This window comes from Medicago sativa, chromosome 7 (genome assembly GCF_051527215.1).
Source record: "Medicago sativa cultivar Bolivia chromosome 7, Bolivia_mono, whole genome shotgun sequence".
NCBI lineage: Eukaryota > Viridiplantae > Streptophyta > Magnoliopsida > Fabales > Fabaceae > Medicago > Medicago sativa.
Window position 1 is genome coordinate 93,884,385 of NC_140755.1, and position 70,874 is coordinate 93,955,258.

General features: G+C 33.1%; 6 protein-coding genes, 1 non-coding gene and 1 pseudogene across 28 annotated transcripts; 4 read left to right on the plus strand and 4 right to left on the minus strand.

Annotated features, from left to right (window-relative positions):
* Positions 1-3,486: 3,486 nt before the first annotated feature.
* LOC146910484 (uncharacterized) lies at positions 3,487-7,978 on the minus strand. 3 transcript variants are annotated; one of them, XM_085727791.1, is made up of 8 exons: positions 7,007-7,922; positions 5,570-5,843; positions 5,057-5,205; positions 4,713-4,838; positions 4,442-4,502; positions 4,161-4,198; positions 3,977-4,052; positions 3,487-3,746 (listed from the first exon to the last, which is right to left on the minus strand). In XM_085727791.1, the coding sequence occupies exons 4-8, from the start codon at positions 4,789-4,791 to the stop codon at positions 3,602-3,604; spliced, it is 399 nt and encodes a 132-aa protein (XP_085583917.1). In that variant the 5' UTR covers positions 4,792-4,838; positions 5,057-5,205; positions 5,570-5,843; positions 7,007-7,922; the 3' UTR covers positions 3,487-3,601. The 3 variants fall into 3 exon arrangements, 1 of the variants encoding a protein (XP_085583917.1); XR_015019873.1 differs by lacking the exons at positions 4,161-4,198; positions 4,713-4,838 and having other exon boundaries at positions 5,570-5,773; positions 7,007-7,978; XR_015019872.1 differs by lacking the exons at positions 4,161-4,198; positions 4,713-4,838 and having other exon boundaries at positions 3,539-3,746; positions 7,007-7,933.
* Positions 7,979-9,948: 1,970 nt separating this feature from the next.
* Positions 9,949-11,519, minus strand: LOC146910485 (DNA-binding protein S1FA-like). The gene is made up of 2 exons (XM_085727792.1): positions 11,382-11,519; positions 9,949-10,298 (listed from the first exon to the last, which is right to left on the minus strand). The coding sequence occupies exons 1-2, from the start codon at positions 11,400-11,402 to the stop codon at positions 10,098-10,100; spliced, it is 222 nt and encodes a 73-aa protein (XP_085583918.1). The 5' UTR covers positions 11,403-11,519; the 3' UTR covers positions 9,949-10,097.
* A 3,806-nt stretch (positions 11,520-15,325) lies between these two features.
* LOC146910486 (dihydrofolate synthetase-like) lies at positions 15,326-24,677 on the plus strand (annotated as a pseudogene). Its single transcript, XR_015019874.1, has 10 exons — positions 15,326-16,316; positions 17,347-17,444; positions 17,590-17,740; positions 17,935-17,997; positions 19,971-20,132; positions 20,626-20,817; positions 22,040-22,139; positions 22,876-23,008; positions 23,558-23,689; positions 24,081-24,677. The product of XR_015019874.1 is annotated as a dihydrofolate synthetase-like (transcript).
* A 1,801-nt stretch (positions 24,678-26,478) lies between these two features.
* On the plus strand, positions 26,479-26,550 carry TRNAP-AGG (transfer RNA proline (anticodon AGG)). The gene has a single exon. It is a non-coding gene; the product is annotated as a tRNA-Pro (tRNA).
* A 4,552-nt stretch (positions 26,551-31,102) lies between these two features.
* On the minus strand, positions 31,103-38,716 carry LOC146910488 (RING/U-box superfamily protein). 18 transcript variants are annotated; one of them, XM_085727812.1, is made up of 10 exons: positions 38,528-38,713; positions 37,532-37,580; positions 37,142-37,179; positions 34,799-34,849; positions 33,427-33,592; positions 32,549-33,301; positions 32,040-32,458; positions 31,734-31,832; positions 31,514-31,651; positions 31,103-31,424 (listed from the first exon to the last, which is right to left on the minus strand). In XM_085727812.1, the coding sequence occupies exons 5-10, from the start codon at positions 33,524-33,526 to the stop codon at positions 31,275-31,277; spliced, it is 1,659 nt and encodes a 552-aa protein (XP_085583938.1). In that variant the 5' UTR covers positions 33,527-33,592; positions 34,799-34,849; positions 37,142-37,179; positions 37,532-37,580; positions 38,528-38,713; the 3' UTR covers positions 31,103-31,274. The 18 variants fall into 18 exon arrangements, with proteins under 18 accessions (XP_085583938.1, XP_085583930.1, XP_085583923.1 ...); XM_085727804.1 differs by having other exon boundaries at positions 32,034-32,458; XM_085727797.1 differs by lacking the exon at positions 34,799-34,849 and adding an exon at positions 36,264-36,522 and having other exon boundaries at positions 32,034-32,458; positions 36,627-37,179.
* An 8,264-nt stretch (positions 38,717-46,980) lies between these two features.
* On the plus strand, positions 46,981-50,267 carry LOC146910489 (syntaxin-71-like). Of its 2 annotated transcripts, XM_085727814.1 has the most exons (9): positions 46,981-47,297; positions 47,385-47,510; positions 48,367-48,526; positions 48,624-48,709; positions 48,820-48,888; positions 48,970-49,014; positions 49,126-49,188; positions 49,286-49,362; positions 50,040-50,267. In XM_085727814.1, the coding sequence occupies exons 1-9, from the start codon at positions 47,142-47,144 to the stop codon at positions 50,050-50,052; spliced, it is 795 nt and encodes a 264-aa protein (XP_085583940.1). In that variant the 5' UTR covers positions 46,981-47,141; the 3' UTR covers positions 50,053-50,267. The 2 variants fall into 2 exon arrangements, with proteins under 2 accessions (XP_085583940.1, XP_085583941.1); XM_085727815.1 differs by lacking the exon at positions 50,040-50,267 and having other exon boundaries at positions 49,286-49,366.
* A 1,884-nt stretch (positions 50,268-52,151) lies between these two features.
* Positions 52,152-53,901, minus strand: LOC146910490 (NAC transcription factor 56-like). Its single transcript, XM_085727813.1, has 3 exons — positions 53,617-53,901; positions 53,227-53,513; positions 52,152-52,940 (listed from the first exon to the last, which is right to left on the minus strand). Exons 1-3 carry the CDS (start codon positions 53,786-53,788, stop codon positions 52,413-52,415), a joined length of 987 nt encoding a protein of 328 aa, XP_085583939.1. The 5' UTR covers positions 53,789-53,901; the 3' UTR covers positions 52,152-52,412.
* A 13,290-nt stretch (positions 53,902-67,191) lies between these two features.
* Positions 67,192-69,780, plus strand: LOC146910491 (zinc finger protein JACKDAW-like). Its single transcript, XM_085726118.1, has 3 exons — positions 67,192-67,741; positions 67,846-68,242; positions 68,961-69,780. The coding sequence occupies exons 1-3, from the start codon at positions 67,612-67,614 to the stop codon at positions 69,652-69,654; spliced, it is 1,221 nt and encodes a 406-aa protein (XP_085582244.1). The 5' UTR covers positions 67,192-67,611; the 3' UTR covers positions 69,655-69,780.
* Positions 69,781-70,874: the final 1,094 nt, after the last annotated feature.

Consider the following 70,874-nt stretch of genomic DNA (forward strand, 5'->3'; position numbering starts at 1 on the left):
GGATGCGGAGAGGTAAAGAGGCGGGTACCGCTAGTACTCGGAGAGAAAAGAGGGCTGAAGACCCGTATGTCCCTAAGACTCGGAGGCGCAGGGACCCGATGATACTTGGAGAGGGCTCACAGGCACATGTGGATGACTCCTCCCAGGTGGTTGATCCGACACCAGCGCATAATTATGCTGGGTATGCGGATGATGGTTTTGTTGGCTATGATCAGATGGAGGAAGAGATGATGTATTTTCAGCCGCCGCCGCAGGACGAGGCAGAGGATGAGGGGGTGCCAGAGGATGAGGGGGTGCCAGAGGATGTTGTGGCAGATTATATGGAGGCACAGAATGTTATTCCCGAGGGTGAGCCTGAGCGTGAGCCTCAACCACGACGAGGTAGTCGTGTTCCGCGGATACCGCCCTATCCTGCTGGAGAAGCTCCCTTTCCTGGAGGACCTCAGACCACGTCATTGTTGTCCGACTACGCAAGACACGTGGCGAACCCTCTTTGGGTGAACCATAATAATGTAAGTGTTTAAATTGTTTAAAATTCTTTAAATGTTTTAATTAATTATATTAGGTAGCATAAGTGGTTTACTTAATTACAATAACGTAGCGTAAGTTGTTTAATTAATTAAAATAACGTAGCGTAAGTGATTTAATTAATTAAAATTAGGTAGCGTAAGTTGTTTAATTAACTAAAATAACGTAGCGTAAGTGATTTAATTAATTAATATAACGTAGCGTAAGTGATTTAATTAATTAAAATTAGGTAGCGTAAGTTGTTTAATTAATTAAAATAACGTAGCGTAAGTGATTTAATTAATTAATATAACGTAGCGTAAGTGTTTTAATTAATTAAAATTAGGTAGCGTAAGTTGTTTAATTAATTAAAATAACGTAACGTAAATGATTTAATTAATTAATATAATGTAGCGTAAGTGTTTTAGTTATTTAAAATAACGTAGCGTAAGTGTTTTAGTTATTTAAAATAGTGACAATGTCTTATTTAATTTGAATTTCAGATGTGGCATGATGCAGCGGGTTATAAGTGCGTAAACGCGGGGAAAAGGTTGAAGGAGCTTGATAAGCCGGAGGCGGCTATGAGGTGGTTTTGGGAGCCTGTGGAGGGGTCTGGCCTCCATGGTTTGATACACGTTGGGTATTCGACTTTCACCCATGCGATGATACGTGCTCTATGCGAGAGGTGGCACACGGAGACGAGTAGTTTTCATTTACCTGTGGGGGAGATGACGATCACTCTGGACGATGTGCATAATCTTCTGCACATTCCTATTTACGGCCGCATGTTGGAGCACGATGAGTCGATGGATCGGGACCAATCTATTGATATGATGACCAGGTTGTTGGGCATGTCAGATGATGATGCTAGAGCTCAGGTTAGGGATGAATCTCCTGGTCATATCAGTTATCCCGCACTGAAGCGGGTTTATGAGCAGCACCTGACTGAGGCTAGACGACTTGAGCATGCACAGTCGAGGGAGGAGATGCAGGAGAGAGCCAGGAGGAGGGCGTGTTGTGTGAGGAGTTTCCTTCTATATCCCGTCGGTTGTGCGTTGTTCACTAACAAAACGAACAGACACATCGACTTGATATATTTGGATTGCATGGCGGACTTGGGGCGATTGGGAAGTGGTCATGGGGAGGGATGACCTTAGCCTACCTCTATGATTATCTGGATGATTCTGTTATCTTGAATAACAGAACGATGGCTGACTCTGCGACTCTTTTTATGGTAATATTTATCTTAATTTCTTTATGAATTTATTTTATAAATTTTATTATCATGTTAGACTATTTTATAATGTTTTAGATATATTGAAGTTTTAACTCGAATAATTATTTTTTTGTATTATTTATTTTGTTGCAGGGATGGATTTTGGAGCATTTGCCAGGTCCTTACCCAAGGAAGCGTAACCCGGATTAGGACCCGCGGACACCATGTGCTGGGAGATGGCTCACTAGCAAAGACAATAAGAGTGTGCACCATTACCGCTCACGCCTGGATCGCTTGGAGGTGGATAACGTCAGGTTTTCTACCTATGGTGATCGCAGAGACGTGCACCCATTTAATATCTTGTGCACTTACTCGGGATGACTCATGTGCGGGAAGGAGAGGGTGTACCGTCATTTGCCTGAGCGGGTGAAGAGGCAGTTCTCCTTTGTCCAGGACGTTCCCAGACATCCTTCAGCTGTCCCTCTGGTGCCTACACAGATGCTGACTACTGTGTTGATGGATGCTGCGACATGCTTAGTACCTGGTTAGGTAGATGGGTGTGAGACACCATGGCAGCATGTTCCTGGCTACATGGCTTGGTATGCCAGAGTCTCTCACCCTCACATTCTCCCACCTGATGAGGGATCCCCTCCCAGGCCGGCGAACGTGGAGCAGCTGATTGAGGAGGAGCATGCCAGGGAGATGCCTGACATACTGACGATCGTCCGGGATGTGGCGCACATAGCCCGAGATATTGTGGCCAGGCAAGCCGAGATGACCAAAGAGGAGATTGTCCAGGAGGTCATGCGGATAGCTAGTGCTACTGAGCCTGCACTTACTTATCAGATTTCCAGGCGACGCAGGGGGCAGCAGAGGCAGGGTAGGCAGGGCTGATTAGTATTAGGATTTTTTTATGTATTTTTTGACTATGATGATCATGATGTGTTATTATGACATGTTCCATACATTTTCCTATTTCCATGACATATACGTACGTTCGTTTTATATTATTTCTTGCGTTTTAATTTTACCATGTTCCTGTTAAATATTGGATGAATATGTTTAGGTATCAATTGGTTACTATATGAAAATTTTAGAAGAATTTTCAAGTGGTTATTTGATGAAAATCTTAGATGAAAATGAATATGAAAATGAAAATTGGTTAAGAAACCTTCAGGAAAATGGAAATGAGCTTCTGGAAAATGGGCAAGCACGTAACGGCAGTTAACAACCGCTACCTTCAGCTTCTGTGGTTGTTAACAACCGCTGGTACTCAGCGGTAGTTAACTACTGGCGTTTTTCCCAGCGATTGTTAACTGCCGTTGGGGGTAATTTGGTCATTTACTTGTGTCAAAAGGAAGTATTTTATGTTAGAAAAGCAATTTTCTTTTATTTTCAGACTCAAGAATTTTGGATTGGTAATATATGGCCCATGGGAACGAGGCCGGTTTATGATGAAAGAAAAATAGAAGTTTTATTTTGACTTTGTGTATAAACTATGAATCTAAACTAGACCATCCACCCGTGCTGCCGCACGGGTCATATTGACGGCAAATAGAACATTCAAATAAATAAAAAATAACGTGCTTTAAGTGCTAATACAATGTTATTAATAAGAATACAATTAAAAAGGAGTTCATGTTGGTACGTTGCGGAAAATTTCTTTGTAAACAACATTCGAAGTGCTATCCAGGTAGAAAGAGAATTACAGTACTAAACAAAAGACTCTCAAACTATGTATTTTTTTTGTTAAGGTGAATCAATAGGTACCAATAAATAGTTATTATTTGAAAACAAAAACACATCAACCCATGCTTAGTATCAACCAATGAAAGAAAATTAAAAGAAATTCTTGAATTTTTCATGAGCTACTTCAGGTCATCTCTTAACTTTGTATACAATGCATTTAAAATGACATGAGAAAATATGCAATCGTCGTAGCCATTCTTCATGTTCAAAATTAGTTGGGGCATTTGAAACCCACTGAAAGTATGAGCTGGAAATTCTTGTGTGCCATGAGCAACTACATATCACCAAAAAAAAAAAATTAAAAATTTGCATTACACCATAGGTAACCATACAGAATATTCAGCTTGAAGAGGAAACATAACAAAATATTCACCATAGGGACAAACATTAAGATGCAAGTGTTACCATGGTTTAATAATTTATAGTTCTTTCTAAACAATAGTGGGAAACACAAAGTTGCAGCAGAGAAAGGAAACGTAATAGAATTGATAGTTTATAACTTACAGTGATTCAATCAGCAGAATCATATGAACTTTCGAGATCTCAGAATTAGTCGGGTTATCCTCAATAAATAGCCAGGCTGGTCAAGTAATGAACATGAATTAGCACTACTCCCACCAATTGGATAATAAAAATGGAAGGCATTTTTATGAAAGTAGGAAATAAGGAAAATAATAAACCTACGAACATTTTGAAATTTGATATACTTTAAAAGTACCAGTTTCCCTATAAGAGAACAAATCAAATAATTTTGATGTCAGATATTTAAAATACGATGGAAAAAATATCAACAGGTGACTTTGAGCTATTCTATCTTTCAATACCCCATCTTCCTTCCAACTTTATGTTATCTACAAATTTCAGAGAACGGACATAGGAGAACAATATTGCATGTATGACATTCAACCAAAAATTGTTGAATCACAATAAAAGGAAACCATGGTTATAACAAAAAGCAGCAATCATCACCTTTGAATATCCTTCCCGTCCATGAATCCAGATAGGTAATCATCCCATGTGACGATTTTTGCTGCACAAATGACAGTCATTCAATCAAGCTTCTGCCAAAAACATATATTCTTTCATGTAATTCAGAAGGAAAACAAAAGAAAACTTCAAAAGTATACAATAAAAATCATCAAATGTCGCAAATATGATATAAAAAAAAAGAAGCAAGGAGACCAATAACACTCAAGACCAGTAACACTTATCACATGGGAATTTTTTAGGAATGAATAACCTTTTGAGACTTTCAGCACAAATTTCGGTGGCAGAACTTTATCCTTCGATTCTTTTTCAATTGGGTTCTCCAGTTTCATAACTTATATTACATTCTTGTTTCTTCGGCCACTAATTTTTCATCCAACTTAGAAGCAATGAGATAAAAAAGAAACAGAAAATCAAATCACTCAATGAGAAAAAAATTCTTAACACTATATTATTGGAAAAGCGAAGAAACAATCATTAGAGAAAGAGGATTACTTAGCTGAAGCATGCAACACAAAGAAAGCTTATTAATGGTTAAAATATTCAAATGCTTAAGCAGTTGAAAGATAAAATCACTAAGATTTGAACTTTCTTTACCTTGAAACCAACTTTAACCAGCAACGATTTATTAGTTAAAGGAAATTGATAACTTCAGCAGCAAACTTCACTCCTGTAACTCGTGCATCATTCATTTTGCTGGACATATTTGATTCTTGAATGGAGTTCTCAAAGGGATAAGTGCCCTCCTAGTCAATGTCACAAATAACAGGAAAATAAAACCAAGTTACAGGCATGTTCAATGATGTTCTGTATTTTTTATTTTGTGTCTGTTTGTGTGTGTCTTGAAGCTATTATAGGTTTACAAAACAGCAAAAGCCTTTTCAAAATAAGTTAGATTAGCTATATTATATAGATAAAATTACATCATTTTTTGGCAGAAAGATAAATGACAATGATGCACTATTAATAATTACAAATGATAAAACACAAATCAAATCTTAAATATTTCTTAATTATGATATGCCAATGTTCGGTAGTTTTTGTTTTTAAATAAATGAAAAAAAATACAAAAATCAACCACAAATGACACCTAAGAGTAGCCTAAGTTACCTTTATATGATTCAACATTTGGACATCCATAGAAAGCTGAATATTTTGAGACATGGAGTCAAGTCAAGAGGAACTTCACCAAACATGGCAGGTTGAAGTTTCAACTAAAAGCATAATTGTGTCTCAATCAACCCATGTCATGGAGAAGTTCAGCAATCATAAAAACTTTCATTGTAGCTGAAAATTGCACATGGCTCTTGCTTTCTGTCAAGACAATGGACTTAACTTTATGAATCAACAGAGGTCAGCAACATCTATTCATTCCACAACATATCTGACACAACACAAGCATAATGAATATCAAGCAAGAATGTCTATAGTAAACACGATCACCAATGCATGAGCAAAATGAAAAATAGCAGAAAAATTCTACAAAAAAGAGTGGAATCTTTCTTGATATTTTTCAACTAAAAACTTTATTCAGCAAACTGTCAAAAGATTATGTAAAGTAGTACACTGTCAAATAAACAAAAGTAAAAGGCACCAAGTAACATATTGATCCAAATGACACCATGCACGTAATTCTTCAAATCCACCCCAATTAACAGTAAACAAAAATGAAAGGAAGTTGTTGAAAGTAGTGGTGTTTTCAATATAAGTTTCAATTCAATGTATCTAAAACTTTCCATCCAAGGACTATCACTAATGCATGGATCCTGATTGCCACTATCGTAGCAATGGTGTTTGGATGGAATGTAACTTTATTATATAAAATGAATTCAAAGCAAAATAGATTTATATTTAAATATTGGGAAATGTTAACTTGTGCCCTTAAGACACAAGTTTAGAAGCCAAATGTAGAAATACTGTATTGGAATGCGTGCATTAAATTTAATTTTTAATGTTTTAAAGAGTTGAATGCACAAAATTTAAGGGAATATTTCTTTTTTGGGATTTCTTAACATGTGCCCTAAGGACACAAGTTAACACTACCCTTAAATATTATACTATTAAAAAATTTACACAAAACTTAATGCAACTTTTTTTCAAGCAAAAACTATATTTCTTACTTATAATATAATTGAAATTTAGAAACAAAATCAGTTTTACAACTTTTCATTAATGAATGAATTTCAATAAGAGAGATCAGCAAAAATAATATAGAAGTATCAAACTCTTACATTGTTCTATGAGCCGCTTTCTATTCATGAACAAACACTAAGAAATTGATAAACAATAGAAAAGCTATCAGGATGTTGCTCTCACTATGATTACAAATTAGCTACATGGAGTGAAAAGACACATTATACACAAATCAAATTTTAAAAAACCTTCTATTATACAAACAAACCCAAACAAACATTATTGATTATTGAAATGGGTGGTCTGCATAAATTTATTTTAGCATATCCTAATGAAGAGATGTGAGAATAATTGTCATTGATATGAGAATAATATGTGCAATAGAGATTAGGTAAGAGTACTCCATGGTCTCACCTTTTATAATTTGTTCTGCAACACCCTTGATGAATATAATAGTACCAACAATGTCTAACACAATTGTAAGCAGAAACCTAAGAGAGAGAGAGAGAGAGAGAGAGAGAGAGAGAGAGAGAGAGAGAGAGAGAGAGAGGGGGGGGGGGGGGGAGAGAGATAGAGAGAGAGAGAGAGATAAGGCAGAGGAATTAACAGAGAATATATACAAAATTGGAAGGAAGGAAAATTAGGAGAATCTAGTTGAAGCCACACGCCTCTTGCCCTTCCGGCCAACTGCAACATTAACGAAACAAACAAAATGAAATAATCAATGAAAATAAACATAAAAATCACATTGTAATGGAGAGAGAGCATAACTTTGTGAGCAACATTTTTACGATTCTCGTAAATCTTGTCAGCAAGGTTATGGAGCACAATCGTTGATCGGCATCGAGCGTCTGTCATGTCCACCATGGAAACAACATTGCAATCGAACATCACAAACAAATGAAGGGAAAACCAAAATTAACATCAATAGGGTGAGATTCTGGGTTTTTCCTACAACTTTCTGCATATTTGGGTTCAACCTTTTTGAATTTTTGGCAGTTTTGAGCTTCTAGTTTGGGGATTGAGAACCTGTTGAGTTTATTGCTGGTTCAGCTGGTTTTTTTTCCCTGTGAGGTTGGAGTAGCTTTTATGCGTTTTGGGTTGGTTATTGTGTTGGTCCTGAACGCAGTTGTAGCAGCGTCTGTTTTGTGTTTCGTGTAGCAGCGGCTGAAATGGTTTAAGGAAAAGTGGAGCAAAACTAATGAAACGGGGCTTTGGAAGAATTTTTTTTTGAAAGAGGGGCATTGGAAGAATGGAAAGGATGGGACATGCGGGTAAGGCAGAAAGATGTATGGAATTTATAGGTTTGAACTTAGTGCATACCATTGGTAACTGAAACATTGGAAAAAATGAAACATTCATTGCTGGGGGTATATGAAAAGGCATAATCTGCAATTAATGGTTCAGCTCTATACAATGTAGTGAATGGATTTGAAATTTGAATTTTGAATTTGACATTAAATGAGTTAGCAAACACATTTTTCCCGCTCAAATGCTAGGATTAGGGTTTGCAAGTTTTGTTTACATTGTAGCTTAGGATTAGATATGTAAAACTAACGTTTAGATGGAATGCATGTCTTCATGTTTTTTTTATTGCGCTTATGAATGTAAATTATGCTCATCTTCACATTTTTCAAATCGTAACAAATCATGCTTATCTTTTTCAATTACATGAATAATATATCAAATTTACTTCTTTAAAAAATATATCAAATTTAATATATTATAAAAAAAAATATATCTAATTTAATATAAATTCTTACCTATTTTGCTAGTACTGTTCTCCTATATTACATTTATTTGGTCACTGTTTATTGGTAGGTAGTGGTCAATTAACACTTGCACTTTATTTTTAATTGGAAAATCAACGTTATTAATTGTAACATATTTTTTCAAAGACTCAACCGTAAGTAATATACCACATATATAATCAGTCATTGAGAAATGTTAGGATGACTTTGTTTCAAACATTCTTTAAAATTCACTCTTTTATTGGGTGAAATCCATGTGTTTCAGCACTTTATGTTGGATCCATTTTTAAGATGTGCTATCCACATAATTTTTAAGAGAGTGAGTATTAGAGAGTGCTAAAAAGATAGTATTATCGAAAGATGTGGGAAGATGATGCACAGGGTGATAGTAAATTACAAGCGATTATTCAAGACCTAATCTAGGACTCAACTTCATATGCAGGATTTTTCTTTTAAAATAGGAAGTTATTGTACGGAGGAAAGATTTGATTGTTCTGCCTTTGAGTTCTTACAAAATTCCGATCTTGTTTAAGGAGTCTCACATTTTGACAACATGAGACTATTCTTGATTTTTTAAAACAGCATCCCTATAAAAGATGGCAAAGTATAGTTTGGACCATCAAATACATTGGTCCAACTTACACCACCTCAATATAAACCATTGATATATTATAAATTTATTTTAACGAATCAGATCTTATAATGAAAAATATGTTATAAGGTGTTATTTAAGTGGTGTAAGTTGGGGCATTCTATTTAGTGTGTAAACTAAATGGCACCATAAAAGATTATCAAGTGGGTAATGAGTAGCAGCTAATTGCCTAGCACATGTTATTTGTTACGTTATATAATTTTGTTGCTTTACAATTGTTACAGTTGGTCTATAACTTCTGTTATTGGTAATAGCTATATAATTTTGTAGCTCTTATGCACTCTCACATCGTGGGAGCAAAATGTATGCGTTTCATTTTTGCAAGTTCGTAATATATATTTTTCATCTCAGCAAGTTGACAAGTCTCTGGCAGATGTTAAGCCAGAGGAAGATATGCAATTCACGGGACTGGGTCTGAGAATCATGCATATATATGCCACCAATTGGTTTTGGTTTATACAAGAGCCAATGGTTTATGAAAGGGTGGAGGATGGTGTAGAAAGTAGTACTAGTAGTATATGGTTCTGCCATGAACATAATATATTCATTTGATTATAACAGTAGTTTGGTGTAAGGGTCAATTTAGGATAATGAATGTTGCAGAGTATAAAATTTGGGTTCCGTGTTGCTGATGGTGGCAATTTCTGCGAGTTCATTAGTGTGGCAGATTATGTGCATTAGAGGAGTGGCTCCTGAGAGGTTATTGTGGAAGGATTGATAAGCCTCTGAACAAGCACAAACCGAAAGCATAAGCCAAATCTGTTTTGTTGAGAATCTGCAAGTCTGGTTGAACCAAATTCCTTCATATTTTTGGTTAACAACCGCAGAATATATCTTTGCTCATTTTGCAGCAGGATATATATAAAAAATGGATTTTATTTAAAGTTGAAAATCGTAAGAAAGAGGTCTAAGAAAAATGATTAACAAAACCACCAAATAACCTGTCCCAAATATGTTGCTAAAGTACTAATTAATATAGCTAAACTTTCTGTCAATAAAACATAGGATGGAAACATGAAAGTTAACTTAAGACACCGCAGAACCAGAATTTTAAAAAGTACAAGGTAATCCACATTCAACAAAACATTAGAGTACAGTGCCTCTACTCTCCAGGTGCAGAGACTCCTTGCTTCAGCCTCTCCTTTTTCATCTTCTTTTTTGAGACTGGCTTCTTTTTTCTAGGAGGGAGAGCCTTCTGTGCATAAACGTAAAGCGCATAATTTCCAATGAGAAATGTCAACAGCAACCCACCAATAACCAGGAGAACAATCAAGCCTGGGTTGAACCCTTGAGATCCAGCATTCTAAACATTTCCCCAAGAGCAACAAAAAAAAGCACTTAAATAAGGTCATATAACAGAGCAAAAAGCAATAAAAAAATATTTCCAAAGGAAAATTGACATGTAAATGTAATTAACCACCACTCACAATCATCCATGTATGCAAATAGTAATATGAATTGCAGAGCAAATAAAGAATGGCTACAATGTGCAAGTGCAATCTTCTTAATCAACCAGAGATTCTTTGAAACAAAGGAGAGAAGTGGTTTTTCCCATTATATTCAAAGTAGAATCTCTGATTTGCAGGATGATCGACAATTCACAAAACTTGTTTTCTTAATTTGAGAGTGTTTTTGTGGAGACATACAAAAGGGACTGTGAATCATAAATCAGGATTCTTTCACTATTTAATTTCTAGAGCATCTTCTGTGTATTCATATCTTTGATCCTTAACGCGTGTACAATACAATCTTGTGTACAATTTTTTCCTACACAGACTTATTTGAGAATAACAATAAGGGTTACAAATAACATCAATATGGAAAATGCATATGATAAAACCTGGAAAACCATTCAACACAAATTGATGGCATTGGTAAACTTAGCTCAAAAATGAATTTTATGAATCAAAAAATACAAACTTTCAGTATTAATATTCCATTCTGCAGTATCACCATCATCATCATCATGATCTAAAATCTAAATCATAGATTAGATCAACACTAAACAGCAATGCATTAAATAAAAGTTATATTTTTACAGAGACAGCAATGTAACAAAAAACCTTAAAAGTGTCTAATAAAGCAAAACAAATAGATAAGTATCATTAAATTGTTAAATCTAAATGTGAAATTAACCTTAACCTAAATGTGAATAAAAAAAAAATCCTAATTTAATTATGAATAGATCCACAAGTAAGGCGTATATAACTGAAAATTAAGCAAATTTGATGATGATTGAAAGTATGAACGAGCAAAGGGCATAGAATATGAGAAAGGGGCATGCAAGGGTTGATCCATGAATTTTTAAGATCTGAAAAAATAAATAATGAAGAATGTGGGAATTGATTTGAAGAAAATCGGATCTAAGAAGAGGAGAGAAGAATACCGGGGGGACTTTATCGGCCATGGTTGACGCGGAGAAGCTTCAAGCTATTGGTTGTTGTGACAAAGAGAAAAAATAAACGGAGACTTGAATCCGAGAGAGAAAGGTTTGAAACGAGATCAATATGCACCAACAATAACTTTTTTTTGACAAAATGCACCAACAATAACTTATTATTTATTTTATTTTTTTGCTAATTTTATTTATTTATAATTTATCTATTATTTTATATTTGTATGGGATAATTTTATTTTTACCTTAATTAAAGACTATCTCAATCGTCCACAAGTCCTAGCTCAACTGACAAAAATGCCGAAATTGTTAGGCCCGGACACCATGACCAGGGTTCGAACCCGAGTACCTCCACTTGTGTGTGAGTTTATAATGACTTTGCCATTTCATCTATCTACCAAAAAAAAAAACTATCTCAATCTATCCCCGTGAGCTCAGCTCAGCTGGTAGGGACAATGCATAATATATGTAAGGTTCGGGTTCAAACCCCGGCCATCATAAAAAAAGACTATCCACATCTTGAGTCAAAGGGTCTTTTGGTCATTTTAATTTTATAGAGGTGTTTAAATCATTTTTATGTAGTTTAGTGGCTACAAATCCTTAAAATAAATAAGTGTGGTTTTCGAAATTTAAACTATGACTTATGTATATATAATATAAATAGAATGTCTCTGTTAATCACGTATGAATAATGCATAAGGTTCTCATACTAGCAAGTGATGAATTGTGGGGTGTAATGTCTAGTGAAATTGCTTCTCAAGTTGTACGAAAATGTTTAAAAGGCCAAATTAGGAGAGTTTGTCATGGGAATGGGAATCAAAGCAGTCGTGCTGCTGAAGCTGCAACACTATTGTCTGAGATAGCATTAGCAAAGGGTAGCAGAGACAATACAAGTGTCATATTTGTTGACCTAAGAGGAACATTAAAATCTAGTTGATAATTGATGACTCTATTAGTTTTAAATCAAGGTGGTGCACCCTTTGTGCCAAGACATTATCTAGTACATAGTAATGGTAATTAATTAGTGTGAAAAATACAATCTCTAACACGCTCTTTTAAAACATGTTCTATTTATCGGTTAATGGAAATTTAAGTGAGTTTCATCTCATTCGAAGTAAATTTTATTATATTAAAAACAATGACAAACACACGAGTTGGTGGTTATCGAATATTATTGTGTATGTTTGAAAGCGTGACATTTTTTCATGTTTATCGAATATTATTGTGTACTAACTTGAAAGTTTGTACATAATTAATTATAGCCAATTTTGAAAAAGTGATATAGGGATCAATCTTTTGCAAAGTTAACAGTGTAGATCTTCATATCTATGACTGAAATAAACTTGTTGTGAGTTTTTTTTTTTTAATTACTATGCATCACACCTTGCAATTTTTTCACCTCTCTTGTTGCTACAGAAATGAAGTTAGAACTTCATTACCTATTAGCTAAGGTTAATTCAAAATCAAAATAGAAGTTTTGTAAGGGTTTAAAATCATTAGAGTCACCTTTAAATATACGTACATAAATATTTTCTCCATCCATTCACCTATATACATGCACAATCAAAGCTTTGAAAGTTTAAAACATACTCTCTTGTCAATAACTTATTTGATATTTTATGTCCAAGGTTAATAAGTTTTCCGTCCCTTAAAATTTAATGAATTTTGATTTTAATCTCTAAAAAAAATTGACATTTCATCCTCCCAAAAAATTTCTTTTCATTTTTGTTCCTAATGGCATAATTTTGACATGTCATTGACATTTCTAGAACATAATACGAGCATATAAGTGTTGGACATAATAAATAAACATAACTTAGAAACATTATGAACGTAAAATACTTATAACATTGATATGAATATGAATATGGATATGAACATAAACATAAACAAGAAGAAGAAATGAAACATGAAATTTTGGTGAGATGAAAACATATCACATTAGTTTTTAGGGACTAAAATTCAAGGTTGTTATAATTTGAGGAAAAAAAAAGAGCTTATTTAACCCTTATCTTTATGTATTAAAAGTGAATTAAATCACTAAAAATAATTGCTGCCTAACTCTCCCCACACTATTTAAGTAGAAAACTTATAAATAAAATACGAGTCTTGTTAACTTGTTTCCTAAAAGCACAAGTTAAAGAACATAAAAGTAGCAATTGTGCATTGAAAAAACAATAATTTGACTTTTAAAAAGTTGAATGCATGATTTTTAATATTAATATATCTCTATTAATTTCATTAATATCATTTTCTATAAAATATATTATAAAATATTGTTTCACCAACGCAGACTTGTTCATTTCTCCATACAATGTGCACTATGAGAAAGAAATTCTAGCAAAATGAGGTTAAACGCAAGGTTAAGATAGCCTTTAAAGTTAAGATAGCCTTTAAACCAAAAATAATCAAGGTTAAACGCAAGAAATTCTAGCAAAATGAGAAACATTTAATTAAAGAAGTGAAAGTTGGAGATCATTTCATATCACAAACTATATCGTTTAAATATTTTAGATCTACGATACAAAACAAGAAAGAAATAGAAATATATACAAATCATAGAATTCAAATTGAGAAAAACTCGTATTTTATGTGATATAAAAGCACCACTTAAATTAAAGAGAAAATCATATCGAACAATCGTAAGATCGGCGAATAAATAAGAAAGCACCGATTACTTAATGAACAAAGAACATTTTTTTCACTTAACATACAAAAGAAAATTTGAGACAATATGAAACCCTAATAACTAATTTGGTGTCCCGATGAACATAGTTCAGTTGACATTGACAGGGACATGCATTGTTATATGCAGGGGCCAGGTTCCAACTTCGGACATGCCACATATTCTCCTCGAAAAGGGAGAATTCTAGCCAGGCTACCTGACAAAACAAAAAAAAAACTAACTAATTTGATCTCACTCGGTCCTCAACAATCGTCTCTCACCAGCTCACCCACTCTTTCTCGCCGGCCACCGTAAGCTTCTCACTCTTACAGACTTTCATTTTCATGTTTCACTTTCAGACTTGTTTTCTTTCTTCTCACTTACGATATTATATTGTAAAGTTTCCATTTTTGTAACAATCTCATTGTTTCCTTATTCATATTTTCATTTACTTCTCTTAAATTATGGTTACTATTTCTCAAATCATTCATCATTTGCATTTCATTTGAGATTTTGTTTACTAACTTCCTGTCACTGAATTTATGAGTTAATATATTCATTTTCTCATATTTGATTGCATGCTAAGTGTTTGATGAAATACCAATTTGGTGGAAAAATAAAATAAAAATTCTTGTAAGTTACATGCTAAAATACTTGGGTCGTGTTTGGATAAAACACTTGATTTGAATTTGCATCTTTTTATAGCATAAGCATTTATCATATAAGCAGTTATGAATAAACTATATGCCTGTTTTGATTGGCTTATTTTAGCTTATATACCAGCATAATGTTTGTGAGACTGTTTGAGAGAACTTATGAAAAAAGCTTATGTTTTTAGCTTATGTTCATAAACTCCATAGTTTACGAAAAAAACTTATAGCTTGTGCGAAAATAGATTAACATTATTTTAACTTTTGTTATAGAAATAGTTTATAAATGAGTGTTTATTATGACAAGCACTTATGCTATAAGAATAATAAGATGACAATTAAGCTGTTTATCAAACAAGGCTTATTTCTGTTACACAAAATAAATAAAGTCAAATTATTTTCCGAGAGGGGTAACCTTGGCGCAACTGGTAAAGTTGTTGTCATGTGACTGAAAGGTCACGGGTTCAAGTCCTGGAAACAGCCTCTTGTGTAAAACAGGGTAAGGCTGCGTACAATACCCCAAATGGTGGGACCCCTTCCCGAACTCTGCATATGCGGGAGCTCTAGTGCACCAGGTTGCCCTTTTTTATATAAGCTGTTTTATTCAGCTATAAGATTTTATGAAAATAAGCTTGAAATGGCTTATGAACATGTCATAAGCTCTCCCAAACTCTGTCACAAATGCCTATGCGTAGATAAGCTCAAATAAGCAAATTCAAATAGGCCCTTATTAAGTGTTTGCTTCGGCGGTCATTTTGGTTTCACCTCGTGTTTTGACTAGATACTACAACTAATGGCTATAGTTTCACTGCATGTTTACGATTTCAATAGAGTCAGTTTCGATAAAACTTTCTAAAAGCACTTATGCAAGAAGAAATATTAAGAGAATCTCATGATAATCATGAGTCCATCAATGCCTTATGTGGAAGAGGTCTAACATCCAATCATTTCTGAGAATATATTAGGAATGGAAGCTGCAAGTGATTTTTTCCCTTTGAATCCCGATAGTGAAAAGATTGCTACAACCTATTTGAGAAACCTTGATATGTTTTGAATGAGTAGGAAAATCATTGTGCAGTGGATTCAAAAGGACTTTGTTTACTTTACTATTAATTTGCTTCTTCCATTGTCTTATTTTCAGTTTATCATTTTGAATTGGATTTGAATTTACTCCATTCACCGGCACCTGGTCCCACTACCAACTCCTATCCCATTCACGGCGAATCTTTCTCCGACGAATCTCCGCCACTCAATCTCTCGCCAGAAAAATTCTGACGAACCGAGCCGCTGCATAATCAATACTTTCACCTCATCGCTGCCTCATCTTCAACCTCACTGTAGTCGCGCATCATGCTTCTGCATTTTAAAGCATTTTTAACCTCATCATTCTCACAGAGAGGAATCTCGAAGCAAATGCGTTCGGTGCGAACACTGTGTTCGCACCGAGAGGATTCAGAAATGAAAGATTTAGTTGATTACATTGATTCATTGAAGAATTACGAGAAATCTGGTGTTCCTACTGGAGCAGGCACTGATTCGAATGATGGATTTGATCTTGGTAGAATGAGACGGTTATTGGATCGGTTTGGTAATCCTCACTCAAAGTTCAAGGTTCAAATTCTCATTCTCATTCTCATTCTCACTCTATTTATCATATAAGCTATGAAACACAACACACATGCCGGATACAACACTGACACGCAGACACTGCTAATAATTTGAGAAAATGAATTAATTAAATGTAATCACATGAATCAACGATACACGTCGGATACTAGACACGTCTTAGATCAGAAGTGTTGGTGCGACATAATTCATAAGCTGTTTTGAGCTTATTTTCATAAGTTATCCAGGTTAGCTTACGAACACAGCTCATAGCTTATATGGAAATAATTTAACTTTATTTTATCTTTTGCTATAGAAATAGCGCTTGTGCTAATAGTTGTAAAGAAGCTGTTTATTGAAACAAGTCCTAAGTGAGAGATAGATGTAAACTGTTACGGTATCTATATTTTGATGTTAAAATAACACAATGTATTTTATTAGCATTTTAAAAAAATTTATGTGATAAAAGAGTCTTGTATATTCAATAAGAATTTTATGTAATCTAAATAACCAGCGGATTTATTCAGTTAGGACAACTATGATTTTTTTAAACTGGGAGTACAAAATTTTAGTTAGGAAATTATATAATCTAAATAAAAATGATAAAGATTTTGTAGTATTAAAAAACTTTCGAATTTTGAAGGGTTGTTTTCTAAAGTGGATTTATTGGATTCTGTTGGATTTCTAAAAGTGTAATCCTATCACATTGGAATCCTTGATATTGCGGGGGATCAAAGATCAAATGCAGTCTCAAACATAGTCACATTGTAGTCTTGAAGAACTCGAAAGCCCTGATAACATGGTCTTGATCTCTGTTGCAGACCTTTATTTAGAACCTTTACTGCTACCAGTTAAACGGTTTGTGGTTTAGACCTTTGCAGTAATCCACAAGATTGAGCCTCACTCAATATGCCATTAGCGTCTTTCTCATTAGCCTTGGGGGTTCCTTTAAGGGTCATGAATTTGTAGTACTTTAATGTTATGCAGTTGAAGTAAGTAAGTGATAAATAATAAGTGTTTCAGTTTCTGGTTGCAGGCCGTTCATATTGCTGGGACAAAGGGAAAAGGATCAACGGCTGCTTTTATATCTAATATTCTGAGGACTGAAGGTTATTCTGTTGGTTGTTATACTAGGTAAAGGTTCTTTATTATTTTAGTTGTTTTTTAATGTTTACTTTTATATAAGTGCAACAGCGTCAGCTTGTAACTTCGTCTACAATCCATAGTTTTTTTTACGATTGATATATCATTGACGACAGGCTTTATTTTTCTCGAGCAGTCCGCATATTCAGACTATCAGGGAACGCATTCTGCTAGGAAGATCTGGCGATCCTGTTTCAGCGAAATTGTTAAACAATCTCTTTCATAGGATCAAGCAGGATCTTGACCAAGCTATTAAAGAGGAAAACGGTTGCATAAGCCATTTTGAGGTATTGAACTGTTGAAAATTATTATCAAATTGCTGTGCTAACTTAAGGAGTTACTGTGCTGAGATTTTGTTGAAAATTTGGGTGTGAATGCGCATTGATTAGGAATATGTTAAGCGTAGACAATGTAAGTGAATAGGATTATTGTTATAATGTCGTTGCAACTTAAATCACTTACGGAGATGTTTCAATTTCAGGTTTTCACTGCCATGGCATTCATCTTGTTTGCAGATGAGAAAGTTGACATTGCGGTTATTGAGGTTAGTTTATATATTTTACTTCATCCAACAACTTGTTACAAACTTCATATCAAATAATTCATCTGATAGTACTGCTGTTATCGCTCTCACCAAGAGAATCTTGAGTTGAATTTCACTTTTCCTTGCTCCAGCGAGTGCATTGGGGCTTGGTTGAGGTTGTTAGCATTGGTCTAATAGAGATCTGAACTAGCTGTGTAGGCAAAATGGAAAGGAGGGGGGATGAAAAGAAACGAATAATCTATCTATCTATTATTATTATTATTATAATTTATTAAATTAAATTAAACCAGACCCTCAAATTGTCTTGGTGCCATTTCATCAACTGTCTTTCCACATAAGTTTGGTTTTGCCATGTCAAGAAAAATCCTATGTCTCTACTTTGAAAAATCTTAAAATGACAAATAGTAGCAAATTTCATGAAAATGTAAGCCATTTCACTTTGTACCGCTTCATCTATACCTATTTCCTATTTCCTAACCAAAAATAAATAAATCTATACCTATTTCCTTACCGTTATTCATCTTTCAATAACAACTCATTCTCCTTCAATGCTCAAAGTTACGTTTCATCAGTTTTGCATACCCCACAATAATGATACCGTTACTCAATTTATTCATTTGGTGGACAGTTGGCTCCTAGCCTCTTACGTTGATAGGTTTATGATAAAAAGCAATGAAAATCAAGAAACCAAAAATATAAAATTCTACACTACTTCTCCTAATCTGAGCCTTCTGCAGTTAATTAAAATCACCAATGACATGGTGCCAGCTAATATGCATCACACTACAAGAAACCACATCAAGAAAATGACATTATAATTCAAGTGATCTCTAACTCTCTCATGGTTAAGCTTTCCGCAAGGTATCACCTTCACCTTATAAGATTGTTTCAATCTTCAAAATTTGGACGAAGGGAGGCCTTGGAGGATTTTTGGTCGATATGGTTATTGGTTATGGCATCAAAGAGAATTTATCTTTACATTAAAAAATGGTTATTGGTTATGGCATCAAAGCGAATTTATCGTCACATTAAAAAAAAAAAACCAATTTATCTTGAAGTTTCTTAGGGCCTTGAGGCGGTTTGGCAGTGTTGTTGAGTAAGAGATAGCTAATATCTACTCTTTGGGAGGACTTTCATCTCATCTCATTATAAGGTACATGGATTACACTTAGGATTTTCTATTCACTGCTATTAGAAATTTACACAATTCACCAAAAAAGGGAAGATTTTTTTTTTTTTTTTTTTTTTAACACAGACATAGGACTTGAGTAGTTTTCGTATATTGTTTTTCACACTCAATCCTACGAGTTGAAATATAAACAGGTCCAACTGATTTATATATGGGTTCAACATAAATCCTAGGGATTATATGTATTTCAACCAATAAAATTCACTATGTTTTACCATCAAATTTAGCTGTGTTTGGATATTATGATATTTGAGCTATGTTATTTGGACACACAAAAACCAACACCTCTTTGAGCTTAACAGAGCTTGCTACTATTATTGATTGTGACCATATTTAAGATTAACGTAAACTTATATTCTCTACCAAACTTACATTTTCTATTTATTATATTCTCCACCAAACTTACATTTTCTATTTATATATCATCATGATCATTTCATAATTCTTAAATAAGTTAATAAAAGCATATATTCACACGTGCAACCGCGCAGTTCGCGGGTTAGCATCTAGTGTTGATGAATAGAGACTCTGAATTTGGCTATTATGCAGAGATGCAGGATCAGGGAGTGAATTCCCTTACAACATATGGTCCTTAAAAAAAAGTAACTGAGTTAACTGACATTTATTCCAACCTGTTCCTGATCTTTTCAATGCTGCTACATAAACTCTTAACTCCTAACTAACTACTGCCAAAACCAATTTTATTTACTGACTAACTCGTTAGCCGTCTTAGTGCTTATTCCTTTGTGTACCGATGTTAAAAACCTTATTTTATTATGGACAGGCTGGGTTAGGAGGTGCACGAGATGCAACAAATATTATATCAAGCTTTGGACTTGCTGCAGCAGTCATAACGACTGTAGGTGAGGAACACTTGGCAGCTCTTGGGGGTTCGTTGGAATCTATTGCAATGGCAAAGGCTGGAATTATAAAACAAGGTTGCCCAGTTAGGTGTATCTCTTTGTAGATCTCATATTCATGTTATTGTGATATGCTGAAATTGACATGGCATATCCATTTGTGTTGGTCATGAATGAATTTTCATAACTACAAGAACTTTCCGAGTGAATTGGCATGTAGATCCATTTTCTCTGGTAAACAAGTTCCATCCAATTCTTATCTACACAAAACTAGCAGTTTTTGTTCTAAAGCCAATAATGATCAATGTAAAATATATTTTTTCTTCTAATCTTTAGTCCTGTGGCATTTTTTAATGTTGTGACAGCAACGAAACATTTTTCAAGGATGAAGTCAAATGTTTCCTTTTTTGTATTGTTTATATGTAAATACAGATTTCGAAGTTCATTTATTGTACAAGCAGAAAAGTAGAAAACCAAAATGAAAATTTAGTGTTCTTTTTTATTTGTTGTATTTGTAAATTACTTTGAAGGAGGCCCATTTTCACCTCTATGTTTTACTGACTAAAATATACATTTCAGTTGGTGTTAGGTGGGCCGTTTCTCCCTCATATTGAGCACATTATTCGAGAAAAAGCAGTGAACATGGATTCCCCTGTAGTATCCACATCTGACTCTGGGAATAACTTAGCAGTCAAAAGTTTCAGCATACTCAATAGCAAGCCTTGTCAAATTTGTGATATAGAAATACAAACTGTCAAAGACTTGAAACTGGTAAGAGCTTGTACTCTATAGCTTTCAGTGTTTGTTCAGTTTAGCTAATGCAGTGTAGGCCACTGAAGATTGGCATCTTGGCAATATGATGTGCAATTTTGTAGTTAGCATTCCTTAAATTTGATGTAGTTGGGTGCAAGACATCTTTTGTCTCCATCTAGACCACATTTCTGGGAAATTCATTCTTAGGAATGAAGTTTGTTGGAAAGATTTAACAGTCATGTTTTGTGCCATTAATTCTTTTTGAGAATAATAAACCATATTTGTAACAAAATTTTATTTTCATATTTGATTCAAGTGAATTATTCTCAGGATTATAATCAACCTTTGTCAGAAATACAATTAAATAAAGACATCAAGGCGAAATTTGTGTGTTTACCAATAAATGAAGATAATATTGAAGTTGCAGTTGTTGTGTCTTGTATTGCCAAGACTTCCAGGCTATGCAGTGCTTATATGTGTTTCGGCACTCTTATCCTTTAAGCTTGCTTTTAGTAGTGAAATCCAAACATATTTAACATGACATCAGAGCTGGTTTTGCAGGCAATGGACCCTGATCCACGCTGTGCATGTGGGTAGGTATTGAAGTTGCATTTGTTTACCATATTGTTAAGGTTCTAAGGCTGTGAAATGCTGATATGTGCTTGAGCACCCTCATCCTTTGAGTTAACTTTTGAGAGTGAGATCGAAGCATATTTTATAAATAATATAAAAACTTGACGACATATTTTCCTGTTTGCACAGGAAAGTTTTATTTCAACATTAAAGTTTTATTCCTACAAAAGAATGTGGTCAATGAAATTTTATTTTGTATTCACAAATTCTTAACTCTTAGACAGAACATGGAAAACTTTTATTTGTTGCTCAATTTTCCCAATAATGTAAAAACATTCTTAATACCAAATATCATAACATATTGATAATGTTCTACCATTAAAGCTTTTATTAGAGTAATAGTCCACTTGAATGTGATAATCTACAACAAAATAGGGAGTTCAAAATTATAACAGAGTAATAGAGAACTTTTTGAGCTTCAAGTGTCACGGTATCACATGTCTTATATTGTATGATATCACTCATCTGAAATCTGAATGTTCAAAGAAGTGCAGCCCCCCTCTCTACTACCACTTTGCTGTGCTAGTTAACTAATTTTCAATCTATATTTTATTTTTCACCATGGGAAAGTTTATGAGCAATTCACTAAGTATAGCTATTCACGCAGTCCTGTAAGTTGCATGATTTGAAGCTGCAAATGCCTGGTGCTCACCAACTTCAGAATGCAGCAACTGCTACTTGTGTGGCACTCTGTCTTCGTAATTTAGGTACACATTTTCTAACTTATGCTTGGCCTTTGTCTTTTCTTTTCTTATGAATATAATATATTGCCGTTCTAGTTCAGAAGCTATAAATCACGTACTCACTCACAAACACAGGACGCGACGCGACACGGGGTCACCGGTAATGTAAAAACATAGGACACGGCTATATGAGTTTAAATAAATGTAAATTTTGCTTCTTATGTTAGTCTCTTTATAAATTGTGCTCATAAATTGCTTAATTTTATTAATATATATATAGCCGTGTCCTATGTTTTTTACATTAAAAGTGTCCCCATGTCTGTGCTTCATAGGTGTATTCTATTATGTGTGGTATAACGCCTCTTGCATTTTTGTGCACACATTGCTTAAGTATTTTCTATCTCTCCTACTCATTTATTTTTGTAGTTTTCCTCTTGGTCTCTGTCATTTTGACCCTAACCATGACAAATGAAATCAAAGTCTTGTATTTTGTTACACAACATCATTAGTTAGAAACAAATAGATAATTAGTAGACAGAGATAAGTAAAGAGGGTAGATAAGGGCACAAAGTATATATATATATTTGAAAAAGGGAAGAAGAGGGTAGCCAGTCTTTTGAGTGGAATTGCAGCCTTTGGACCTTGGGTTATATACCTCCAAAATTTTGCATTGTTATGTAATCAACCAATTTACATTGTAAGTCTCAATTTTCTTGCTTTGGTAATAACCATCAATATAAATTGTTTATTGGATGATTAGGATGGAGAATTTCTGATGAATCTATAAGGTGTGGGTTAGAGCATACATACCTCCTTGGAAGGAGTCAGCTCCTAAAATCTGAAGAAGCCAAAGGCCTTGGGACTTTCTGGAGCAACAATACTGCTTGATGGAGGTTGACTGCTCTTCTCTTTTTATTACCATGGGATAACCTGATGAGTTGATTTCGTTTAAAATAATTGGGTTCATTTGCTTTGGAAAATTTTCTAGAAATCCTCTAATTTTTTTAAAGGAAAGATATACATGAAAATATGATAACTCTGTTGCAGACTGGACACATGGTTAATATTTCATATTGTTCTCACTTGTTAAAAAAAGGGCCACCAAGATCATGCTCTGGGTGTGATTAATTTCACGTCAGTCAGTCCTTTCAATTTCCATATAAAAATAAGTACTCTTGACCTGAAACACATGATTTTTGCTGGTTTGCAATTTAATCATTTTTAAACGAGTCAAATTATTTAATGAAACATGCCAAGTTATGAAACATGAAACATGCTAAAGCAGTAGTTTAAACAAAATATAAAAGACTTATGAAACATGCCAGATTAAATGGAATTTGATTGTAAAATCATGAACAATATGGTGCAAATTCAAGTGTAACCTGTTTGACAGTTTATGTTTATAAGCACCATAGTTATGATTATGTCTATTCATTCTGTAGCCCACACCAAAGAATCTGCCAAAGCACTGATGAATACAATAAGGATGGCGTTTCCCAAGGCTCGATTAGCTTTTGTTGTTGCAATGGCGTCTGACAAAGACCATGCAGGTTTTGCTAGAGAGATTCTCTCAGGTAAAACTATGCTAATCTGATGTGGTAATTGAATGAAAAATAAAATATCATGTAATCATATTAACTATAGTTTCATAAACTTTGTTGAATGAGGGAATAAAATGTCAACTTGATTTAATTCATTTAGACTTCTAATTTCAGCCTGCCTATAATGCCTTTATTGGTAAAATGATTTAAACTATTAATTCAAAATAAATTAGCATAGATATGTCGAGCTGTGAAGTTTAAAATTGTAATTTCATTCAATTTACTCTCCAATTACAATTTATAATTCTGTTTTTTTTTTATTTGAAATTCACTCATTTTATAGAAGTCAAAGTTTTAGCTGAACATATAAAACTAGTGTAAAATGCACTCCTAAAACTCTAAATCTGTTGCGGCATTTGTTCAGATGCATATGTGAAGACTGTTATTTTGACTGAAGCTGCTATTGCTAGAGCTGTAACTCGAACAGCACCAGCTTCTTTGTTGAGAGATTCTTGGATTAAAGCTTCTGAAGAGCTTGGCACTGACATTTGTCATGATGGAATGACAGAATACAGAGAATTATTCAAGGAACAGCCAGTAAGCTCAGAAAGCAATTTGACCGATGGTAAGACCATATTGGCTACTGAGTCTTCTTTAAAGGATTGCTTGAGAATGGCAAATGAGATTCTAAACAGAAGAAGAGATGAAAAGGGTGTTATTGTCATCACTGGATCACTGCATATTGTATCCTCAGTCTTAGCTTCTCTTGCTGATTAATAGTATGCTTTTACATAGTGTATGATCACCATTCAATAGCAATGTACTTATTAAGTCTAGAATGGACATTTTATATATTTAATAGGAACAGTATGAGGCTTATCTAGTATTTGATTATCAAACCAATGTTTTGTACAATTGAATCGGAAATTATATTTGTATACGTATCATCGGAAACCAGGTTAGGTGTGTTGGAGGGAATTTTTACTCCAAGTGTCTCGGCCTAACAACCTTTGCATGAAAAGTTGTTGTCTTCCACTAAGCTCCATCCATTTAAGAATAAAATAAGAAACATTTTTTACAAATACAAATGCTTAGCTTTTTAGATTGCAACGCTCTAATGTAAATAATCATTTTGATATGATTAAGGAGATTATAAATGATTGATAAACATTCTAAATTCTTCTATCATTCATCTCCTTCCAAATCAGATACTGAATCACACTCACAACCATTCTACTCAATATAGTTTGTATTTTATATTGTTAATTTCCATTTCTATTTTGTCATTGTTGAGTTAACAATTTATAGTTTCTAGAATATTCTCTATTGAAACGGCTCATGACTATATTATAACAAAGACTCTAAGGATCAATCTATCATTTTCTAAATATTATCATCTCTCTAATTCACTCCACTTTGAAATCCAAATTATGCTCTCAACTAAACAATTCTTGTGAGCTAAAGAGATAGTACTTTTTTTTTACAATAACTCGTCTAAAGTTTATCTATCGAAACAAAATAAATATTTAGTATTAAAAATCTTTTTTATTTATTTATTTATCATAAATCCTTTTTACCTAGAATGCTTCTTTTTTTGTACAGCTATAGAATAGATTTTTATTCTTTCACAAACTTATTCTAGTGAGTGTTTTAGGGGAGCCCCTAATATGGTCCTCAATTTTAAGGGTCCATCAATGGTCCCTCTAATTTGACCTCCTACAACCGGTTCAAAGAAAATATTGTTTCACAGTTCCACACAACAAATATATTTTATGAGTGATTACTTTTATATGTCCTTTTTCTTCTCTACCTGTAATCATTTTCATCCCCTTTCTTTGTATATCGCAACAACATTTCCTTTCTTCTTCTATCTCTTCTTCACCTTCACCTTCACATGGGTATAGCCGCATATTACTTGTTGCAACCCATCAAGTTTTGGATTCGGTTCAGTGATATACGGGTCGGATATGGGGTCCTGTAAGCATGTGGCGGTTAAGAAGTACCTTCTTCTTCCTCCTCTCTTTTTTGGTTGAGATGCATAGCGACAGTGACAGGGCGAGTTCGAAGACGTGAGGATTTGTATTTGTGAAATGTGAATAGATGATATGAATTTCGAGATGGGTTTAAATTACAAAATTTGTTTTGCAAATTTTCTGGATTGAATTATGATTTGTGTTTGTCAATGGATCTGGAAACATCATTGTAGAATGTCCAGTATCATGTTGTTAACCCTTTTTGGTCATTTCAGTAACATGTTCTTGTTTCATTTACTTTGAGAGGCTTAACAAATGAGAATCAATTTTTCAATACAAATTTCCCATGTAGAATGAGGTGAATAAAATTGTTGTAATGAAAAGAAAGGAAAAAATGATTGTGAATATTTAATATAATTGAATAAAAGCTGATTGATCTGAAAATTAAGATGAAAACAATAGCTTAGTAGTCTTTGTGAAGGAGCCAGGCGAGTTTGCCAGTTTGGAAAGAGTGTTATGAAGAAGCACAAAAAGTTGTGTGTTTTATAACGTAGTTGCCAGATTAATCTATTTTGTTGAGGATGGTGCAGTAGAAAGGATCTGAGTTCTTGTTCAAAAAAAAAAAAAAGAAAGGAGCTGAGTTATTTACACAAGAAAACAATTCCACAAACCAAAAAAAAGGAAGTGACCGGCAATTATCGGCAATTTAAAGAGGTTCACTGGTGGTCCTTTAAAATTGAGGACCATATTAGAGGCTCCCGTGTTTTAGTGGTGTAAATTAAAAGAAAACTGCGTGTCGATAGAAAAGTGTTTGATACTTATCTTATTGGACGAAAACTTCATCAAACAGGGCATTTGGTCTAGTGGTATGATTCTCGCTTAGGGTGCGAGAGGTCCCGAGTTCAATTCTCCGAATGCCCCTTATTTGATACTTTTTACACCACACGCAAAAAAAACTAACGCGCTTCGCTTCCCACCCACTCCAGTTCCATGCATGCAGACAACTAATTCCAGAAAATATTCGAGGGAACCAATGTAACATTTTTTATTTTTTTTATTTTTTATTCTGTCATCCCGACTTCATTTTTATTTTTTACTATAACAATGAAGTTTTTGCTTTCAAAAAAATTTATTTTTTATTTTTTTCTTCAAAAACATTAAGTTTTTATTTTATATATTATGATTTTTTATTCATTTACTTTTTGGTCATATAACCTATTGGCTAAATTGAGAGTTGTGTGACACACTATAAATATCGAAAAGTAAGAAATTTATGATTCAAACTTCAACTCCTGCATAATAATATCAATGCAGCTATCAATCGAGCTATACTTATAAGACATATAATGATCTTTTTTATTTATTTTAATTTATTAATACGATACCTGTTTAGTTTTACCTCAAACATGTCTTCTCTTTTGCTTTCTTTAACTTGTTTATTACATTTAGTCATCAAATTTTATAATTTTTAAAGTCAAAATTTCTTATAACTAAATTTGGAATAAGAAACTTTACCACCTGTATTTTTTTAGTAATTTAACACCACCAATTGAACTGCCTTCTAAATAAATAGTTCAACCGTTGAACATAATAAGCATATAACTTAGGATTTAATTACTATGCAGAATTAATTAGTATAAATTGACATCCTTTATATCTAATCCTAGCTAACAATCTTACCCTAATTGCAAAACCCTAATTCCAAATTTTTGGCTCCATATTTGAAAACTTTCGAATTTCAACTTCCCTCCTGCCACATTTAATTCATTTGTCTTGGTTTAATATAACTATCCAACTTACTAGGACATTTATTTTTATTCTGTTTTCCATGCATAAAGAATACCTAACAGCTGATGTGTGACGCTTTGCTATATATACGGCTGCTCTTTCCTATGTTCCATTCAAAAATCGCTTTGTTTTTTTTTTTTTTTCAACATAAGTGTGTGTGTTTTTCTTCTCAACACACACTATTCTTCTAAGAGGTGACCTCCATTTTCTCCCATTATTCTCTATTGCTTCCTGATTCATTCTTGCTATAAATGATTTTTTGGGCTTTTTTAAAATCGTTTTTGCTAATGGTGAACTAATGTTTAGGCCTTTCGTTTTCTTATATAAAGAGACAAGATTTAGTGATCTAATTCAATGAAGCAACACACTTTGCAAATGGGTTTAAGTGACAAGTTTTGATTTTTGTCTAAAATAGATTACTAACATTTATCTTCTTTTTAAGTTTTCTTCTAATTCGCAATTTTTTATCAATTTCATATCAGTTATGGCGTGCTAATTCTTGGATGATCAATGTATATAGAACTAAAAACATTTGGTGTGAGTTTTAAAACAAGCAATGAACTGGGCTGCTCCTACAATTCTACATAATTATGTAGAATGTTGTATTAGTACAAGAGTCATTGTTTTTGTTGTACTTAGGTTATATGTTATAAATAATTGCATGAAATACAAAATTTGAAAAATAAATAACTTGAGTTTAAACATGAAAATTTTAAATGCTCATTGACTCATTGCATGTACTTGATTATTACTGTGATCCCTTATTTCTAATAAATGCTAATACATGCATTCATGATTTGTTTCACTATGAGTCTATGACAAGGTTCAATATACTACCTCAACGTGAGTCAAATTCGGAAATGGAGTGCTCTATGACCTTTAGATTTTTGAGTGGATCAAACAAACTCTCCATAAAATGGCATAGAGATGTTTAATATTTGTATTTCCATAAAATAAAATAAAAATAGATGTTTAGTTCAAGGCTTGCAGCCAGTGCAACCCAATCAAACACTGAATACTAATTTTTATTTTATTTTTTTGAAAATAATACTAATTTTTATTTAACCATCTATAATATTTTTAATAACTTAGAGCATAAAAACAGGTTAAATTTGGCAACATGGGTGTGCATTGCCATCCAATTTTTAGTCAATTATCGATTACTTCTTTGACACAACTGCTTGAAACTTAAAAAGCCACCACCGATATTTATACTTTTATAGTTTTATGTTCACATCAAACCAATATCACAAACTACGTATTTTATCTTTTTCTAATTTTTTTATTCACACTATTTTATCATCGAAATATATCAATTTTTAAAGATATATTTTGTTAAAGAATTTCAATAGAAAAAAAGTATAAGTCTAACATAATTGTCCCTTTATCAAAGGTTAATATACCAAGAAGTAATATAGATGATAACGTTTTCATATCAAGATTATATTTGACACCTTCTGACTTAAGAATTCCTTTAAAATTTTAAGGAGATAATTTTTTTTAGCCGTTTCATTTACGATGATTATTAATAAGGTTACTTTTGACTGATTTAAGAATTCCTTTAAAGTGTTAAGATGATAATTTCCTTTAGTCATTACATTTGCAATGACTATTAGTCTTAAAAAAAAGGTTATTACCCTCAATCTTATTTTTGAGGGTATGATTGTGTTTGTTGTTATGCTTTATCCTTTTTGTGTTGTTATAAAACTTATTTCAATTTTTAGAAAAAATTTGCTTGATAATTTTGCTTTTAACTATCACATTTTCAATGTATATGACCCGTGCGGAAGCACGGGTATGCGATCTAGTTGTGAATAAACTTTATCTAAAAACCGCGAATAATCTTAGAGCAATGATATATGAACAACCATTAATAGACAACTTTCATGACAACTTCATTTTCCTCTATTTCTATTGGTTGAAAATAAAAGAGAGAGAAAGTAAGAGAGAGAATAAAAACATATTGTGAGTATGAGAGAGAAAGTTGTCAAAAAGTTGTTGGCAAATGGTTGTCAAAATATCATTTCTCATAATCTTATACTTATCTTCAATCATACTTTGCTATATAATATTCGTATGAGTTTAACATATATACGATACGATGTTAGTGTAAAAAAGTTGTGCACATGCATTAAATGATGTATTATCACATCATTTAATAAGTCAAAAACACATGACTTATCATACCTCATTGATTGATGTGGTAACACATCATTGGATGCATGTGCAATTTTTTTTTAAACCGACAGTGTATATAGATTAAAATATATGTATAGGTATTTTGAAAAATAATATCATCACATAATTGTTAGATGTACGGTTATTAAACTATATGACGTATGTAATATAGACATAATTTGGTGTCCTGTGAGTTTAACTCAATTGGTAGGGACATTACATTATATATGTAGGGGTTTGAGTTTCAAACCCTAGATTCCCCACTTATTCACTTTAAGATATGAATTTTTAACCACTAAACTATTTGACAAAAATAAATAAACCTAATTAGGTAGTGGGAAAAAACATAATTTGATTAGCACAGATGATAGGTTTCTGTAAAAAAAAAAAACAACCAAATATAATGAAGTGGTTATTGACATATTTACTTCCTTATATTAGAAAATAAATTGTTTAACTGAGTGAACCCAAACTTGAATCCTAGTTAAAATGATTATGGACTATATTTATTTACTGATCAAATTTCAGATTATCAAAAGCCTGGAGGATTGAGACAGCAAAATAACTATAACTCACAATATTTATATTTTTATAATGTATTACTACAAAATTACATCATAATAAGATGTAGTATATGAACGAACGCACATGAAGACAATAACTACAGAATTTATACTGATGTTATCATTTTTATTTGAAGGGTATACTGATGTTATCATATGTTTGAAAATTTTAGTTTCTTAAGCAAGATCATAATGTAATGTGGTTCCAACCTAACATATATTTTAGAGATTAAAACTTTTTCATTACAAAAGGGTCGAAGCCTAAAGGGGAGAACAGCTACCACTTAATTATCCGCGGTGTCAAAATACCAACAAAATCAGCTATAAATAAAGAAGAAACTTTGAGCAAGACAATGCTTCTACAATATGAAAACAATAATACATAAAGGAAAATAGTTATGAGTACAAAATAAAATCTTAATACAAACAGTGTTATAAAACAATAATACAAAATGCATAAAAATAGAAAATTTGACCAGTCAGATTAGAACTAACCATACACATAAAAAAAACACATGAGGATGAGTGGTTATTATTTAAAAGAGTTAAATACTGCCATAGAATTATTGTTTCTTGTCAACCTTATCTCTCTTGACAATAAACATTTTCTTATATGTACTTTGCAGAAAGCCTATTACTACTACATCGATGCTCAATACAGTTTTAATACTTGTGGTTACCGATTACAAGAAAAGGGTTTGAACTCGTTCAAAATTAGATTTAATAGTTTAAACATATCAATCAGCTCAACCATGAATTTTTCAAAATTAAATCAAAACATTGAATGAAAAAAAGAAGCACAGAATTTCTTTTAAAATGTTTAGACAACATAATTTAAAACTCATTTTGCAAAAGCAAAACAAACGAGCACTTAAACCTATTCATATAGTTTATCTTAACGTTAGTTTCTTTTGTTATTTAAAAATAGAAGCAAACCAGATCCGTTTCAAATTCACAACGATTTCTAGGCTTCACTAAATTAAGATCGAAGCCAAACAAATTCATTGGCATGCAGTAGCATTCTTGTTACACAATTTCCAAAAGCTAGTCTGTTTCCTTAATTTTGAAGGATGTCCAAATATATGTACAAATGAGATCAATAAATACTATAATAAATTATTTATCCTTCCTATCCTCAGGCAAAGCAGAAGATTTGCAGATAGGACATAGTTTCTTCATAGATAACCACTTTTTAATGCAGCTTACATGGTAGTCATGTCCACAAGTTTTAAGTGTCCCAACATCGTCCATGTTCTTGTACTCTTCCTGTAATTGTCAACAAAAACTAGTAAGCACCTGGTTAATGTCATCCAAAGACAGAAAAATAAATCATTATGAATGTAGGGAAAACATACCAGACAGATCACACAGCTTCCTTCATCCTGACATTGGTCAGACGAACAATATATTGTTTCTGTCACACACTTGGAAAGAACATCCTCAGACAATCCTGTGTTCACTTGGCCAATCCTCTCCCCAAGTGCAAGTAGTTCCTAAAGAAACCGATCATCAAAATAATTAGGATGTAAATAATGCTAATTGTAACAAAGGAAAGAATAATAGATTAATAGCTACCTCATAGCTCATGTTATCAATGTCCATCCTCATTTCTCTGTGCTGATCAAGCACATTCCTAGAACCATATAGTGAGGCACGCTCAACAATCATGAAACCCTGAAAACCCAAAATAAATGAATACATTTTGAGCCAATAGAAGTAAGGCCAGAAAGAACAAATTTGCAGCTCGTGATGAATAGTGCAAAAAAAAAACTACAGCGGAAGTAATTTGCTGAAATTTTGAAAATAAAACAAGCATCCCTATTCAAGGCTAACTATATACTGACAAACACAATTAGAGTTCTCTGATATACTGACCGGTACCTCAGAGGATGATAATCTTGCATGGAGAGCAGCCTGATCAGCCAGTGATCTATATCTTTCACTAGAAATTCTTGACCTTCCATTTCTGTCACTGTTCCGCCAGCCAAGAGTGTTCAATGGCCTTGGATGTCTAGAAGAGTAACCTTCAGCTACCATGGGCAACCCATTATCTGAAGGTGTCGCTTGACCCAAGCGCAAGCTTGAAGAAGCCCTATAAGCTGGAGTGGATCTCTGAGAGTAATTACTTCGAGTTCCCCTAGCAGTCTGAGTCAAATTTTGAAAACTTTGAGCAGTAGTAGGGTTTCTGCTTGTGCCAAATTCATGATGGAAGCTTCCAACATCTACAGTAGCATTACTAGCAGCAGCAGCAGCATTTCCAACAGGGAAGTGACTTGTCTCGAGACCAAAAGTACTAGCATCTGTATTGTAAGAAAGATTGTTTAGACATTCAAGTGAGGACAATTTAATGTTTATGTTTCGATTCTAAGACATATTGACCACAAACTAACCTGGTAATAACATTCTTCCATTAGCAGGAGTTACGTTCATTTGGCTCCAATCCCTTGTCAGAGAGGTGGAAACCTGAGAAAGATCGGCCAAGCTAGAATGGCTGACTGGTGGGACAGTAGGATACGAGCTGTGTGAATGGCTACTTGATAAATGGGTCCTACACAGGTTGGATTCCAAATCAAGTGAAGAACGGCTCCTAACATTCCTTACAGAACTCTCACCCTTCATTGAGAGACCGGCACCTCTGAATGTGGGTGCCATAGCAGCATGATCCCAAGGCATATATTGAGGATCCATATTTGGTTTCTCTGGCCATGATTCTGGAGGTATCGGAAGATCACTTGAACTCCCAGCATTGAAATACCCACTTGAACTGCCTCTCTCATAGACTGAAGGAATTCCAGGGCTCTTCCTCTTGTGATGCGCTCGTCCACTCCCCATTGTAAGATCAATAAAACCACTATCAACATGAAATGCTTGTCTGTCATAACTGGAAGAAGAAGGCTGGTGTACAAAGTTTTCAGATACTGCAAAGAAAGGTCCAGCACTAGACGAATGCATAAAATGATCATTAGTAGAAGTGCCCGATGTGTCCAATTGATGAGGAGGTGGTACTTCAATATTGGGGCCTGAGGATGCATATCCATTTGACCTTGTGTTGGCGTTCCAATGAGAAGGGAAATAAATGTTATCTATAGACATATTTTCCACAGGATAAATAAAAGAACCATTTTCTGAAGAGCTGGTCCCACCTGCAATGGATGTTTGTTCAATATGAGTAATATGGTTTGTTGCAAGCAATGCAGTTATTTGCAACGGAAAAACGGCTAATGAAACAAAATCGAAGTGAAAACAAAGCATTTAAATTTAACATTACCATGGTTCACATGATGTTGATCAGTCAGCATATTATTCCAATTCGGGTCAGCCTCACCCTCAAACATTGGAGATGCATTGAATAAGTGTCTATGCCCCATAATTGCACTTGCAACTCCCAATAGTAAAAAATAGTGTAATTGAGTAAGATATGCAAATAATTCAACCTACAACGCAAAATAGCATTCAACAATTCAATATTAAAAAACAACTAATAATCCACAAAATTTTATAAGAGGCCAGAGCTTCACAATGGGTACAGCTTATGAAGAAAAAGAAACTGCTATTAAATACTCAATTGCATCTAAACTATTATGATTCCAACATAGTCTATTGGTCCTGTTCGGCCCTGCATTATCAGTGATACATACCAATACCAATACCACACATAGTGCTCATACAAATCCACTCAAAATGATTATGCAAGAAAATCAGAATGCATTATCTAAAAACTTTGGATGCAAAATTCAATTCAAAACAAAAAATCATTGACAACCAAATATTGTATAGCCATGAGTTAGTAAAGCACTGCTGAAAATATCATCAGAGATATTTGTGCAGGACGAGAGGGAAGTCGAAGAAGACAACAGATCCCATATGCATACAAATATGTGTAAAGAATGCTGGACCAGGAGTTGCAACTCCCAAAAGGTAGAATTTTAGAAGTAAAAGTTAATGGTTCTTACTATCACGAACTACAAGGAAAGGAGCACTACTGCATACTACAGCCGCTTCCACATCATTACCATAATTCCTTAAATTTATCATAAGAGACTTGTCTAGATAAGTAAAAAATAGTACACGAGCTTTATGAATATTACGATTTAGGTGATATGTTTAATTGGCCAACAGCTCAATGCTACCATTCAAAGGACATGGACACTATCAAAAATTGCATGCAAAATCAAGGTTTAAAAAAGCTTGGTGAGTTAAAATGTCATCAATATGCATGCATGAAAATAGAAGCATAAACAACAGCTACAACAATTCGACCAAAGAGGATAATCACCACAGGCAATTATTTGTGGAAGATCAAAGGAATTCGCAACCAATCTACTAAACTAGACCATAAACACTAGCCACTCAAGTCTCCTTAATAATAATGGATAATCATCAGCCCAAATAAGTCACTAACTTGAAGCCAATATACTCAGGCCCTATTTCCACTGATACAGAAAGAGCAGCTTCTAGTCTAAGGCAAGAAAACAGAGGAGGGAAATGTGAACACAAGAAAGAAATATGACATTGTTGAGATTTAAATTATATGATGGATCCTCACTCCAAGTTTTTAATAATGGAAGCATGAATTCAGATTTGACTTAATAAAAAGAGGAGGGATTGGAAAATAGGATGACTAACGCATCAGATATTACCTGGCTAGGTTTACCAAGTGTTAGAAGGTGTTAGCATTTTATAATTATTTCCTGCATCCGAACAAGATAATTAATTGTGCAGAGGCCAGAAGCAAAGAGTGGGGAAACACTCATATCTGTGCCTTCTAATCTAATCAGTAAACAAGTCAAGACCAAGGAACCACACATACATTAAGTAAATCCCAGAGACCAGCAAAAAGAAAAAAACAAATAGTTCACACAAAAACCTTTTTGTATAAAAATAGGAGGAAAAAATACAGTGAAATAGGCTTTGAGAACAAAAAATAAATATTTCCCCTTTGAAAAAAGATATGTATATTTGGAAGAAAAGGAAAATGTAGGAAATGCATTGATAAAAGCATACAGAACAGAGTACGAAAAAACGGCTTACTTCTAGACAAAATGTTGACAGGAGAATATTAACATAGAAAACTTACATTGATGCGATAGCAGATCAAATACTAGCATTAATATGGACTAGGATCATCTCCAACAAAAAAAAAAAAAATAGAGTGACAGGAGAGAGAAGATGAGGTAAAATGAGGTGATTAGGAGAGAGAAAATAATTGAGAGAGAGAGAGATAGAAAACAGATGTTGTAGGAGGGATATATAGAAATTGTGGGAGAGGATCCAAATCTACATTAATGTATAGTAAGTTAAAATAAAAATAAAACATCTCATTATTTTATAAGCAGAAGATTCAGAGCTTCCTTTGAGAAAGGAGAGAAGGCTTCACAGAATTCCTTACCCTTGATATGCCCAGATAAATCAAAATAAACTTATTCACAAAAGCTCGGTCAAATTAAAGCAAATGTATGTGTTATAGATTTTGATTTGTTTATATGCCAAAAAAAACAATCTTGAGCATTTTGACATACTCAAAATAAGTCATTCCAAACATACTGACAACTCACTTAGCCATGAAGCTTTATCAGATCATTAGTTATTGAAAACAGGGAACTTAAGAAAATAATGCAGATTGACAGGCTTTTCCGTAACATAAATTAAATTCAGTTTCACTGTTTCAGATTTCTCTAAGAACCAAACACTAAATAGTTCAAAAAATCAAGTTAGAGATTAAATCATTGTATGATTTCAAATTATAAAGGTTTTGTATATGACATTTTCTTTCTAGTAAATACATTCCTACACATTCTTGTGGCATATTGGCTTTACACTAAAATGATGGAAAGGCTTCAAAGAAAGTAGTATGGCTTTCTCCATGTAGAAATTTTTCCTTTTACCAGAAAATTAACGATTAAAACATGTTGCCCATATCCAAGTCTAATCAATTTTCTTCATAATCAAACACAAGTTTGTGTCCTCATAAGACCATCCAGTCCCCCACAATAAGGAGAGAAGTTTAAATTAGGATATGTACGCTTGAACATTGAAGTAAGATATTATGCATCCCTCATCTGCAATCTAATCAATAAGGAAAGAAGTTTAAATTAGGATATGTACGCTTGAACATTGAAGTAAGATATTATGCATCCCTCATCTGCAATCTGGTTAGACTATCAAAACCTTGACACTAGTTTCACTTCATTCCACAACCTTTAGAAATCATAAGTGAAGATTACGACCAGCTCATGACAGCTTGCATGTCAGCAAACTCAAATGTCCAAGTCCAAAATATAGCATCATCCAGCACAAAACAAATCCCAACCACTGGATGTTGAATTATTTGAGAACTAACTGTTAGCACTAGCAGAATCAGAAACTGCAACAACATAAAGGGCAGTTAATGTTAAGAGTGGAGGCACAGTTCTACAGCAGTCACCATCAATGGTATGTACTAAAGGTTCAAATTACCAATCTGCATACCGTAGTGCATACTTGTCTACTGTGAATGCTATATGACAATCGTACATACAGGGTAAAGCTAAACTCATTATACCCAACCCCACTAAGAAGCACCATCTCCAAAGCAGATCCCAAACTAAGAACAATACGAATTTGACTAGACCATTAACAAGTCACGGGGCAGATATTACTACTGATGTTTGCCAACATCCATATCTTAGAACCTCAAAGCACATACTAGAACAATGATATGTATATAGTTCCACGGCCCTCCTTAAAATTCCTGTAACAGCCCAAATCAACATCTTGCATCACTAGACATTGGTAGTCAGCATACCTATAGCCACAGTATCTCCAGCATAATTACTAGGGCATCTCATGCCAAACAAGAATCCGATCACAGAAGATGGATGTATGTTGGATGACAAATATCTAAAGGACACAAACCATACGAACGGGGCCTATACAATCTTCCAACTAATAGAGATTCTTTGGTACAATACTCTTTCTTCATCCTATATGAAAAGTGGGCTCACCACTCCTTAACTGCGGCATATCATCATGCTAATAAATCCTGAGAAAATAGAACATGCCAATATCATCACTTATGAGTTCTAAGGACACCCCCATTAAACTAAGATTCAAATGGACCTACAACACCTTCTGCAATTGAGACAATGTAATGGAATGGGCCAAATGAAGAAGTGACCACCCGGTCCCATAACCCGCACAACGCAAATGCGAAGGCAAAACCATTTTTTGCAAATGACAACAATAATAAACTTTTAATGCGTAAACCCAAAGGCGGGTGCAAATTATTAGAACTTTTTTAAAAAATTTATCAGATATAAGAATAAATTATATTACAAAAAAAGGCAGGGAAGAGAGGAAATGAGGTTAGAATTTCCAATTAACTCGCATCTCACCAGTGGATGTAGATGTGATATGTACAACACACCAACAGCAACAAGAAACCTGCATGATAAAAAAAACCCATCTAAACCTAATTGATTCTAAGAATACCTAATAAATAACTATATTACTTTTTATATACAACTGGCATAAAATATCAAAACATAGACAAAAATACAGAGTAAAAATCATGAACTATGATATAAACGCAGACCAAAATAATAATTTCCCATTCCATATACGAGTCAATGGATGAATTTCTAACAAAGAGTTAGTATATGAAGTATAAACTGCATAAAATGAACATCATGTACATTTTGTAGCGTAAAGGACATTAATAATTCATTGTTTTTCCACTTCTCTGACAAAGAGATATCAAGTAAAAAGCTTTATGTGCTGCCCTCCCATCACATAGCAAAATCAGCCAAAATTGGGTGATTCACAGCAAAATATTTCAATGCTTAAAAGACAAAATCAGCACCCAATTAGCAATTGTAATGGGGCAGGAAAATATATAAATACTTAAACAACCCACTAACACAATGAGATTCCTTTATGAACAAATAAACAAGCACACCAAACATACATACAAAGATGGCATCAAAACGATGCCTTTGTAACACCGACACCTCTCATCAAATGTAATTGTATTCAAATAATTCATTTTCTCAAATTATTACCGGTTTCGACGTGTAAGTGTGTGTCAGCTATAATAAAATAAAAATAAATAATAATAAACCATTAGATTTCCTGGGAAATCCAAAAATCTCAATCAATCAACCAAACAAGCAATCGGAGGGTCAGTAACATGATCAATTCACAAAAAAAATTAAAAAAATAATAAATAAAAACAAAAAAAGGTGATTGATTATGAAGATGATGCATCAGAAACAATATAATCGAAAATCTGAAAGTGATCAAGATATGCATACCAAAAAAGAAAGAAAGAGAAAACGATGATCGTCGAGAATAATTGATAGAATAGAATCGGAAAGATAAAGGTGACTTACGAATCGGTGAAGAAGCGGAAGAGGAAGAGGAAGCGGTTGAGTAACGATCTGGAACACGCAACGCAAGAATAAGGTGTGAAGGGTTTGTTTGATTTGTTGGAAGAATAAGAAGGAGAAGAAGGAGACAATGTAATAAAGCGGTTGCTATAAAACATAAACAAATAACGCAACAAGAGGATGTGATATGACAAACAAATTAAAATTCAATTGAAATTTTTATTGCATTGCACGGCCCGATTCACCGGTTACCGATTTAATGCGTTAACTGCTCATGCAATTTTCAAACTTTTCGCTTCCTTTTTCTTCTTTCCTATAGGATTTCATTGCATAAAAGGATCATCAAATCTTATTGATATAATAATAATAATAATAATCAATTTTCTAAATATTTTTTTTTGAAGAAATCAATTTTCTAAATATATTCTTTACTTTTTTAAATTATTTCTTTTTATCATTACTCCTAAAATATATTCGAATCAATAATAATTAAGCACTATTGTTAAAAATTAAGGATTTGTTTAATGATCGTTGATCAAGATTAGATAAATAATATCAAATAATACTCTTTCTAGTTCTTTTTATAAGGAGAATTTTCCGCCATTTGGGTTCCACGAGATTCGAGGGGTAAGTTTTTGCATTTGCGCGTGGATCATAGCTGGTTTATACAATCTCAATTTAGTGAGTCATCATGATATCATCAGCAAAATAATCGTCATTCGAAATATACGTAATAAAGTTTTTTTTTTTGCTAAAATTGTTTAGTGACTAAAAATTCATCTTTAAAGTAAAAACTGGGGTGTTGGAGTTCAAAATGCCAAACTTTGTATATAGTATGCATTGTCTTTACCTACTGAGATAAACTCTTATATTTATATATATATATATCATAAAACTTTAACTTGATAAAAAAAAATCATATTCTAATGTTTTAACACACACATATATATGTAATATTAGATAACTTATTAAAAAAATACTCGTATATTCTACTAAAAACTTGCCAAAAAATTATTATTTTCGTAGAAAATCTATAAAAAAAAAATACTCATATTTGTAGTGTGTGTGTGTATATATAAAATAACAATTACTTGTAAAAAAATACTCAAATATTCTACTTTTATTTTTTGACAAAATATTCGACTAATAAAAGTAGTGAGTCATTATTGATCAAGATTAGAGAAAAAAATATTTCATCAGAAAACATCTCAATTCAGTGAATCGTCGTGATGTCATCATCATCACGAACCACTTTATTCGTAAGTCCATCAATACCATAGTCTTTATTTGTAAGCCCACCAAAACAGGGGCGGATGCATCCTGTGGCCATGTGTGGCTAATGCAACACATCCACTTCCCAATTTATTTATTTTTTTATAAATAAAGCACACAACTATATCAGAATATTTTTCTCTTTCGCGCGAAACAAGTTAGTGCAACACATTTGTTATGGTTTATAATTTTTGAAATTAGCTTTGCTCTTGTGTGTAGCAATTGCAAATATTGAACGTGTTTTTCAACTATAAAAGTTGTGAATAGTCAGCTATGTGACAAAATAAGTGATCAGTGGCTAAATGATCATCTTATAACTTATATAGAAAGAAATGTTCTTTTAAAAATTAGATGCACAGTTATTTTACCTTATTTTCAACAAATGGATAGGAGATAGTTTTCATTGTAATTGTATTGCATCAAACAATGTTATTTCTTATTACATATAGATTTGCATTATTTAAATTAAAACATATTAGCCACACATATACCTCGTATTGCTTCAAACAATATTTTTTTTTGAACAAGTTGCTTCAAACAATATTATTTCTTATTTACATATAGATTGCATTATTTAAAATAAAAAAAAATTAGCAACACATATAGTTTTAGACTTATATATTCCATCATCATATCTCAATAGTTAAAATCTTAAACCGGTTCTAAGTTGGATTTTGGGATCAAATCATCATATGATTTGACACGAGAAAGATCAGGTGGGCTTTGACCCTCTTTTTGATAAAAAGAAAAAAATTCTCTATTTACCTTTATAAAATATAACAAAAAAATGGTATTAAAAATTAAAATTTTTATATACTAATTTATTTCAACACCTAAAATGGAATAGGTCTCCTATTTTAAAATATTTTTTAACTAAAAAAGATGATGTGATAAGTTTTAAATGTCGTATGAAGATGAGAAAATATCAACATCGATGAAATCGTAAGAAAATTCCATTAAAAAAATCCATTTAAAACATGTTATGTCATCATACTTTAGACAAAATATTAGACATAGGAACCAAAAGAAACAAATTTTATAACAGAAAGATTAATTTTTCAAAACGATAAAAATAGGAGAACAAAACTGCAATTAAACCTTTTTAAAAAAACTAATAATATCAAATTGGACCGCTAGGGGAGAAATGAATTATTTGACCAAAAAATTATGAAATATCAAGATGGATATTTAATCTTTGCTTTAACCACCACAATGGAAAATGGGAAATTTTATGGAAGGGAGTAAAGGTGCACTGCATTATTCTTTAGCCCGCATTGCGGGATACCATATGATACTACGCGCCAGGGGGCTCGACCGTATTGGGTGTTCCTTAGATGCGTGTGTTGACTCTATAACACAACTTTAACAACCGCCAAAAACATAAATTTGTTACGTGTTTCATATGATGATGATTCAACTCATTCATGTGTAGGCTTGAGGCCAAACTTTTGTTACATGGACTAACATTCATATTCATATGAATATGATGGCCTCAACGCATTCTCGTTCAAGTAGAGGACTGCCATTTTTTTTATTTGTTCTCTCTTCCTAATTTTCTTTTTCTTCCCAAAGTCCTCCTTGCCCTTCCCTCTGTAAAATTCCAAACATAGCATCTACTTACTGAAAAACCATTGCTCAAAATATTTAAACTAAGAAAAGTTTAGCAAGAAATTTATTTGTGCACATGTTTTTTAAGTGATTTGACTTTTAAGTTGTTACACTTCTTCATCTATTAATTGAAGTAGTTAAGTTAAAGTGGCTAACAACATTTATGTAGACAAATTGTTTCAGCAGCATGCCTAAGTTCGTGTCCTTATTAAGTCTCCACCAAATTCTAAATTAGTCTAGCCTTTCTCATGGTGAAACGAAATGTTAACAACAACAAAATTTGCGTACACATTTTGCTTAAGCATTTTTTTTTCATAGTCTTTTAATCATATTCTAGATATTGCTGAACACTAAAAGTGTGTGTGTATATATATATATGTGTATAAGTTTTGCTAGAAGACACCCTTTAGAGGTGTCTTTTAACAAGTCACACCTCAAGGTGTGATTATCCACTTTATCGAGTGAAACTTCACCTCTGGTTTTGCAGGTTGTGAGAGACCGGTCCGTTCTAGGGATCATTCTATTTAAGTTTTATTTTGAGTTAAATGTTTAAATAAAGATGCATCTTTCACCACACGTTGAATATCTATATCTATTATCTATATACGCATACATTCTTAATCACATAATGTTGGTGTGCAAGCTTAACAAGAAAAGTTCAAAGCTCGATCGGTACAATCGATGATTTTTTCATTGCAGTTTTTATTTTAGTTTAGTACGTGGCCACTTTCCCTCACAATGAATAACACGTTCTTTGGCTGAAATTAAAACGAAAATTATTAGAGCCATGGCATGTCGACACATTACTTTGTCTCTTATTCGGATTTTTTTCAAAGTACTGTTTAAATCGGTGAAGTGTTGAACTTTCTCTTTTTCCTTCTTTTATTTCCTCTCTAAATAATAGTCGGAATAAAAATAAGAAAAGCAAGTTTTTGACTCTGAGATGGATAAAAAACAAAATCAAAAGGGCAAGAAAGGTAGAATGGTAAATAATTGAAGAATGTGCAATGCACTAAGAGGAAAAAGATAGATGAAGTTAAAGGAAAAGGGACATGAGCGTGGACAATGGACCTAACTCACCAATAACAGTCCAATGCGCAACAAGAGCATATGCATTGGATTAGGTTTTGGCTAATGCCCTCAATTTGACATTATTTATATATATGCAGCATAAATTCACTTGCTAGGTCCCCCATTTACTTTGACCCTTTGTGAATTCACAATGCACTTAATTATTGGTACACCGATTAGACTATATATCACACAAAGAGGTGATGTATTTTGACCACATATAGTATCAACGAAGCATCTTATAAACAACAAAAGATGCATGTTTCAATTCTTTATCATCAACTTAAAAGAAACATCAATTAGACCATCACTTATTTTGGACTATTGTTAAATAATGCTAAAAGCAACAACCATTTATTTTTATTTCTCGATGGACTATTTGTTAATAGTCTTTAATTACTATTTTGATTTCTTTTTGTTCATAAACGAAGTGATAACACAATTTTATTTTTTTTTGAGGGCAAGTGATAACACAATTGAAACTAACACACAACTACAATATTTTTAAGTTCGAATCTAGGTAAATGTTTTCAAGCTAACAATTTCAATATTGTCTATTAAACTAAGTTTTAGGAACAATTACTATTTTAATATCTAGATGATGAGAATTGTGTTATCACTTAAATAATTCACTATTCCTTATCCTCTTACCATTGTGTCAATCCACTTTTTTTTCTTTCAAAAAGACAAACGTTTTAATATTCGGGGGATACAATACCTCCATCATCCCCTTACGTGGAGTGATTAGTTAGGCAATAAAAATGAGCGGATTCCAATTCCTCGGAATCGGGACTAGTTTTCCTTATCCTCTAGCTACTAACGGATCCAAAAGTGTTGATTTGCGGGAGCACGATTTTATATGATAAATATCTATAAAAAAAATTATGAATGCAAAAATGATATTATAATAATAATATTATTATCATTGAGCAAAATACTCGAGATTATAATCACTATTATATTATATATTAGAAAAATTAAAGATTCGTCAACATCTACAAGTTAAAATTGTTCTTTACGTGTCTTTATATTTAATAAGTATGGTGTAAATTTTTCAAAATTTTATATCAAATGCATTTGATTTTATAAAATTCATGAGCGAAACTCTTTTTTAAGGTATAAATTTCTATTTAATGAGGACAATCTATTATTTTAAGAGAGGACAACTATTAAAATATCAAAGACCTAACAAATATAACCGGACGAGTAGTGGGAACAGTTGCCCCCAATCCACTATGCCATGATTTGTGGCTGCCTCTTACCATTGTGTTAATGTGTTGAAATCCTCTTCATTTATATAAATAAAACAGAGAATGTCATTATTAAAGAGATAGACACAAAAAATAGGTGGCGGATACTATCATTGAATGAGTTCCACCATTATTAATTATTTTTAAGATTTTTTGTGTCTCCATCTCTTCAAATAAAAGAAATAGAGAATAGTTAAACGGAAAGGATCCTAACTCGGGTTAATCACTTTCTTTCGTGAAGGTTATATGTCAAAACTTATAGTTGATATGGATTTTAGTTATGGCACGCCACACCAAAGACTAAAGTTTGATGTGGTATTATAAACCTCTTCATTTATGTCCTTTAACATTCCTTCCATTTGAGAATATAAAGACACTTTTTTTTTTAAATGTAAAAAATAATTAATGATGATGGGATCTACTTAATGACAAAGTCTGCAACCTAATTATTGTGTATCTCTTTCTAAATGACATCCTTCGTTTATTTTTATAAATGGAGATGATTCTGACTCTTCAAAAACATACTGGTACAGATAGATCAGGTCGACTCTCAACACTTTCTAACTTAAACTACATTGAAGTTTAGTAGTATCGTCTATACGGGTCAAAATCCGCTACTATTTTTTTGTTTGTATCTCTTTCTAAATGACATCCTCCATTTATTTTTATAAATGGAGAGGATTATGACTCGTCAAAAATATATTGGTACAAATAAATTAGGTCGACTCGCAACACTTTTAAACTTGAACTACTTTGATTTTGGGTGAATGTGTCCAATATAATAGTTTTAATGTTATCAATTGAGCTAGGTTTCAAAGGCAAATGATTTAATTCTTTTAATTAAAATTGTAAAGTGCGTTGACAACGTGTTGACAACCTTTTCTTAAAATTTTACTAAAACATAAAAACATTTTTCTTTAAATTTCTTTAAGGAGAATGCTAAACGGTACCCCTGAGACATTGATTAAGCAAGCAAACCAAACGACTTTTTATAAAAAATGGTGTAGATACTACTTAATCAAAAAGTCAAAACTTATATTTTCAAGACAAATTTTCTATTTATAAATTATTTAACCATTACCCCTGAAACACGGGTTAGCAAGACATTTTCTTTAAATATATTGAGATCTCTTTTTCTCGATCAATGAAGAGAAAGGCGATAGAGTTGGTATGAGTTGTGATTCAAGTGGATGCCTTTCTTCTTGGAAAAACACCGGTGTTGTGCGGTGTGTTAGAGAATCCAATGCAAGTGCATGGTTGTGCGACATTTCACGATCAAATTGTTAAGCTGTGTGATTACTTGTAATAACAGATAGCTTGCGCATCAAGTTATCTTGCCATTCCATAAAACTTTACTATGTACTAGCTCTATAGGATTCTCATCCTATCTAATAGTCAGTTACAATTAGTTAGGATTATATGCAGTTATATATAGCTATGTTGTAAACAAACTCTTTTCAGTTGAATGAATCTAGAGATTCTCTCTCTCTCTCTCTCTCTCTCTCTCTCTCTCTCTCTCTCTCTCTCTCTCTCTCTCGATCAATGAAGAGAAAGGCGATAGAGTTGGTATGAGTTGTGATTCAAGTGGATGCCTTTCTTCTTGGAAAAACACCGGTGTTGTGCGGTGTGTTAGAGAATCCAATGCAAGTGCATGGTTGTGCGACATTTCACGATCAAATTGTTAAGTTGTGTGATTACTTGTAATAGCAGATAGCTTCCGCATCAAGTTATCTCGCCATTCCATAGAACTTTACTATGTACTAACTCTATATGATTCTCATCCTAGCTAATAGTCAGTTACAGTTAGTTAGGATTATATGCAGCTATCTATAGCTATGTTGTAAACAAACTCTTTTCAGTTGAATGAATCTAGAGACTCTCTCTCTCTCCCTCTCTCTCTCTCCCTCTCTCTCTCTCTCTCTCTCTCTCTCTCTTCTTCCTTAAGTTTCTGCATTTTCTCTGATTCCACCAAGGATACTGTGAAGTTTATGACAAATAACTTTGGAGTGTGTAGTTTTTTTGAATCGAAAGGGATGAAAGGAGCATCACCCAAATTCATCAAACATAAAGAAAGAAGTACATACAATAAAATGGGGCTAAGCCTTTGTTTGGTTCAACTTCTTGTTGCCTTAAAAGCACTTTTTAGCAGCCTCAAGAGTGAAATCCAGTAATTCCAACATATTTGATTTAACTTCTTAAAATTTATTCTCATCCTAAAAAAGAATTCTGACTGAAACTATAATTCCTAACATAAATCAATTCTATTTAACTAAATTCTGACAAAATCAATTTTGTCGGAATCAATTTTGTCCACCAAAGAACCAAAAAGAAATAAACAAGTCAGGCAATCCGAACCTGTTCCTATATTGTCAATTCTATCTGCACAAACCTTTTCCTATGTGTGAGTAACCAAGAATCTCATCTCAATTTCTAATTAGAAGTAAGCAATTTTGCCATCTGTTTCTTACATTAAAAAAAACCACAAATATTGATTTCAAGGCCAATAATACAAGTTGTGAATCAGTTTCCAACCATACAATTAATTCAGCAAATAAAACATTTCCAGGTCTTATGTTCTGAGCAAAGCATCTGGCACAAATACCATTTGCATTCCTAAAAATTTCACTAATACTTTGATCATGTTTAAATCGAAGGATTCCATAACACTTCTTTAATAATATGAGCTCTAGCAGGGTGTATGTCCACTTTACAAGCTTTCATGACAGTGAACTCATAAATGCTAACTGCAAAGAACGATAATATTTATACAAAGTTTCTACCACGGTTTAACCATATGATAATATTTGTCTAAAATCTTGTGGGACACGTAAAATGGATTTTCTCTTTTTAATCGGATTGAGAAAAAAATCGAATTCATGACCACATGTTTAAGGATTCCAAACCCCTTACAACTTGGACCAATTTATCGTTGGTAAAATAGCCGTGCACTACTAATAGTGTATATTAATTAAATTCAAAATAAAATAAATAACACAAAAAAGAAAATAAAATACTGACAATGAAATGAAAAATAAAATAACCGGGTTCAATAAGCACTAGCTCACCTGGTAAAAATGTCAAAATTGTTAGGCCGAACATACCGGAGTTCAAACCCCAATATTGACAGCGACAATACATAATATATGCAAGGGTCGGGGTTCTAAACCGGCATTTCAGTTCTCTAAATTTAAATGTGTGAGCTCTCGCACATAGAATACTTTTTAGAAAAACAAAAATTGAAAAAAGAGAGAGATTGTTGGTGTTGTTAGCGTAGACAGTTGTTCATTCCATGAGGCTGGACGATGTTTCTATGTTGATAGTAACAACGACGACGACGTTATCAACCTCTGCTCTACGCACTCATCTCTTACCGTTAGGGGATCACATTTTGATCCCAAAGTAACAGCAACACCACCATGAGCGTCATCCAAATTCTTACCCGAGTCGATACCATTTGTAAAAAATACGACAGATACGACGTCGTTAAACATAACGATACAAATGTCTCCGCCGATGACGCATTCGCCAAACTCTACGCCGTCGTCAACGCCGACATCGAGGCTGCACTTCAGGTCTTCAATTTCGTTTTTTACTTTATTTTGAATTTCTTCTGAAATTGTTGATTACTACTAGTTTAATGTGGAATGAATTTTATGTAGAAAGCAGAAACTGCTTCAAAGGAGAAAAATAGGGCTTCAACTATAGCGATCAATGCTGAAATTCGTCGTACTAAGGCTAGGTTACTGGAAGATATTCCCAAGTTGCAGAGATTGGCCGTAAAAAAGGTTGCTTCTTTACTTTCTATGTTAGTAGTTTCTACTTTTACCCTTTGAAATGATCATCATTGTTTTACTTTTGCTTCATTCATTTGATTGCTTGCTGTTAGTGTGTTGTTTCATTTTTATTTGGGAGTGGTCTATTTATTCTCTGGGAGATCTGTCATTTGAGTGTTTTTAATTCTGGGTATTTTGGTTGTAATGATGAATTGAATTCATTATATTTACATATGACATAATGTCTTAGTCCATGTTTGGTTCCACTTTTGAAGGAGCAGAGCAGAGCTGGTGTATAATTGATTTTGACATGATTGGTTGCTTTCAATTTGAATTGTTTTTACAGCTAGAATTGACGCTGACTTGAAGCTAGACATTGTAGCTTTTGATTATAGAATTGATTTTCACACTCAAATTTATCGTTCAACTCACTTTTACTTGCATGTATCCAAACATAAATCACTTTACCTTCAATTCACATTTAGCCAAAATCGATTTTACTGAATCAATTCAATCAAAAGCAGTTTTTGTCCCTGCAAAATCACTGTGATTTTGACATAAGTTATGCTATGTAAATTATTGAAATGCAATTGTAATTATGAGTTGTTAATAGTCTTGCAGCTGCTAATATCACCTGATTTACCCTATTAAATAGATCTAGCTAGTAACATGTTATCAGAAAAGATCTTTAGTTCAATCTACTTTGACTTGGAATGGGGCAGATTTGTTGTTGTTTCTGTATGTGTTATTATCTCAATAGCTTGATTGATTGTCCTTGCACAATTGGTAACATGGTGGCATACAATACAAGTGTTTAGAAATAATGACATTATTATACATTTCTTTAATTGGCACTCTGGATTCACAGGTAAAGGGGATTTCGTCGCAAGAATTTGCTGCCCGTAATGATTTGGTTCTTTCATTGCCTGAGAGAATCCAAGCAATCCCGGATGGCACTCCTGCTGCACCCAAACAAACTGAAGGTTGGGGAGCTTCTGCCTCACATCCTGAAATTAAATTTGATTCAGGTAATTGAAATTATCCAAGTCAGGTATAGTAGTTCATGAAAGTGATGCTTTGTAATTGACTTTTTCTATTTATTTCTGTGTATTATTTCAATCACAGATGGCCGACTCGATGATAGATACTTTGAACCAACCAAAGAATCAAGTCAGTTTAGGCAGGAGTATGAAATGCGTAAAATGAAACAGGCAAGTTGCTTTTAGAAGTTGTAACCAGAGAGCTTTTATCTTTTGCATGATGTTATATGTAGAATGTTAACTTGGACATCATTTCGAATATAATTATATGAATCTTTTAGGATGAAGGTTTGGATGTGATTGCAGAAGGATTGGATGCTTTGAAAAACATGGCACACGATATGAACGAGGTCAGATTGCCTATTGTGTTTGTCTTCCATCCTTTGCGTGTGTGATATATTTATTTGAATGTTTAAGTTTGCCAAATGCAGGAATTTGATAGGCAAGTTCCACTGATGGATGAGATTGATACTAAGGTAGATTCCTGTAAATTGAAGACTCTGGAAACACCAAAATTGAAAGTTCTCAAAACTCTATAAATAGGAAGCTGAAGTTAACACAATGCTATTATTTTTTGTTTTATACAGGTAGACAAAGCATCTTCTGACCTTAAAAATACCAATGTTAGACTTAAAGACACAGTTACCCAGGTTATTAACTCATTCAGTCCTAGATTTCCATCAATTTCTGGTTGCTTTAGGGGTTAATTTCTTGTTGAATCTTATATGATCTTTTGTTTTCATCCAGCTTCGATCCAGTCGAAACTTTTGTATTGATATTGTTTTGTTGATTATAATTTTGGGAATAGCTGCCTATTTGTACAAGTAAGGCTTCTTTATCTCTTGTAGAACTCAAGAATATGCCAAAACTCTGTCAAATTCTAGTCCAGTTATTCTGTAACTGCCACATGTTTCTCTTTTCTGCTTGAATATTGGAAATGTAGGTGTTGACTAATATGCTAAAGTGTGAAAAAATAAAGGTCCATGTTTAACTGTTTTTTTCCCCCCTTTGAAGACTTTAAAATGTCAAATTTCATTTGGTAGCCGGAAGTTAGAGAAATTAGGTGAGTGGTTTCTTAAAAAAAGCATGAGGTCTTTACTAGGTTGGCTACAAACAGATAAAAAGGCTCAATGAGAGGGATTATAATTCTTTTGACATGTTATCGTTTCTTTCGCGCGTATTCTCTTTTAAATACTAAAATTAAAACTACAGTATGAATCAATTTTCAAGAAATTTATTGAAACATTGTGTCCTGTTTGTACTTGAAAATTGAAATAGGGATGCTATTATCAATTTAAGGCATTGTTTTAAAACTTCTGGAATGGTAGCTTTTTGTCTCTTTATGGTGGCATACTAGCATGTTTTAGATGGTGCATACTATTACTTTTTTTTTTCATTTTTTTTGTTCAGGTGATTCTTACCATTACCAGTCATGTATATTTCGTTTTTGCTTCAAGAGATATATGAAATATCATTCTGACTTGCTGTGCTTTTGTTGCAGTGTACTAAAATGATACGACATACAAGACTATTGTATTTATTCTTGTGGTATACGTGTGTTTCTTTTAATTTTTAAATATATTGGTGTGAATTTTTCCTTCCACTTGAGAGATTCCATCTGTCCTTTATGAACAGACTATAGATGCCCTTATTACGTGTTATATTATCATATAGTTGCGGGTATTCTTTTCTGGGATTTATCGAGATTTATTCTGGCTCTTGCATCTCATCTTTATATTCTGATGGAATCTACTAATTCAATGATTGCCTTGAGGTTGAGGACATCTTAATTTATCTATTTTTATTAGGAACAAAGGAGAGACGGGGAAATAAAAATTAGGCTGCCTAGAAATTATCTACCTAAAAACAAGACTAGATAAGAAAATGTAGAATCTCTTAATATACAAGTACCTTTTTGTGATTGTTTTTGTTTTGGGCACGCAATACTTGTTTTTGACGGTGGCATTTAGCATGCACACAACACAAATTTGTGTACATGTTCAAAGTTACTTTTTCAATGCACAAGTTTTTTATACACCATTAGATCAATGAAATGTACCGATTTTATCATGGTCTATCTGTACTATATTTTTCATTCTTTATCATATTGTCTTCAACCTCCATGAGTAATATTTTTCCAGATCTCAGAATTTACATTCACACACCACTAACAAAATCCCAACATGACAGATCTCGGTCTTCACTTAACAGTTTTTTCTTGTCACAACCATTTTCCAGCAAGATCCCGTCAAGGATATACCCTTTTTGAAAGAAAATTGAATGAATTTCTTTCTTTGGAGTAAAATTTTCTAGAACTTTGCAACAATTCCTTCCTCAATTAAATTAAACAAAACGGATTCCCTCAATTGCATTGACCCTTCTTAGAATTAAATTAAGCAAAACACTGCAACTATTTATTCCCAATTAAATTTTCCAGAACGTTGCAACAATTCCTTTCTCAATGAGTTTCTAATAACAAAATTTGTATAGTGGTTGCTTTGCTTTCTCTCACTGATTGAGAGCGCCAGAGAAGAAGATGGAATAGCCATCAACAATGGAAGATACAAATAAGGTAGCAGTTATTGTTTAGCCGCTTTTCCACCTTTACCGACTTACAGTAACTTTGCCGGCGAGATGCGGACGACGGTGAACTGTTTAATCCACTTCCTTATTCTTCATCTAGACGAGAACCACTTCTCTGGCCTCGCTCCTGAATCAAATATTCCCGGCCTTCAAAATTTCAATGTCTCCGGAACCGTTTTCCGGCGATGGGAATGGGTTGTAGTTTTGTGGTGAATGAAGAGGTTGAAGACAAATGAAAAAGATATAGTATAGAAAGACTATAATAAAGATCAATGTTCTTTTTAATCTAATGGTTAAAAAAATACTTTCCTTAACTTGTGCATGCTACACAAATTTGTGTAGTGTGTATACTAAATGCCACCGTTTTTGACTTTAAAATATGTGATCCGATCCATCGTACATTTCTATGCGAAAACAATTCTCTCGAAAATAACTTTGGAAGTATATTTTTGGATGGGACAAGAACTATATTTTTGTTCTAAAGCTTTCAACATTCAAGACATCCCCAAGTAACGCCCATCTACTCTAAAAAGTATAGTCTTGCTTTCTTTACTCGTAAATCTTCACCAGGATACCTTACCTGCCAATGTTTCCTAGCTTGTCCCTTTAAAATACACAGTAACCAAGTTTGCAGGGGTATGCCAGGTTGCTGCTAAATCCTATCCACTTACCATATAAGATATTCCTGATATATAACTCCTTCAAGATACAAAAATGAAACAATGCTGCAACTTCTTTTCAAGTATATCTTCAGACCCTTCAAGTTCTTCAAGTTAAAAATTAAAATTCTGTGCCTTGGCTTTAGACGGCTTCGACAAAGTAGCTTTCAAAGCATTGTTTGAACAATGTTAACTTACTAGTTACAAGTATATAACATTCCCAAATCATAAACCCTCACTACAATGCAACTCTGGATGCTTTCAGTGCAGTGGATTTTCAGTACTAATAACTTTTTATCAGTCTTGTAAAATAAAAAGAAAGCAATAAATACTTAAATCTTCATAAATCAATTTTAAAGGTATAATACATATATACAATCAACAACTCAGTTCCATTATGATGTCCCTTTATTTTTCAAATTGTATCTCACATATACCTATACATACTATTGAAATAATACCCTATTCTTTCTATATACTACTACTACTACTATGTCCTGTAAAGAATAATCACACAGCACACTAAATTCTTCCTTATTTACATATAGAATTCACTTTCCATCTAGCACATGAGCCCTACAGGTTCTATATATGCACATAAATAACCATGCAAGTACATACACCTAAGTTACTTATGTATATCCAGTGAAGGTTAAGTTATTAAGCTCTTGAGGTTGTATGATTGAAGTCCACTGATCAAAGCTGTAGAAATTATACCCTTTGCTTAAATCTTTTTCAAGACTTTGCTTCCTACCATCAACTTCTCTGTTTAAACTTTTATTGAGGACATCATAAAAGTCCATGGCAACATTATCTTCGACAGCTTTTCTCTTCAGTGGTTTATTAAACAATCCCTCAGTTGTAGCTGATAAGAACTGTGCTCCAATCACGTTTAAGTTGTCATCATAAGATGAAGCTTGTATATTTACATTGTCTGAGGTCATACCAATGGAATTAGGCAGAGCACTCTTAGAAGCCAAAATATAAGGTAACATTGGATATTCATTTTGTACATAGTTTTGGACTGGTTCAGGATTAGAGTTCACAGGCATGTGCTGAAATTGACTAGTTGATTCATAGCTAAGTTCATTTGAATCTTCCCAACTGCTTCTTGGGCTGCCCATTTTTTGTCGAACACGGCATAGCACCCACTCATCCAGCTGAAGCAAAAGAAGGAAAATAAAATAAAATTGTCAAATACCAAAACTTCATATTAACATACCAGTTTAAAAACAACAAAATATTTTAAACTATGTTGTACTAAATCTTCAGTTTAAAGGTGTGTCCGGTGTTCAACGTGTGTCAGTGTCGAACAACAACACATATAGTTACATTTAATTTCTTTTGGTTTTCAAATTATTGAGATGTCAGTGTCGTGTCTTGTGTCTGTGTTAGTGCTTCATAGGTTTTAAAAGATGAAAAATTGAACTCATGGAAGTGACCTACTCTCATAGAGCCACTATGATTGGAATTTGAGATCATCGAGTCATGCAACCTATACTCATGCATGATCCACTCAGTTTTAGATCCCTTTGGTGGACGTCCCTTATAGAACACAAGAGCTTTCTTCACTCCAATGCTTTTCAACCCACATGAAGTAAGAATAGGTTTGTCAGTTCCAGTTGCTTTCCAATAACCTACACCAGCTGCTCTATTAGGCCTCAATCCTTTGGGATACTTTCTGTCCCTTGGAGTAAAGAAATACCATTCTTCCTCGCCAAACAAAGCCTTACCTGTTAAAATGAAAAGCTTCCATTCCTTTAATGAACATTCCTTCAAAATAATAAAAATGAAAAAAATACTAGCATAAAATTAGTGAAGTTGTTAAAGACAGACTTGGAAGCTCCCACGGATTGTACTTGTAAAGATTTATTTCTGCTATGAATGAAGCAGGAAGAGGAGATGAAGTCACTTTGTTTCGTAGATAGTGAACAATGAGTTCTTCATCAGACGGGTGGAATCTAAATCCAGGAGGAAGTTGAATTTCTGAATGAGGATTTTTGTCCATGAAGATGAAGGTAGAATATCGACGTAGGAAACTAGGAAATTTATTATTCAGTTGCCGATATTATCGACCAAAATGGTTGTAAGCTTGAAATCACTGTGCATAGGTTATATATATATGCGTGTGTTGTTTGATCATGCAGATAAGGACAATTATCTTGTAATATAATACTAGGTTGGTTGGTGCATCAGTGTGAAAAGAGATGAGGAAAACAACCCTTTTGTCCCATGTTATATGACAACATTCTTCAAAGGATATGTTTAATCAGCAATAGCATGATTACTTTGAAATTTAGACAAAAGATTGAGTCTTGTGGTGACCAAAATCAGGTTATATTACAGGATATACAGCTCGGTTTCAAATCTGAACGACCAAGTTTGTCAGTTTTATGCATTAAACTATCAAATATTTCTAAATCAAAATGCTTATCTGCCTCAAGTTGCAAGCTCTGAAGCATGGGTACTCCAAACACGGAGAAGTACCGGTACCGGGTACGCACCAGTACCGGGTACGCGTATGGTACTCGTAACTTAGTGCCGAACCATACCTATTTTTACTTAGTTATTTTGTCGTAATTGGTGCAGCAAAAATGTACGGGCGTTGACAAAATAACCAAAATTATCTTTCTTTTGATGAAAATAGTAGAGGGGATGCATTAAAAAAAATAAAACTCAAGCAATATGATGATAGAAGTGTAGTAATTAACATGAAAAAACATTTTTTTGATGTTTTATGCCAACGTACCTGTACCTTCATTTTTTAAAATTTGCCGTATTACGTACCGGTACCAGTACCCGTACCGGGTACCGTACCTGTACCTATGCATCATAGGTTGCAAGCAATATAGTTTCATTTCAAAATTAAATATATGATGGTGGGTCAGAACTTCGTATAATTGTAGATTCGTAGGACTGTCTGGGGATATGAAATGGGTGGCGCGGAGTTCATGTAGAATGATACAGGGCCTGTTTGCATCGACTTACTTGAGCTTATCTACTAGCATAAATACTTGTAGATTGTTTGAGAGAGCATATAGGCTAATGACATATCCATAAGTTGTTTTCAACTTATTTCTATAATCTCTAAAGGATAGCCTAATTATCCCCTCATATCATATTAAGTTGTTTATCCAAACATATTGGCTAGCTAAAGAGGATTATACTTGGTTCTAATTTTTAAAACACTTCTGATTTTGAGTTACTAAAATTATGGAGAAACATATGCAGATGAAAGTTGAAACTATAATTGATCTGTCAACTTGTGATTTTATTAAGACAAGATAATTCCAAGCTGTATTTAATCAGAAAACAAATTATACAAGATTTTTTAGGCTTATGTGTGAAATTGTTGCAGCAGATCATTGGTGGCTTGGTCTGAAAACTCTTGAACTTCTAAAATCTCAATTGACTTATTGTGTTATGAAATCTGCAATTTAATATGTAGCAAAAGCATGCAGTCCTGCAGGGGAAAAGTGAGGATTTAGAGCAATTTTTTAAGAATAATGACAAGTGAGATTCAAGACAACTTTACTTATTATTTAATGCATACATATAGTCATGATTTCAATGGTTGATTTTCTGGTCCTTGCTATAACTTCTCATATTTTCATGTAAAATGAATCTATTCCTTTAGTAGAATCAGATCCAAAAATAAAATGTTTAACTCTTGTAAGGGATAGAGCAATATTTTGGTAGCTTCATCCCTTTTGAGTTACCACTTAGTTAACATGCTACCAATTATCCACCTAGCTGGTGTACTCTCTCCGGTCTCAAATATAAGACTTTCTAGTAGTAGACTGTTCACAATATTCATTCCTAAAATAAGATAAATGTTATGTCCCTTCAAACTTATGAAATTGGATTGTTGTAACTCAATCTTTATTGGCTGCAGAATTTGGTTCCAAGACAAACTTTTTCTATTCAAAACCAGCTTTACTAGTTTTAGTTCTAAAAAATTTAGTGTATTAAATTCTGGTTACTTTTTATATAGTGTAGGATTATTGATACATAATAGAACTTTGAAACGGTAAATCTTAGAATAGCCAATCTGGCTCTAAATAGATAAATAAACGTACAAGAACATAGCATTTGATCATAAGGTTCGGTCAATCGTGTATACTTCTCTCACAATAGTGTGGCCGTTGTGTCAAGTTGTGTTTAAATATTACGATCCAGATTACAAGTTTATCCCTAAATCATAGTGTTGAGGGTTCCGCTATGCTCATTGCGATTTTAGTTCCACTATGCTTGTGCATCTGCATACTTATCAATGAATATGAGCCATACTCATTAGTTACGGGCCGGTTACACTGAAGTAGAACTCAGTTATAAAAGGGTTACAAAAAATGTACTCAAGGAAAACTTCAGACATATAGCTTAGGGCGTGTATACCTGCGAGAGGACTTGCAAGGTTACATCAGAAAAAATAATAGAGGTACCGGGTTGAAAGAAAAAATGGGCATGTCGGAGAAGGATGTGCTTGTATTTGCTGTTATTCCTATCGTATAGTTGATAATAGTTCCATCCATTGCACAAAACTCCAAGTAATGGAACATGAATGAAAGCTGAATAAGCATAATAAGACCAACTTGATTCTGTAATTTGGCTTTTTCTTCTTGGAACTAATCAATTTAACTCAATGTCTCAATTTATGTTCTCCTCTTATTGGACAGGCTGTTTTCACAATATATGCCCCCATATACTTCAATCAATGAACATGATTATGATCATTGTGGTCAGCATTATGATTAATTATATTGATTATTGTTGATATATTGTTAGTACTACCTCCGTCCCTAATTATAAGACCCTTTTGAGAAATTTTTTTGTCCCTTTTTATAAGACCCCTTTGCTATTTTCAACTACATTAATTATTTCTTTACATACATGCCCCTATTTATTATACATCTTTTTCTTCAATCAACAATAAATAACATGTTGAAAACATAAACAACCCTCTCTCTTAAAGGATAAAATTGTAAAAACAATAGTAATTACAAACATATTTAATACAAATATCCACTATCTTAATTCCCGTTATTTTTTCAAAAGGGTCCTATAATTAGGGAGGGAGGTAGTATTATTATTGTTATTGAACAAAGTCAAGAGCATATGATGGAAAATGTGGTTTATGGAAATCTTGCGTGTGAAATGAGAATTAATTAGAATTCAAAATGTTCAAACCGAGGCTTCAATTTGTTGGGTATAACCAAAGGCATCGAGTTCTACACCCGGTTTTGAACAATTTATGTAACATACAAAATACTCCATCGAGTGCTATATATAAACAAAAAAAAAATTAAGAAAAACCAAGACGTTTTATGTAGTCAAATATATACCATAAATTAAAAACTGTTTTGGCAGGTACCCTACTACTTCTTTGGATATTTTTGTGAAAAAAATCCTTAACGTATCCATTTGCATGGAGTGGATGGTTTTTTCGTTAAAATAAAAACACTAAAATATAGCTATAAAAGAAATTTAAATAGTAGTATACTTTTTTGAAGGAAGATAATATACTTAAAAGTCATCCTATATTTTTTTATATCAATGATAATAAAAATTCATGGACGGATGCAAAAAATTTAGCTTGTGGAGGCGCATGTTTTTTTTTTTTTTCAATAAATATTTTATGCAAAATATATATACACACATAAGCAATAAAACAATGAGAAGGTGAGACCTATTATTCCGGGGCGTGGCCTTAGACAAGGGGATCCACTTTCCTCATATCTCTTTATTATTTGTGCGGAGGGCCTTTCTTCACTAATTAGGGATGCTGAGGAGCGTGATGTTATTCCTGGAACAATCATTTGTCGTGGGGCACCACCAGTTTCTCACCTCCTGTTTGTTGACGACTGTTTTCTTTTCTTTAAAGCAGAGGAAAGTCAGGCACACATCATAAAAAATATTCTTAACATTTATGAGGCGGCATCCGGTCAAGTAATTAGCTTGCCAAAGTCTGAAGTCTTCTATAGTAGAAATGTGACAGATGCTCTGAAGGATAGTATCACCAATATTTTGGGGGTTCGAGCTGTTTTGGGCACTGGTAAATATCTAGGTATGCCTTCCATGATAGGACGAAATAGGACGGCCATCTTTGCTTATATTAAGGACCGTGTGTGGCAAAGGATAAATTCCTGGAGTAGCAAGTGCCTCTCAAAGGCAGGGCGGGAGGTTATGATTAAATCTGTTCTACAAGCCATTCCGTCTTATGTTATGAGCCTTTTTCAATTACCTACTACGCTTATCACCACTATCGAAAGGATGATGAATTCGTTTTGGTAGGGGCATGGCAGATCTACACATCGGGGTATTAACTTGTTAAGTTGGGAAAAGTTATCCATGCATAAGTCCCATGGTGGAATGGGGTTCAAGGATCTTTCGGTTTTCAATCTTGCGATGTTGGGAAAGCAAGGGTGGAAATTTCTTTCAGAGCCTAATTCTCTTGTCACGCGTATTTTCAAGACTAGATATTTTCCATCTAAATCCTTTCTCACTGCCACAATTGGTCACAACCCGAGTTATGTTTGGCGTAGTATCTTACGAGCTCGTTTCATTGTTCGTGGCGGAGCAAGATGGGGTATCGGTTCTGGTGGGTCAATCCCTATTCTTGACGCACCATGGTTGTCAAATGGTGAGTCTATCAATGGCAGCATCACGGGAGGCTTCTATGTTCGTGATTTCAAAGTCCAAAGTTTGATATCTGAGCATGGTAAGCGGTGGAATGTGCCTCTAGTTCGACAAGTTTTTAGTAATGACATAGTTGATGCCATTTTTAGCACACCTTTGTATGATCAAGTACATCAAGATCGTCTTATCTGGAAAGCAGAAAGGAATGGTTGCTATACAGTGCGAAGTGCTTATCGTTTATGCGTGGAAGAACTAGTGGATGTTTCACATCTCCACCGTCCGGGTAGTTGGAATAACATTTGGCGCTTGAAGGTTCCACTAAAAGTTAAAAATCTGTTATGGCGTATGTGTCGGGGATGTTTATCGACTAGAGTTCGCTTGCAAAACAAAGGAGTTTCGTGCCCGACGAATTGTGCAAGTTGTGGTTCTGATTATAAGGATTTAAATCATTTGTTGTTTGAGTGTCGATTTGCCATTCAAGTTTGGAATGCTGCTGGTGTGTGGTCTGATGTTCAACATGCTGCCACATCCACAGATTCTGCTGTCAATTTCATCTTCCATATGCTTCAGAACCTGCCTACGAACATTCAACAATGCATTGCAGCAATTTGTTGGAGCTTGTGGAAGCATCAGAACCTCAAGATTTGGGAGAACGTAACAGAGAGTAGTGCACAAGTGGTTGACAGGGCGCAATATCTAATTGATGACTGGCAGGAAGTAAATCTAATGAGCCAAACTGCGCCTCTGCAGGAGGTCGTAGAGCAGCAGCAGGCTGCTAACACGTTGCAACATAGTGTGCAGCCCCAAAATTCCCCAACTAGACCTGCTATCCCGCAATGGTTTCCGGCTAGTAGGGGAGGTTCAAATGCAATATTGACGCGTCTTTCTCTGAACAATTCCAACGGACAGGTATCGGAATGTGTCTTCGGGATGATTCTGGAACTTTTGTTTTAGCTAAAGTGATGCCTTTCGATCAAGTTTATCCGATAGCTGTTGGCGAAGCTTTGGGTCTTTATCATGCCATTCAATGGATGCAAGACATGCAATTCGACAACATATATTTCGAGCTTGATTCTAAAATAACGAGAGATGCTTTCCACTCCCGAATGACAGATATCACAGAATTTGGCAATATTATTGATGAGAGTCGAGAGCAATTTTTCTCTTCCTTCAGAAACTCTAGGGTCGAGTTTATTAGGTGACAAGCGAATATGGCGGCTCATGCCTTAGCAAGAGAAGCCATTTCCTTAGCTATTCCCACTATTTATTATGCAATCCTACAATGTATTGAATCTATTATTATTATTAATGAAATGCTATAAGCGTCTTTTCTTTTAAAAAAAATCATTGTTATTAAGTAAAATATTGGAGATTACAAAAAGTTTGGCAGTCCTTTAAAAAAAAAAGTATAGCACTGTATAACTAAAAATACCTAACATCTATGAATTATAATTGTTCTCTACTTAGTTCATATTTTAAAAGTGTTGTAATATATATTTTTTTCCTCTTGATTTTCAACACTATCAAACATATTCTTCATGTATGTGATCAGACAGTCATTCAAAAGTTTATGCTCATGGACACTCAATTCGTTACAAAATTCAATAGAGTGAACCTCTCAAAAAAATTCAATACAGAGAAATTACTTCTTTCAACCGATGCAACTTTCACATGTAAAAACAATGTCAACTTCAAAAGTAATTACATTCTGTTAGACCATCCACAATGATGGGTGATTCGTCTATTTAGCACCATATTAAATAGACACCCCTATTGTGGAGTATAATACATGGGTGGTTATGAAGAAGGGTGGCTCTGGAAGCATCATCTCTCTCTTCATTTTTCATGGATCCCATTTAATAAATCTTAATAAAATAAATAAATTTTGTTGAAATGTAATGATATAAAATTATTTATTGGACCTATTTAATAATTTCTTTTAAGGTGTTGGGTTGGAGAAAATTGGTGTTCATTAAGTATTACGATAAAATGAGTGATGTGGACATATGAATTCAATTTAAGCATTCAATTTAGCGTGTTATGTTGTGGATGGTCTTAGATAAGCAAATTAATCTATATTTCCCCTGCATATGATAATTTTGAGATTAAATAAATGAATAAAAGTAACATCTACAATTTAAAATTGAGAGGCACAGACAGAGTACAAAGGCTTCATTTTTTTTTCTTTTATATTGTGGATGTGGTGAAGTTGATTTTCTTATTCCATTTGATGCACAAGGAACCTCCTTGTTTATTTATCTTTTAAAGCACCAATTTAATATTTATCTTTCTTATTTCTTTTAAGAAAAAACACTGAAGTCACTTTTCTTTTTATTCTTGTCATGGGGTTGTGAAGCCCGGATACAAGATACGATACGGATACGATACTGCACCGATACGCTGATACGGGAAAATTTCAAAAATCAAGATACGATACGGCTGGGATACGTTAATAAAAAAAATTATATAATTAAATGTACAATATAATTATAACCATTTTTTTAATATGCAAATATATTAACAAACAAAAGAAACCAGTCATAGGCTCATAGCACATCAACATAAATATAAATAATATTGACGATTAAGAGAGTGATGATTAGTCAATTACATACACAATATATCCCAAAAAGAGCATCATAAGTGTTATATTATATCCAAAAGGAACATTGTTAGTGCTATAATATATCGATCCAAAAAAGAAGCATTATACTCAAGAGTTAAGTTATTTTAGTTAACATTAATTGGGAAGTATTGACACAGGTATCAGGGCAGGATAATTATCGGATACTTTCCTGATACGTATCGGGAAATATCGGATAATTATTTTTCAAAAAAATAAAATTTAATCTTCGGATACTCTCCTGATACGTATCGGGAAGTATCGGGCAGGTATCGGTGCAGGATACACAGGAGATACGATACGTCATCCATTTTGAAGTATCGGGGTTTCACAGGGTTAGCCTAACGCCTTTTGGCTGATACGTTAGGTGTTTCCTTTCTAGAGGTGTATTTTCCTTTGTTTTCTTCTTCTTAGTTTTCATTTTCTCATATGACAAAAAAAAAATATATGATTCATTTCATTATTTAAATGTTTTTTTAATTAAGAGAAACTCTTGTGTGTTGACGGTATTTGTAGACACTCGCAAAAATGAAAAATAGAAGTTGAAAGAAAATAATCAAATTATTTGTATTTTTTAAATAAATTAATTTTTTTTGACAGATTTAAATAAATTAAATGATAGGTATTTTTATGTATATATCCAAATCTTGTGTCGTCTTATGTCCGATCAAGTATTTTCCTCAAATTAAATGCATGTCAAATGGAAAATCAATAACCCATCAATTTTGGATTGCATAACCACTACCAAGTGTAGAATGAGTGATGAGACATTTTATAACCTCATGGTCATCGATAATTGATTATAGCTAGACAACATAGATTGACCACGTACCAAGCCAAGAGAATAATTTAAACATGACAATCAACCAAACCAATTTAAATATATTTCGAAACTCTACGATAATTGGTTTGTTAAATTTGTTTCATGAACCAAATAATGTTAACTTAAATTAAAAATTAAGTTTATTAACCAAATAACTTCAACTTAGTATCATGTAATGACTTGTTTGACTCATAAGTTGACTCGATTATGTGTATATGTTATAACTACTTCTAAATTGTATGGTTAATATGTGGACCACATACTCAAAAGCATGTTTAGTTTTCTTCCACATATGATTAAAATATTAATGAAGCAGGGTACTGGTAGTGTTTATAGATACGCACATCCTCATCGACTTTGGCCCTTTTATAGACCAGTTGACTATCATTGCAACAAAGTAGGTGAGATGAGCTTTTACCATACACTAATATGCACAAATAAACACAGCTAGCACGTTAAGTACAATTAAATTATAGGAGGATCAGTGACCATCCTTCCTTTTAGCTTGATCTCCATTTTAAAATCCACATAATTTTAATCCTTTTTTGGCTGTGTTGATGTTCAACAACTAGCTTAGTTAGATTTCTAAGATACTCACCTAATGGGAATTTAAACATTAATTCAGCTCAATTTTGACCGACCTATTACGTAATAGATCCAATTCAATTGTTTTTGTTTTAACTATCTGGGGCTTCTCACGATCTAACCTAGACTAGATGGTATTTTTCTTCATCCGTATGATCACTTCCCACACATTTACAAACCCAACTACTTTATGCTCGCAAATAAATAATTATATGTTTTTAATGCACAAAAGTTCCATCTCAAATTATAATTTGTTTTGAAAAAAATTATCACATATAATTATAAGTCGAGGAGCGGGGTTCGAATTTCGATTACGACATCCAACTTAGCAAATGTAAGCTTAATTGTAATTTTAGTTCACATTTTGTGGATTTGGCCCTCCTATTTTGAAATCTGACAATTTTGGTTCCTTCATCATATTTTAAACTAAAAAAAATTTAGTGATTGATATATTTAAAATGACATGGTATATGATATGATGATGGAAAAATACCAACATTGATGAAATCATAAGAAAATTTCTAAAAAACTCTTCATTTAAAACATGTCATATCACCATATTTTAAATCAAATATTTGATGAAAGGGCCAAACCTTTGAAATTTTAAAATAGAGAGATCAATTTTGTAAAATGGTGAAAATACGGATATCAAAATTGATTTTTTTTTTAAAATAACAAAAAAGAGAACCAAACTTGGAGGACTAGGCTAAAACAAAAACAATAAAGAATTACAAAATCAACCACCTCATTGAGAATACTTAAGCCGAAAAACCTATTGGGGGGTAAAACGAAACTAAACTAGAAGTTTGGTAGTTCAACCAATTTGAGTTAAAGGTTACAAAGTTGAAGGTTCAAGATTCAAGTCATGACAAAGAGAAAAAATTAACATAACAATCAACACACTAATATTTTTCATTCAAAAAAAGCGAGGGAAAGAGTGTGGTGAATCAAATGAAGTAGATTATCAAAATCTAAAACTTAAAACTAGACAAAAAAAAAATCTTACTCCCTCCGTCCCGGAATAATTGACCCATTTTCTAAAAAAAAGTGTCCCAAAATAACTGATTCATTTCAATTTTCAATACAACTTTCATCATTCCCAATACAATATAACACTAAATAATACTACTATTTTTATCATTCCCAATACAATATATTTCACTTTCCCCTTTATTTATACACTTTTCTTAATCTGTGTGAAAAATCAAAGTAGGTCAATTATACCGGGACGGAGGTAGTATACTCAAAGAAGAGTAAATATTAGTTTTGAAATATAAAAACACACATTTTAAAGCGATGGTGTTATTAGATTTTTGAAAGAGGATTATATTTTATTTATATATTTCACAAGAGAAATGATATTTGTACAACTATTTTAAAATAATTTTTAATTATTCTTTTGAGAGCTAAATAATAGCGATAAAGAAGGTGAAAAGAATAAGAATACAATATAAATACAAGAGATATACTCTAATTGTTACAAAAATTATCTTTATAAAAATATTAGAAAATTTTGTGCAAAAATAAGAGTAAAAGAGACATTTTTAGTACAAAAAATACTCTTTCCGGTCACTATTATAAGCAAAAAACTACTTTTTAGATTCATTAAATAAATGATGTATGTGGTCTATATTAATGGCTACATACATCACTCATTCAATGAATCTAAAAAGTCGATTTTTGTTTATAATAGTGATCAGAGGGAGTATATTAGGACAGTGAAGCAGGGACCCAGAGAGTTCAATTTTGGGACCCTCACGAAGACTATGACAGAGACAGAGTATCACGGACGGTCCTATCAGTCTTGCATTGGGAAAAGATTGGTCCACCATAACACTGTCACTGTGTGTGCATGAATGCTCCTCTGACGCTGACCTACAATCTGTTACAGTGTCTCGCATGCTAAAAAGGAACCTTCACTGTAATTATGGCTTAATCATTCAATACTAGCTAATAAAGGTAAGTAGCTTTTCTGTTACCCCTCGTATTCAAGAACACCGTCGTTATTTTAACCTTTTTATGTACAAACAGTGCTAGTACTACGATTCACTTTTCAACGTGTACACATGACCAATGATGCAACTTTATTTACTTCTTCTCGTTAACGTTTGGTGTATAGATAGACAAAATTAATTTAAAAAAAATAGATAGACCAACTTTAATTAAGGGAAATGTTAACTTTGTCTTTTAGGGCACTCTTTAAGCACTTTAAATGGTAAGTTTCTAATGAAAAATTGTGTATTGAATGCATTGAAAATTAAAATAATTAACTTTTTAAAAGAATAAGTACTAAATTTAGGATGCTTAAAGAGTGTCCCGGAAGCACTCGTTAACAAGACCCTTAAAGAAAATGTTAATTTATGTTCTAAGAGCACATCCTAATAAATTACATATTTAATTATTAAGAGTATAAAGATTGCATTTATCAATGTAAAATTTATATTTTTAAGTTCTTTAACTTATGTGCTTGGAGCTTGTTAAAAAAAAAAAAAACTTATGTGCTTGGAGCATAAGTTCAACAAGACCCATTAATTAAGTCTTTGAAATTTTTTCAAAGTACTAGCTAGTTGGAGTTTGTGCTCTACATGTGACGAAATGCAGAGTGGTAATGTGTGTTGTGCTGGACTTGGTTGGTTGTATTTGTTCTGAGAAAATTTATCGTAAATTTGTATGTGTGTCTGCAAAAGAGAGAGAATGTGTGTCTTTGTGGTGGCCCATTCAAAATTTATGGCTGAGGCTGACAGTTCTCTTTTAGGATACCATTAAACATCACAACCAAAAAAATACTTCCTCCTTTTATCACAAGAAATTTCAACAACAATCACCACTACTATGTTTCAATTATACATTGATATCATATGATAAAAACATAAATATACAATTTTCAATAGTACTTTAAATATATTGCATTTTTCTAAAGAAATTATTAATTTATATTGAATTTTAAAAAGAGTCGTAGGGACAAATAAATGTTTGAAAAAGATGTTATAGTTAAGAATGAAAGGAGTAAGAATGGATAGGTTAGGTTGCCATGTTGGGGGAGGGCGTGGGAGTGGAGACGTCGTCTGTTGGCGTGGGAGGAGGAAAGTGTGGGGGAGTGCTCTGTCATGTTACACAATGTTGTTTTGCATGATACAATTCATGATACCTGGAGGTGGTTACCTGACCCTATACATGGCTATTCGGTTTGAGAAGCATATCATTTTATTTCTACCACAAGAACAAATGTCGATCGTAATTTGGTTTATGATGTTTGGCATAGGCTTATTCCCTTAAAGGTGTCATTGTTTGTGTGGCGTCTCCTTCGCGATAGATTGCCTACTAAAGATAATTTGGCAAGACGGAGGATCATTCCAGCAACTGACACGGTGTGTTCGACAGCTTGCGGTAATTTGGAAACATCAAAGCATATGTTTTTGGATTGTGTTACGTTTAGTTCTCAATGTTATCTTGTGTTACATTGGTTAGGCATCTCGTCGGTCCTTGGTGGTGAGCTTAGACATCATTTTTTACAATTTATTTATATGGCTGGTCTTCCTAGATTTACTCATTTTCACCTTAGGGTGATTTGGTTTGCTTCTGTTTGGGTGATATGGAAGGAGGGGAATAACCGAGTCTTCAATAATGCGGATTCAGCTCCTTCTATTCTCCTAGAAAAAGTCAAGCTGAATTCATTCTTTTGGTTAAAATCAAAACAGGCGGATTTCAGTTACAGTTATCATGATTGGTGGAAACATCCCCTCTTGTGTATGGGTCTCCACTAGTTTACTGTTTTTGTTGGTTCCTTTTTTGTTGTGGCTCATCTTGTTGTAAATACTCTTGGTTGTTTCACCTTTTGCACACCTTGTGATTCACTTCTGATTATATATATATATATATATATATATATATCATTTTAGTTTGTTAAAAAAAATTACTTACTTATTTTATTAGAACTTTGAATTATCAAGACAACTTCTTCACCTAAAATCAATGGATTAAAAATAGTGAATAAATCAATTAAACATATTACAACTATTAATATTTTTTTGAAAGGAAACATGTTACAATTATTGGTACTATATATCCTTAAAAAAACTATTGGTACTATATATGTTATTTTCCCCGGATATTTATATTTGTTTTCGGATTAGTTTATTTAAATTGGGCAAATTTTATTCTTGATCTATTAAAAAAATCTCACAATTGTGCTACATCTCTAAAAGATTCAAGTCCGTTATTTATTTCTTTATAAACATTCTCCTAATTATGTTAATATCTTTTTTTGCAATACACAATAAATATTGTTATGCAAATATTAACTACTCCCTCCATTCCTTTTCTTTTGATGTTTTAGTTCTTGACACAAGTTTTAAGGAGTAATTAAAGTATATAAATATTTGTGTGTTTTTTACTTAAATGTCCTTATTTATCATTAAATTCACATGTGATAAACCAAAGGTCTTAACTATTTTAATAGTTTATTGTGTTTTTCAACAAGGGTAAACTTGAGAAAACAATAATAAATTCACTAAAACATCAAAAGTTTTGGAATATAGTTGAAGTTCTAAAACATCAAAAGAAAAGGAATGGAGGGAGTACTTTTCTCTCAAAAGATAAACTTTGAAAACAAAGAAATTGTACCACTCCTAATTTTTTTATTCTTTTGTGAGATCAATAAAATTAATTATGCTTGACTAATTTGTTTAGTAAATGTATAGTAGTTTTGTTTATTTATAATCAAGTCATGGGGTCGTACTGTTTTCTCCTGAAAATATATCTATCGAGTAAAGACTAAAGAGACCAGGCATGTGACCAAGGAGAGAGATGAGGTTAAAAGCTGACATATTATATTCTCTACTTTATTACTATAAGAACTTTTGGTTTTATCTTTCACATATATGCAAGTGTAAGTGAAATCAATAGAAAGCAAATAGATCACCAGCTATAACAATTAGCTCATGCACAACCCCATAAACTATATGGCCACTTTTTCTTGTCTTTTAACAGAATAATCACTTATATCCCGCCAAGGCCAGTCTCTTTTACAGCATTTAGGTACCCTCCAAAATAATTTTTGTTGATTTCTTAGCTTTAGTTTAGTTACTCCAATAAGCCTTTGTTTTCACCTGGTACTTTGTGAAAACCTTTGAAATTTAGCTGTTTTAATTTCTTCTGCTCACAAATGAATATTCTTGGTGACCCCTTTTCACTATCCTCTTCCACCGGAGGTTTTGACAAACTTCAAAACACAAACCCTAACCCTAATCCACCACAAACCAGCAAGAAGAAGAGAAATCTACCAGGAACACCAGGTAATATTAATTAAACTTTTTTCCTTTTAATATTTAATAAATAAAGTATTTTTGCTATATATATTTTTTCAAATATGTTTTGAATTTGGATTGAAATACTACAGATCCGGATGCCGAAGTCATTGCTCTTTCTCCAAAGACTCTAATGGCGACGAACCGATTCATCTGCGAAATATGCAACAAAGGATTCCAAAGAGATCAGAATCTTCAGCTTCATAGAAGAGGTCACAACCTACCATGGAAGCTAAAGCAAAGGTCCAACAAAGAACCAAGGAAAAAGGTATACATCTGCCCGGAGAAGACCTGTGTCCACCATGATGCGGCCAGGGCCTTGGGTGACCTCACCGGAATAAAGAAACATTTTAGCAGAAAACATGGTGAGAAGAAATGGAAGTGTGATAAGTGTTCCAAGAAATATGCAGTTCAATCTGATTGGAAAGCTCACACTAAAACTTGTGGTACTAGAGAATATAAGTGTGACTGTGGTACACTCTTCTCTAGGTAATTTAATTCATTAATTTTTTTCATTTTTAATTTTCAATATCAAAAGATTTTGGTGACTTAGTTTCAAAGACAAAAGTCAGGACAAATTTATTAACAAATTTTTACATCGGCAGTCAAATTTAAACTTACGTTCTTGCAAGATATGAGTGTATTATTACCAGTTAAACCAATTTTAACCATGCAATTCATTCATACTGATTTTTTATGAACAAAAAGTTTCTGTAAATCTTTTGTTTTCGATGTGGATGAAAAAACTGTTTTTTTTTTTTTTTTACAAGTCAAAATAAAAAGCTATTTTTCTTTTCATTTAGTTATACTTCTATCATGCATTTGCATTATGTTTGAATTTAATGCATACTTCCTCTGAATTTAATTATTCACAAATTAAGAAAAGTTGTTAAGGTATATCTCAAACTATAATGTTTTGTTGACTTAAAAATGTTACTATTGCATTTCCTAGACTACCATATCTTTTTATTTGAACTTGTATAAAAACTTGTTTCGTTAAAGGATATTTTGATAATAATAATAATAGCATTAAATTATAATGGTGAAAGTAGTTCGATTTTACTTATATTGTCCATCAAATTGTAGTACTATTTTTTTTGCCTATATATGGTTATGGAGTATTTAAATTCCGAGTAGTGCTTGTTTATTCTAGTACTACTGCATAGTGTAAATGATTAGGTTTCTAATGGTACATTTTACTGCACAGGAAGGATAGCTTTATTACACATAGAGCTTTCTGTGACGCATTAGCTGTAGAAAGTGCAAGACACTCATCTCCTACAACTCTAAATTTCCAGAATGAAGAGTCGTCAAATATGATGAACACACAAACTAGTTTGTCACATGGATTGATATCATCTCAAGGACTTCAAAGTCTTCAACAATTTAGTCCACATGCAGGATTTCATGAGCAAAGACCAAACTTGTCACTGTGGTTGAACCAAGAAAATCAACAGATTAATCATCATCCACATTCACTTGATCATGTTTCATCAGGTTTTTCTGATGTTGTGCAAATGGCTCAAACTAACACTCCAATGTCAGCTACTGCACTTCTTCAGAAAGCAGCTCAAATTGGTTCAACAAGAAGCACTACTAATCCTTCCATTTTTAGTGGAAGTTTTGGTGTAATGAGTTCATCCTCTACACAAACAACGAGTTTAAACCAAAACCATGATGAGGTTAATATGGTCATTAATCAGAAAATGAAGCAGCATGAGAATTTTGATCCAAGTAGTAGTACTAGTGCAGCTATGGTTGGTAATTCTAGTGGGTTTAGAGATTTTCTTGGAGTGAGTAACCATCAATTTCTACCTCAAGAGCTAGCAAAGTTTGCTTCCATAAGTTCATCGATGATGAGTTTAAATCAATTCAATGCTGGGTGCATCAATGAAAATTAATTAGTCCTTAATTAAGTGTTGACTATATTGATATTTTTGGAACTGCATGTGAATAGATAATGTTTGTGATAGTAGTGGGACCCACTGCATGTTCGAGATGAATGAAAAAGGTGCTGAATTTCTCGAGTTGTGCATAGTAGTTGTTGGTTTTGTTGTTCTGTCTTAACGTTGTTATCGTTTTTGGCTTCTCTTACTTGAAACAAGTGGGAGAAAACAGATAATTCGAGAATCAAAAGTTATGTTTCACATAGGATTAGGATAAAAAAATTTACTACCTCCGTTTTAAAATGTGTGTCGTTTTAGACAAAATATTTTGTTTTAAAATGAATATAACTTTACATTTCCAATACAACTTTAATTTTTTTCTTCCAACTTTACTTTCAATAAATACTCCAACTTTTCTCTCACACAATTTTCAACGCAACTTTAAGTTTGTCTTTTTCTTATAAAGTAAAGGTAGTTTAGTAAAAATGTTATGTCTAATGATGATTATTTCATTCTATTCATTAATCTGTGTGCAATTGACTAAAGCGACACTCATTTTGAAACGGATGAAGTATAATTTAATAGGTAATCTTTTTTTTTTAAGGATAGAATAAACTATTTATTTTTCCTTTTCAAATAAAAACTCTTTATTGTTGACCATCGGTGAAAATATGGGTCATGGTCAAACCGTGGTGTTGCTAGCAGAACAAAAAGTACTGCCATTACTATTAGCAACTCTCATTTTTAATAAACTTTTTACTATTTTAAGAGAATCTGAGGACATATAAATTAGTATAAATCCCTAAAAAAAATATATATTAGTATAATCTTTTTTATAAAAAAAATCCTAAATCTAGAAAGCAAAAGTTCTCTCGCAAAATCTAACGGTATAGTTTTATGTAGTAAAATCGATGAGGAGATAATAATTTTAAGTATCTTGATTGATTTCCTTTTTGACGAGCATCAAATACTACATATGAGTATAGTTTTATGTAGCCATAATCTAGCTAGATTTGGATTCAGTCATTTTCTGGTGGAAAAATTATCGTGATTTTAGTGTATTTTGTTGTATTTAACAAGAGAAAGATTAAAATAATGACAGATAAGATGAGTGTTTTTTGGTGTGTGTATCATTTTGTTTAGTCCACTCCATACGTTTTGTATGGGTATGGTATTATCAAATATGTTTTTAGTTTCTATAAAATTACAAGCTTTTAAATTTAGTTTCAATAAAA

Excerpts from the sequence above, each read along its gene's own strand:
- LOC146910484 (XM_085727791.1), bottom strand. The coding sequence starts at position 4,791 with ATGAAACTGGAGAACCCAATTGAAAAAGAATCGAAGGATAAAGTTCTG. Across the intron at positions 4,503-4,712 it reads TGTGCTGAAAGTCTCAAAAG|CAAAAATCGTCACATGGGAT; the intron begins GTTATTCATTCC and ends TCATTTGTGCAG. Across the intron at positions 4,053-4,160 it reads AGTATATCAAATTTCAAAAT|CCTGGCTATTTATTGAGGAT; the intron begins GTTCGTAGGTTT and ends TTACTTGACCAG.
- LOC146910485 (XM_085727792.1), bottom strand. The coding sequence starts at position 11,402 with ATGGCCGATAAAGTCCCCCCG. Across the intron at positions 10,299-11,381 it reads TGGCCGATAAAGTCCCCCCG|AATGCTGGATCTCAAGGGTT; the intron begins GTATTCTTCTCT and ends GGAAATGTTTAG.
- LOC146910488 (XM_085727794.1), bottom strand. The coding sequence starts at position 38,682 with ATGTTTTATAGCAACCGCTTTATTACATTGTCTCCTTCTTCTCCTTCT. Across the intron at positions 37,581-38,527 it reads TTCCGCTTCTTCACCGATTC|GTTTCTTGTTGCTGTTGGTG; the intron begins GTAAGTCACCTT and ends TTTATCATGCAG. Across the intron at positions 33,593-37,531 it reads TATCACATCTACATCCACTG|GTTGAATTATTTGCATATCT; the intron begins GTGAGATGCGAG and ends TTTGCGTTGTAG.
- LOC146910489 (XM_085727814.1), top strand. The coding sequence starts at position 47,142 with ATGAGCGTCATCCAAATTCTTACCCGAGTCGATACCATTTGTAAAAAA. Across the intron at positions 48,889-48,969 it reads TGGCACACGATATGAACGAG|GAATTTGATAGGCAAGTTCC; the intron begins GTCAGATTGCCT and ends TGCCAAATGCAG. Across the intron at positions 49,015-49,125 it reads TGGATGAGATTGATACTAAG|GTAGACAAAGCATCTTCTGA; the intron begins GTAGATTCCTGT and ends TGTTTTATACAG.
- LOC146910490 (XM_085727813.1), bottom strand. The coding sequence starts at position 53,788 with ATGGACAAAAATCCTCATTCAGAAATTCAACTTCCTCCTGGATTTAGA. Across the intron at positions 53,514-53,616 it reads CAATCCGTGGGAGCTTCCAA|GTAAGGCTTTGTTTGGCGAG; the intron begins GTCTGTCTTTAA and ends TCATTTTAACAG. Across the intron at positions 52,941-53,226 it reads ATCATAGTGGCTCTATGAGA|CTGGATGAGTGGGTGCTATG; the intron begins GTAGGTCACTTC and ends CTTTTGCTTCAG.
- LOC146910491 (XM_085726118.1), top strand. The coding sequence starts at position 67,612 with ATGAATATTCTTGGTGACCCCTTTTCACTATCCTCTTCCACCGGAGGT. Across the intron at positions 67,742-67,845 it reads AAATCTACCAGGAACACCAG|ATCCGGATGCCGAAGTCATT; the intron begins GTAATATTAATT and ends GAAATACTACAG. Across the intron at positions 68,243-68,960 it reads TGTGGTACACTCTTCTCTAG|GAAGGATAGCTTTATTACAC; the intron begins GTAATTTAATTC and ends TTTACTGCACAG.